Below are 72,089 nucleotides of genomic sequence, written 5' to 3'. Positions count from 1 at the left end.
AAAGTCCTGTGACTGCAGTAATAGAGATGATATTTTTGGGGCCTAGACATTGTATACAGAGCTGGGGCTCAAGTCTTCAAATAAGGGTGTGTGCACACGTTGCGTTTTTGTAGTATATTTTTCTGCAGTTTTTTTTTTTTTTTTTTTCACAAAACCTGAAGATTTTTCTAGTACCAGCAAAGTGATTAAGATTCCTGAAATCTTAAGGGGCCTTTACACATAGCGATATTGCTAAAGCGTCACCGATTTTGTGACGTAGCAGCGATATTGCTAGCGTTATCGCTATGTGTGATACTTACCTCTGACCGGCTCCCCCGCTGTCTGTCGCTGATCGCGCGAGATCGTCCATTTCTCGTCGGGCGCTTCCAGCTGGTACCGACTAGCGACGCGTGGACGCGGGCGGGAGGACGTCAGGATCGCCGCTTCTGACAGGTAAGTACGACCGCCGAGCATCGCTACGTCGCTGGTGAGATCTGCCTGTGTGACAGCTCACTAGCGACCATTTAGCGATGCCCCAGTGATCCTGACCGGGTCATATCGTTGTCGGGCTCGCTGGTGCATCGCTAAATGTAACGGGGCCTTTATGCATGCTGATGTCGTATTTCCATTCTTTCTGAGTTTCTGCTGCAGATTTCAACCACTAATGAGTGGGGTGAAATCTGCAAAATAATCACTTTAATTTACGCAACGTTTTTGTGCCAACACAGGATTTGCAGCAGAACTTTCTGCTGCAAATTCTGAACGCGTTCCCATACCTTTTAGGGTCACCGTGCCCTTAAGTTTAGTAGCAGACAGACCAATTTTAGTATCCATAATACAGACATAACACACTTGGCCCAACTCATTAATTCATTATTGCATTTGTTCCGAGTTTTTGGTGTTTTGCGCCTTCTTGTTTTTAATTATTATTTTTTTGCACTGAATTCCTCTTTCCATTTTCGCCTTTTTTTGAAATCTAAATTGTGTATGCCGTTTTTTTAAATTATTTGTTTAGGGTTTAGGTTTAGGGTTTTTCTTTTTAGATGTGTTTCACACTATTGAGCAAGTAAGATAAAATATATAAATCCATCCTGTGCAATTTTTTTTCAAAAAGTCTCATAACTTGTAGCAAATGTACTCCAGTCCACTAATGAACCATGAATACTTTTTCCACAAAGCCCTACAGGAGGATATCTACACCTAACAAATGTGCTGCACAAATTTCACCAATGTACTAGATGTCATTACTTTTTTTCTGATATTTTGCAAATGTCAGCAGTTAGTCCTTAACGAGTGTATATGGGACATTACAAAAAATGTACCTAAGAACTAACAGGCAGGTAATTGCAACTTACCTGCCTGTTGTGCCCGACGCCGTTCTTCCCCGGCACAGAGTGGTCGCAGACCGCTCCTGCCGGGGATTCAGAAGCCTCTGCTGACTTCACGTCTACAGACCGGTGGCTTCTTTACCGCACCACTCTGACGACGAGGCGGGACTTACAAGGTCATTCTGATTGACAGCCTGATCTCCGTTGCCTAGCCGGCTGTCAATCAGAATGACCTCGGAAATCCTGCCCTGTCGTGTCATCAGAGCCAGCTGAATCCCTGGCATGAGCGGTATGTGACCGCTAAGCGCGCCACTGTCTTCCCGCTGACCTCTCTGTCTCATTTCTCTCCTGACGCCTCTATACACAGGAGCACCCTCTCCACCGAGAGCTCCTCTATTTTCTGCGAAAGAGCTACCGGCAGTAAGTTATCTTGCTGACCACAAAGGGATCGGCAGTGCGAAACTGAACATGCTGGATCCTTATCGGAAAGTCAGGAGACCCCATAAAGGTAATAATACTCTATTCACCAACAGCATTATGGGGCTCCTTTTTTTTGTTTTCTACATTACAGAAATATTCCAAAAATATCCTAATGAAAGCACAAATTCCCAGCTACTGGCACATTCTGCTATCTTCCCACAATACACAGCCCACCATTTTTTTTTGTTAACAAATCACTATTCTCATCTAACGCCCATTTACAGCAATTCACCCTTCCCGATGTCTCCACATTATCCGTCACGGCTCTCCATAATTTATAGGCTCCAGAGCTCACTCAGCTCAATGTTTCCGGAACAGTCACTCATTCTTAATTCTAAGCCACTACGTAAAATAATAAGGTTAGCGCTGTGTACTATATGAACGGTCATCGTTTTTTTGCTTTACCTGTATAAACCTGAAATTTCATTTTTGGGGGGATTTGCTTTCAAATGTGGCCAATAAAAGCAAAAAGTAGACGGCGATCAACCGATACATATGAAGAAGCTTGAAGTGTCATCAAACGGCTTATTTTAGGATCTGAAAGCTGCTCAGATACTGCTAGGATTCCCTAAAATATAAGTGGCTAAAACTAAAGTAAGGCTTGTAGGGATAGAAAGAGAAGGTGATTAGAAAAATAGTAAATGCTTAGCTACTCCTTCCGATAGTGTTCAGTCTGGATGTGGCGGAAAAATCCCAAACCGTGCACAGGGGGATATTGGGGTAATTGATTCAGGCTGTGGCTGGGCAGCATTGTATGGGCACGGATCTGATACTTGCGAAGACATCACATAAATATGGTGGCGTTTGACTAAAAGCAGTAAAACGGTAAGGATCGGATGTGTTCGTATATTCCTCATTTTTGTGCACGTGTGAAAAAGACGAATACTGCCATTACTGAGGCCAGACCGTCCACAATGACTTAATCTGCTTCATTCAAGCGAATGGCTCTGTTGGAGTTTCTGTGGGAATACAGTTTTTTTTATTTTTGGAAATTACAACAGAAATCCCAAGACAATCTTTTGACGTAGAGGACTAGATTACTATGAACCCAGCCTTATACTGCCGTGCTACTTTTCTAGAAGTTTCTCTACTCACACAGAGCTATTGGGGGCCTCTTCTCGTTCTCAGGTCCAAAGTGACCTCACCCATTCAACATGGTCCCCAACATGGCATCCCTCTGAATCTAAGTCTCGCTCTCCAGCCTAGCTTTCTGTTCATTCCTGATCCTCAGCATGGATCCCTCTCTCAATCCTGTTTACAATCATTACAGCCCTCTAACCCTTTGGCCATCAGTATGGTTTCCCTCTCCTCCTTGGAAAGTACACCGGAATGGCTGCCCTCATTGTTAGACGCTTTCCCTTAATATTTCCCCCCTAACTACTAAGACTAACACCTTAGTGGCAAAATTCATGCTACCTTCAGCATTGAATCCTTTTCTCCCTCTCCTTGGTGTTGGAAATGCTTTGCTGATACAGATCTCCCACCCCGTCATGCCCTAATCTGGTGACCCTGCACAGAGAAGACCCTCGTTACATCACATCTGTCCAATTTGTGGTCTTTTCAAAGTGGTTCTCAGAAGAAAACAGTTTTTTGGTCAGAGGAGGGGGTGTTCTGTATATAGGAAGGCTGCAGCCTATCGTGGTGGGCACCGGCGCTGAACAATTCTCCGAGGAGTGGTGGTTTTGAGAGGGTGTCCTTCTGGAAAGTTTTCACATCGTATACCGTATATATGCATGTGTTACTTTATGCCGATATTTTTTTCCAGTAGACATGCCATAATTGTGTAACATTGGGATATCCCTTTAACAGAATAAACAATCCTTTTTAAAGCTCAGAACGGCTTCACCGAGTCTCTCCTGGAAGGCCAAACACATTCATAGGAAGATACGGCCGTACCTCACATGGTGGGACGTACTGTTGTCATCCTCAGCAGCGGTCCTAGCAGCAGGATACCTGGAGGAGATCACTTTAAACAACTGACATACTTCTATCAAAAAGGTGGAGTCGTCCTGTAAATGCAATCCCTACCCAAAATAATAAAAACCAAACTGATGACATCCCACACAGTCTGTTTAAATCAGGAAACCATTTTGACCATCTAAAGTCTAAAAGATTAAACTTTTGCTCACTTAAAACACCCTATAAATGATCTTTTACAGAGAGGGGTAAAATAATGGTTAATAATAGGCTATGAGACGTTGCATTAAAGGGAACCTGTCACCAGGGTTGGCCTATATAAGATAAGACCACCACCTTTCAGTTCTGATATGAAGCATTCTATCTATATCTGCCCCCCTAACCCAACCTGAAAAAGACCTTTTATTATACTCACCTTTGGGGCAGTCCTGTCTGTGCAGGAGCGTGATGACGTAGGGACGCACCATCCACACGAAGCAAGAAGGAGGGAGGCGCCGGATCAAGAACATAGACCCCTCGGACCGCCCCGCCCCACAGGTGAGTATAATGAAAGGTCTTTTTCTTGTCTTGCAGGTTCGGCTCGGGGCAGATATACAGCATTATAGAATGTCGTATATGAGGGCTGAAAGCTGGTGGCTGTATCTCGGATCGGCCAAACCTGGAGACAGGTTCCCTTCAAGGAAAATTAGTTTTCGTGTAAATCAGGTCTTTGTGTAATATATGCTTTAAAAAATGACAATGAATTTTGTTTTAGATCATGATCTTTATTTAAATATCAAAATTGCGAACCTTGCACTTTTCACACTGGCTTTATTTTTTTAGACCTTTACTTCCGTTCCTTTCAGAAAGAGTTTTCAGCAGTCTCATTATTAAAGGTAGGTACCATAAGGGTATGTTCCCACCCGTCAGTAAATGCTGCGGGTTGGACGCTGCATACATCCGCAGCATCCAACCCGCAGCAGCCAGATGATACAGAAATCCCATGTCCACTCTGCGTGCACTGACGCCCGCACATTACCTGCGGAGACGCACATGTGGTGTGTCTTTCCAGACCGCAGCATGTCTATTTGTCTCACTGAGAAAATATCAAATTCAAAGAGGCTTTATTGGCAGGACTAAATACACATTAGTTTTACCAAAGCAAGCAGTGAGAAAATATCACCAGTGCAATGTATAGGACGTGGTGATTCTGCACGGTTCAATGAACACATGCGGAATTACCTGCGTTCAAAAGCCGGCAGCGTTGTAGACGTGCTGTGTTCAAAGCGCTGCCAGTTATTGACCGTGGAAACGTACCCTAAGGGTTCATACTTAAATGCGAGAAACTCGGATGAGTCTCGCACGTCAATGCCCGGCACTGCCGCCGGCACTCAGAGCGGAGTGTGTGGCTCCATGCATTTCTATGCAGCTTAACACTCCGATCTGAGTGCCAGGTATTGACGTGCGAGACTCCTCCGGTTTTCTCGCATGTGAGTGTGAGCCCTAACTTTTCTATACACAGCTGATAACACAGGATCCACCAATCACTATCATCTATGTCAGAGCTGACCCTGCTTCTGCCTCCCTTCATAATGACCTTTGCACATGCTCATTAGACTCTACAATACAAAAGTTATTCCCATAGTCCAAAACTGGCTAAACACACTTCAGAATACTGAGCATAACATAACCTGGTATGGAAGGTACCATAACGATAAAAAGTGAAAGAAACTAGAAAAATGAGATAAAAGGTATATAATGGCCTCCAATAAATGGTTGGAAAGTAGCAGATGAACAGTATAAGCCAATGGACTGTAGGAAGATGGGACTTGAAAAAATATATATGTGTATATATGGCAAAGGAGGCAAATCCCTAAAAAAAAAAAAAAAGCATACGGTTGCTCAAGCTACTTCCTATAGAGATTGAGAACTGCTAACATAAAGCCCAGTGGGCACTGAGGAGTTACAAACAGAAACTGCCATTGCAGAGTTGGAGAGATCTCAAGGGAGAAAATTGAGCCCTGTAAATGTGAGGCATGATAGGGAGATATATCCGTGTGCCATAGGGATGTATATTCGGTCCATATGGTAGCGGGTAAAAAGTTGTCAAAGTTTTTTGTTTTTTTTAAATATATCGAAGATAAAAACCGGATTTAAACAATAGGTCATTTTCTGATGACACATTCTCTTGCAATAGGGGTAAGGGAACTGTGCCTAATTGCTAAGGGGGCAGACATTTCCAGCATAGGTCACTTTGCATGTTAGGTTCTCGTCTCCATTTCACATTCCTAGAATAAGCTTGTCAATGTAGTCAAGAAAGAGGAAAACTCCTTCCCTACAATACTGAGAGCGGGGCCATTTGTAGACCATGCTAGAAAAGGTCTGAATATAGAGTTTGGGCTACCTTCACACTAGCGTTTTGCATGCGTTTACTTATTTTATGCGCATACATTTTAACCAGTTTGTAGCCATATTGACTCTTAAAACGCATGCGATTTTAAACGCTGACGTGCGCATAGGCTGTAATGTGTTATTTAGTCGCATTCCGTGCCCATGCGTTTTTTTGAGACGGGTTGGACGGACCAAAAATGCAACAGGTTGCGTCCGGCGCGCCTGGGCGCACACCACAAAATAACGCATGCGCACGTAAACGCATAAGAACGCGTGCAAACGCTAGACCATGCGCCCCCATGTTAAAGATAGGGGATCAGGACGCATGCGCATGTACGCGCACGATGCGCTGCGTTAAAAAACGCTAGTGTGAAACCAGCCTTACTGAATTTTGGTACTCCAGGAAGTTATTTCTATTTGTTTTTACTGACTGATATAGCGCCATTAATTCCACAGCGCTTTACAGACACTATCATCGCTGTCCCCATTGGGGCTCACAATCTACATTCCCTATCAGTAGGTCTTTGGAATGTGGGAGGAACCCCACGCAAACACGGGGAGAACATACATACTCCTTGCAGAGGTTGTCCTTGGTGGGATTTAAACCCAGGACCGTGACATTTTGTTTTAATTAGGCCATACTAATCAATTTTAAAAATTAAGAATTCTGCGTTTATGTGGAACCTTTTGGCCCACGAGTCCAATGTTCTACACGTCACGAACAATCCATTTAGCAGCCTGGCGCGTGTGCAGCTTCTTTCCATGAATGGATGTATAGTCTCAGTAACAATACGGGCGTGAGGAATGAAATTGTATCTGTATCTTGTTTACATGTCTTATTTTTTTTTATATTACAGTCTTAATAAACTGTGGAATTGAAATCAATTGCGAAATTGTCTCTTTTCTATGTAGTGTTTTTTGAAATGCTTTGTAGTTTGATGGAATGTGCACACAGTGGCCGTTTCGGGAGGTTCCATCCATAAACCACCTGAAAAAGCACTCAAATATTCCCAAAAAAAAAACCCACGCACAACAATATAAACAAGACTTGCCGCGCATATTGTTCAGGCTTTCGATCATCTTTTAAACTTATGTTTCTAAAGATGGCAAGCAGTTAGAAGAGATTGGTCCATTCTTTGGGCACCTTCTGCTCGCAAGCCGCTCACTAGTTCATACATTAAAGGCGGAATCTAAAAAAATAAGGTCAGCAGAGCCTGCTCTAAAAGTGACAACAAAGAAAACCCCACTTTTAGCAAAACTCGGTGGGTATGTCTAAAAGTCTGCATTTACCCTAACAATCCTTTGGCTGCTGCGGCACAAATAGGTACAGTTTTTTTTGTCGAAGGGTATGTTCACATAGTTTATTTTCTTGAGGTGGAAAAATCAGTTTTCGATGATGTTTTGCTGGTGTGTCTAGCTCTGGTAGGGGTTCCATGAGGTTTCTGTATAAAGTAAGTGATGTCTCACTTCTTTTTATTCTTTGATTTCAAAACCCCGCTGTAAAAAAAACCAAAAACATTGTATGAACATATATATGGATTTCCCTCAGAAAATGTTCACATGGTTGGGTTTTTTTTAAAGGGAATCTGTCACCAGGTTTTCGCTGTGTAATCTGAGTGCATCATAATGTTGAGGCTGAGACCCTGATTCCTGATGTATCACTTAGGCTAGTTTCACACTAGCGTTTTGGAGCGCAGCGACGGCCTGCGCACGGCCGCCGCTAAGCCCCGCCGGTAGCTCCGCCCACCGGCGCATGACGCTGCATGCGCCCTCTGTCCCCTATCTTTATCACAGGGGGCGCAGACCGTGCGCAGTATGCGTTTGGCGGCGCATGCGTCCTTTTGACGGTGCGCCGACCTGCGCCAAACGCAACCTGCTGCATTTTGGTTGCGTCGGCGCACCGTCAAAAAGGCGCATGCGCCGCCAAACGCATACTGCGCACGGCCTGCGCCCCCTGTGATAAAGATAGGGGACGCAGGGCGCATGCAGCGTCATGCGCCGGTGGGCGGAGCTACCGGCGGGGCGCGGCAGGGGGCGGGGCTTAGCGGCGGCCGTGCGCTGGCCGTCGCTGCGCTCCAAAACGCTAGTGTGAAACTAGCCTTACCTGGCTGTGTCTTGTAGTTTTTATAAAATCACAATTTTATCTGCTGTAGATCTACCATATAACTGAATGCTGAGCTCTGCCTAACCCCCGCCCACACCACTGATTGGCTGCTTTCTGTGTACACTGTGCATAGGCGGAAAGCTGTCAATCAGTGGTGTTGGCGGGATTATACACAGCTCCTAAATATGGAGGACTACATGGCAGCAGGTTTACAAGTCCTCTAATGATAATCTCCTGCTGATAACCGTGATTATATCAAACGTACAGCAAGCAGCCGAGTGAGTGGCACATCACTAGAATCAGGGTCTCTGTCTCTACATTGTGCTGGTGACAGATTGCTTTCTAGTGGATTTTTTCAAGCTGAAAAATACTCATCAAAAACAGTTATTTCTTGCTGATTTTTGGTTTGCCATTTTATATTTTTCACTTTTTTCTACTTAGCATTTTGTGGTCCTACTGGAGCTTTTATCCCGGCATAAAAATGTTTCAAGAATTAATCATGTTGCTTCTTTGTCCATGCTCATAGAAAAACCGTGCAAAAGAACAGCACCATGTACACTATAATGTTTTTCAATTGATACAATCGGAAAACTTTAATCAAAGAATATTTGAAGCGGAATTCACTCAAAATCCATGTAAAAAAAAACTTATGCTAAGAGTAATAAATGTAAAAATCGAGTCTAACATGTTCTTTATTTAAAAATATCCTTACGTGCAAGTGCCCTAAGCACATATATTTAACATTATGTATCGCAGATGCCCTCCTCCTAAAGGGAATCTGTACGCAGGATTTTGTCACTCAATCTGAGAGCAGTATAATGTAGAGGAAAAGACACTGATTCCAATGATATGTAACTTACTGGGTTGCTTAATGTAGTGGACTAGTAAACCTGCCAGGTAGTCCAACCGCCATTGATTGGCAGCTTTTTGCTTATACACAGAAAGCAGCCAATCAGAGGTGTGGGTGAGGTTATTCCCAGCTCAGCATTCAGAGAACTACATCTGCAGCAGATAAAACTGATTTTATCAAAATTACAGCACACAGTAAAGTAAGTGTTACATTGCTGGAATCGGGGCCTTTTGACTTGCATCATGTTATTGTCATATGAGGATGCTTTTCTAAGTGACCTACACATACGGCGAGTGAAATAAGTATTGAACACATCACCAATTTTCTAAATAAATGTATTTCTAAAGGTGCTATTGACGTGAAATTCTCAGCAGATGTCAGTAACAACCCATGCAATCCACACAGGCAAATAAATCAACCTTAGATGTCCATAAATTATGTGTTATACATTTTCCTTGTGTAAATTCTCAGCATTGAACACGCGTACTGAAATTTAATACTTCGTAATAAACCTTTTTTGGGGATGACAGCTTCAAGACTCCTCCTGTATGGAGAAACTAGTCGCAGGCATTGCGCAGGTGTGATTTTGGCCCATTCTTCCACACAAACACTCTTCACATCCTAAAGGTCCCGTGGTCTCCTATGAACTCTGAGCTACATAAATTTTCTATTGGACTCAGGTCAGGTGATTGGCTGGGCCATTCTAGCAGCTTTATTTTCTTTCTCTGGAACCAATTTGGAGTCCACCTGATTGTGGACAGTTTATAGTGAAATGATGATCTTTCAACTTCTAGATTATGGCCTCAACAGTGCTCACTGGAACACTCAGTAGTTTAGAAATTCTTCTGTAACAAATGCCATCAGCATGTTTTCCAACAATGAGGTTGCAAAAGTCTTGAGACAGCTCACTGGTTTTACCCATCATAAGATGTTTCTTGTGTGGCACCTTGATAATGAGACATCTTTTTACAGGCCCTTTGTTGAACCAGCTGATATTAGTTTTCACTAAGCAACAAGATTGCTTTCTAATTATTGATAGATTTCACCCGGTATCATGACTTTCCATGGCATTTTTTTGCACCTCTCTTCATATGTTGAACATTTTTTCCCTGTGTCATTTCCCATTATTCCACATAACTTAACTTATGGACAGCTATAGTTGATTTCTTTACCTGTGTGAACTGGATGGGTTGTTGCCAAAGTCTGGTGAGAATTTCATGTCAATAGCACCTTTTAGAAAATCATAGAATGGTAGAGTTGGAAAGGACCTCCTGGGCCATCTGGTCCAACCCCCTGCTCATAACAGGATTCACTAAATCATCTCAGACAGATGTCTGTCCAGCCTCTGAAGACTTCCATTGAAGGAGAACTCACCACTTCTCGTGGCAGTCTGTTCCACTCATTGATCACTCTAACTGTCAAAAAGTTTTTTCTAATATCTAATCTGTGTCTCCTCCCATTCAGTTTCATCCCATTGCTTCTAGTCTTTCCTTGTGCAAATGAGAATAAAGATTATCCTTCTACAATGTGACAGCCCTTGAGATATTTATAGACAGCTATTAAAGGGAATCTGTCACCCCATTTTAGCGCTATAAGCTGTGGCCACCGCCATCAGGGGCTTATCTACAGCATTCTGTAATGCTGTAGATAAGCCCCCCGATGTAACCTGAAAGATAAGAAAAATGTGTTAGATTATACTCACCCGGGGGGGGGGGACGATCCGGTCCGATGGGTGTCACGGTCCGATCTGGCGCCTCCCATTTTCATACGATGCCATCCTCTTCCTGTCGTGGCCCCTACACAGGCGCACTGCTCTGCCCTGTTGCGGGCAGAGCGGAGTCCTGCAGTGCGCAGGCGTCGGGAGAGGTCAGGCGCCTGCATACTGCAGTATTCTGCTCTGCCCTCAACAGGGCAGAGCAGTGCGCCTGCGCAGGGGCCACGACAGGAAGGAAAGAAGACGGCATCGTATGCAGATGGGAGGCGCTGGACCGCGACACCCATCGGACCGCCCCCCTGGGTGAGTATAATCTAACGGGTTTTTCTTTCAGGTTACATCGGGGGCTTATCTACTATCTTATCTACACTGATGTCGGTGCCGGCAGCTAATAGTTGAAAAAAAGGGTGACAGATTCCCTTTAAGCCTCCTCAATAGGAGCTGACGTGTTCCATACTTATTTCACCCGCTGTATGTAATGCTAGAGATTATTCCAGTTCAGGCACAGCTGTCCTGTAGAGTGTAACTTTGGATTTAATATCTAATATAGGATAAGGGATGAATGTAATGGTGGATCTACGCAGGACATAATTTTACATCACTGACCAAGGATAACACGATGGAATGAGCACTCCTGGTGCTTGCGTATGCCGTCCCAATCACAGACATACAGTGATCAGCTGTCTTTTATACAGGCAACGAGTTAAAACAGGTGCAATTAATACAGGTAATGGGTGCAGAGTAGGAGGAAAAACTCACAGGTGTGGGAGAATCAGAATTCTTGCCGGTTGGTTGGTGATCAAATACTTAATTCATGCAAGTGTGGTGAAATTGCGAAAAAACAACAACAACAAAACTCGCAATTCTGATTTTGTATTTTTCCAAATTGTTTTTACGTCTTCTATTATGTGTCAAAAATTACATGGCGGTATGATTCTCTGCATCAGTACAATTACAGCGATAGGAAACTTGTCAATTTTTTATATAATTTTAGTAATGACAAAAATATTAATTTTTTTTTTTTTTATTTGTGTCCCCATCTTCCCAGATCCATATCATTTTCAGTTGATTGAGCGGTGTTAGAATCTATTTTTTTTTTGTGGGACAAGACAATGTTTTTACTGATACCACTTCGGGATAAATAGGACATTTTGATCACTTTTTGCAACAGCATCTTTTTAGTTATGGGGACCAAAAAAAATAAGAGTTTTGTCATTTTGATTATTTTTTTTTACTGTTTACGGTGTTTATTGATCGGGTTAATTAACTTTACATTCTGACATATCGGACTTTTACTGATAGGGAGATACCACATGTGCATTTTTTTAATATCTATATTTTTAATGGGAAAAGGAGGATGACTTGAATTTTTTTTCATATTTTTTAAAACTTGATTTTACTTTTTACTGTACTTGCCTGTCCCTTTAAAGGACTTAAACCTGTGATTGTCTGATAGCTTGTTACTATACACAGCAACACCTGGCTGGGAGTTAATTGCTCCACACTTCTGTGCTGTGTAATACATCTTTAGTGCTTACTTAGGTTGAACATTTCTGCTGGCAGAAGCTCTTGACTCTGTTCATGTCACACAGATATCATCACAAATCCTCTGCACTTCTATGTTGCTGCCTGCTTAGGATTGGTCAGCGTCATACAGGAGGAAGAAGTACACGCCCCTAGTGAAAGTTATTTAACACCCACTTGGACATAACTAAAAAGTTGAACTCAATAAGTGACAAATATTTGATTGCTAATATCTCTGCAACGGAGAAGTGAAATTAAAAAACATGAAAACTTTTTATTCCACTCTGCAGCCACTTTTACATCGAGTGTCCATGATATGCAGGTTTAAATTTAAAGTAACATAGAAGAGCGTTCAAGTAAAATTAGATCATTTTACCGGTTGAGTTGAAGGTCCAGACAGCTAACAAACTCATGGATGGAAATGTACTAATTTAGTATAGCAGAGATAGAGAACTTTGGAACATCTTATAGGTAGGCACTTGGATATTGATCATGCTGTCCTAGAAAACATAAGGGTTTTACATGGTGGAGCTCCATACAATGACAGAGTCCTGTGTGCAAATGAGGTCTGGATCACATTGATTACAACATTGCTACACCAATGTTGCTGTGTACATTGAATGCAGGAAGCAGAATCACAAGGATTGGGGCTGTAGAAGACAAAGTTAAAAGAACTACTGGAGAGCTTGAAAATGCCCATTCAAGAAGACGATAATTGCGATGGTTTGCTTGCTTGTACCAGGAGTCGGGCATGTTACAGGACTTAGAGAGGATGATGTCGGAATTGTGTACCTGAGCAGAAGGTACTGAAGTGTGACTTCCATTAAGGACACACTCCTAAGGTTACGTCCACACGGTCAGAAGCTGGCAGCTCTTTGAACGCAGCACATGTCCGCTGCATCCAAAGTGCTGCCGGCTTTCCAACGCAGGTGATTTCGCATGTGTTCATTGAACCGTGCAGGAACTCGGGATGCAGTCACACACGGGGAGGCAGAGCAAGGGTTAAACAGGTTTATTTAAAGGGGGATGTACTCCACGCAGGGAGTGAGGGATTGTAGGGTGACGGTAAGGAATGGGGCAGAGCTGGAAGAATGGCAGGGTAGGTGAGGGACGAACGAGAGTTCAATAATAGAGGTTCAACTTATCGGACTGTAGTCTTCCATTGCGAGAAGTTCAGAGTTCCAACGGAGGCACCGTCAGCAGCGGCGCGGGTCGTCTAGATGCATGACAGGTGGGGATCCAACGGTGGCACCGACAACAGTGGCACATGCAGTCTCTCAAGTATCTGTCCACGATGAAGAAATGGCCTCCGGGGGAAAACAACAGGATGCTGGGCGGTGAGAGGAGGTCCTGCTCTCACCCCTGTCACAAGTCCACACTCAGAGCGTGTCACCGCAGGAACAACACCACGCTCCTCAGTCAGTCCAGCTACTACTCTCAGGAACTCAGGTCTGTCACTGCGCACTCCGGGACTGCAGGCACTAGCGTCTGTCTCAGACTTGTCAGGGGGGTATCGTCTGGTCATGGAAGCTGGCGGGTCCACGTTCACAGAAAGGGCTGTAATTTAGTTACAGCAATCCGCTGAGCACTAGTGATGAGTGAGTATACTCATTGCTCGGGTTTTCCAGAGCATGCTCCAGTGTCCTCTGAGCATTTTGGCGTGCTTGGAGATTTAGTTTTCGTCGTCTCAGCTGCATGATTTGCGACTGCTGGACAGGCTGAATACATGTGTGGATTGCCTGTTTGTTAGGGAATTCCCACATGTATTCAGGCTGGCCAACAGTCACAAATCATGCAGCTGAGACGATGAAAACTAAATCTCCGAGCACGCCAAAATACTCGGAGGCCACCCGAGCAACGAGTATACTCACTCATCACTAGTGCTCAGCGGATTGCTGTAACTAAATTTTTACACCATAGTTTTAAAAATAAATTGACTTTGCTGTAACAATTAACAAATGATATTACGAGAAGTCTATAGAGCAAAATCTGCCTCTCCCCGGAGTCCAGGGTGGAGCAGCTTATTGTCATACACTTTCACTTTTATTCCTGTTCTTATCACTGGTGACCTGAGTAGAAAAATGCCGCCTTATTACATTCTGAAAGACTAACCGTAATTTTTCTTTCATAAATCAATAGTGCACATAAAATAAGCAACTTTGTAATATATCTTATCGGAAAAATTAGCTTCTTTCTCTGCCAAAATTGGTAGATTTCATTCTGATTTCATGCCGTTTTTTAAATGCGTTTTTAGTGCAGAAACACTGGGATTCTGCACCTGCAACCTTTCACTACATTAAACGTAAGTTTACATCATGGTTGGTAAGTGGTTCCCACAAAATGACGCACATTTACGTCAAGGCGATCATGTAGGCAGTTTCAGGTCCTGCACAATCACTGCCGAGAACTCTGTGTAACTTGTAGCCAAGCACCGGCTGTCATGGGCAGGAGTGGTGCCCGCAGCGCCCCGAGCCATTTCACCTCCAAAATTCTTCGATTGATATCGATCGCAGCATTTAGAAATCTGGGAAAAGGCTCCCCCTCTCACGCAACTGGCACCCCCACAATAGTCATTGTGAAGGCTCGATTATTGCCACGACTTCCGAGTATGCCAGCTACAGAGACGGACCGAAAGAATAAAGCAGTCTTAGGCTAGTTTCACACTAGCATTTATTCAACGCAGCGCACGGCGCCGCTAAGCCCCGCCCCCTGCCGGCTCCCTGCCCGCCCTATCCGGTCATCGCCACCTACTATTGCACATGGACGCTTGCGATCTGCGCACCCTATCTTTAGCATAGGGTGCGCAGATCGTGCGCTGGCCGTGCGCTAGTAGGATTATGGCGTGCGCTGCGCACTTTTGAAGGTGCGCTGAACGCAGCATGTTGCATTTCGGCGCACCTTTAAAAGTCCGCAGCGCACGCCAAAATCCTACTAGCGCACGGCCAGCGCATAATCTGCGCACCCTATGCTAAAGATAGGGTGTGCAGATCGCAAGCATCCATGTGCGATAGTAGGCGGCGATGACCAGATGGGGCAGGCAGGGAGCCGGCAGGGGGCGGGGCTTAGCGGCGCCGTGCGCTGCGTGGAATAAGCGCTAGTGTGAAACTAGCCTTATAACTTTTACCATATGATGAACGGCATAAAAAAAAAAAATTCTTGGATTTCTGTTTCTTCTTCATTCTGCCTCCCAAAAATTGGAATAGAAAGTGATCAAAAAATGTTATGTGCCCTAAAGTGCTACCAATAAAAATGTCAACTTGTATTAAAATATAATATAAATCTGGTATCGCTGTAATCGTACCAACCTGAGAAATAATGTCTAGTGAGGAGCGAACATGCTCAAATAAGGTGCTATCTGAGCATGCGCGGGTGCTGAGTGACTTTGGCATACTTGAATAATGTGTTTGAGCACTTGCGCCTGCACGTCTCGCGGCTGTTCGACAGCCACAACACATGCAGGGATTGTCTAACAAACAGGCATTTCCCAGTGTGACATGGCACCCTCAAACCATTCCAGCAAAATCGGAACTTTTCACCGTGCCTCAAAAGTAGTTTCTGACCACATATAGGTATTGGTGTATTTAGGAAAAATTGCGTGACAAATTGTACTGTTCAGTTTCTCCTATTATCCCTTTTTAAAATTCAAACTAAGGGGCCAAAGCAACATTTTAATGGAAAAAAAATGGTAATTTTCCATTTACTCAGCCTAATGTTATACAGCTCTGTAAAAATTAAGTTTGAAAATTGTGAGATTTTTCAAAAATTTTCCACAAAATTTTGATATTTTCACAAGTAAATGCAAAAAAAAAAAATCGGCCTAAATTTACCACTAACGTGAAGTACAATGAATCCAGATAAAACAGCCTGAGAACCAGTGAGAATCGTTGAAGCGATTCCAGAGTTATTACCCCATAAAGCGACAGTGGCCAGAACTGTCAAATTTGACCTGGTCAGGAAGATGAAAACAGGCTTGTGGGTGAAGGGGTTAAAAAAACAAAATTTAAGTATTTTTTTTTACATGCATTTTTTTTTTTTTTTGCTTCCCATAGACAATTAAAGGGAAAAGCACAAAATTCAACAGCATCTGTAAAGAGAACATATAATGTAAAAAAAAAACCACTATTAACCTGCAGCTATAGGGTTAATTAGTAGGTGAAATACCATTCTGAAGCTGCCCAGCACCCACACTGAGAGCTCCGCGGCCGACAGGAAATTCATTTTTTTCCTCCCAGCAGCCTCGGGCTGTCAGTCATAGGGTGGGCGGCGCGGCTTTAGTCACCGCTGAGTGCATAGAGAGCAGCAACTGTAACCGCGCCTCGGCACTGACCTTCCCTATTGCTAATCTGGCCGTCAGTCTGGGCCGGTCACTATGACTGGTGACTGATGATGCGCCGGCTCCTCTATGACTGAAAGCCGAGGCTGCCAGTACGAATAGAGGTCATGTCCTCCTGGTAGAGCGGCTCTCAGCGCGGGCGCCGGGCAGCTTCAGAATGCCATTAACCTGCGGATTAACCCCATATATGCAGGTTAATAGCATTTTTTTTACATGTCAAGTCAAAGGGGATGAGTTTTCATGAAATCACATTTACTATGCTTAACCCCTCAGTGACGGGCCAAAATTTTTTTTTAAATCCTACCAGTGTCCCTTTATGTGGTAATAACTCTGGAACGTTCAAACAGATCCCAATAATTTTGAGATTGTTTTTTTCGAGACATGTTGTACTTTATGTTATTGGTAAATTTATTTGTATATATTTTGTGTTTATTAACAAAAATATCAGAAATTTGACAAAAATGTAAAAAAGATTGCAGTTTTGAAACTATGAAGGATTTAAAGATAGTCATACCACAAAAAAACATTAATAACATTTCCCTCATGTCGGCTTTACATCAGCACCATTTATAAAATGTTTTTTTGTTAGGCCTTTAGGAGGTTTCAAAATGCAGCAGCAGTTTTTCAAGGAAATTTACAAAACGTATTTTTTTTCCAAGGACCTATTCAGGTTTGAAGTGACTTTTGGGGTCCTAGATATTGGAAAATCTCCAAAAGTGATACCATTTTAATAATAGCACCCCTCAGCATATTGAAAACTGCTGTCAGGTAGTTTATTAACCCTTCAGGTGATGCTAAGGAATGAATGCAAAGTAGTATAGGAGGAATGAAAAAATGTAGTTTTATCACCTAAATGTCGTTGACTTCTGCCCAGGCCACTGTAACCGGCAGGCTCTAAGGCCGCTATTTGGCCGTGAATTGCCATGGCAAACATCGGGACCACACAATTGTGATCTCAGGGTGCCGATGGAGATAAAGAGGGAGAAGCCACACTCTGTTAACCATTTATATGATGTAGCCACTATTGACACCAGCATCTAAGGAGTTAAACAGATATTGATGGTGACAACACTGATCGTGGCTGAAGCAGCAAGTAGTCAGCTATAGTGTACAGCCGACAGCTGCTGGATTGTCGCCTGTATGGGGATACTAGTCTCTCATACAGTGCCTTGCGAAAGTATTCGACCCCTGGAACTTTTCAACCTTTTCCCACATATCAATGCTTCAAACATAAAGATACCAAATGTAAATTTTTGGTGAAGAATGAACAACAAGTGGGACACAATTGTGAAGTTGAATGAAATTTATTGGTTATTTTAAATTTTTATGGAAATTCAAAAACTGAAAAGTGGGACGTGCAGTATTATTCAGCCCCTTTACTTTCAGTGTAGCAAACTCACTCCAGAAGTTCATTGTGGATCTCTGAATGATCCAAAGTTGTCCTAAATGACTAATGATGATAAATATAATCCACCTGTGTGTAATCAAGTCTCCGTATAAATGCACCTGCTCTGTGATAGTCTCAGGGTTCTGTTTGATGCACAGAGAGCATCATGAAGGCCAAGGAACACAACAGGCAGGTCTGTGATACTGTTGTGGAGAAGTTTAAAGCTGGATTTGGATACAAAATGATTTCCAAAACTTTAAACATCCCAAGGAGCACTGTGCAAGCGATCATATTGAAATGGAAGGCGTATCATACCACTGCAAATTTACCAAGACCCGGCCGTCCCTCTAAACTTTCATCTCAAACAAGGACAAGACTGATCAGAGATGCAGCCAAGAGACCCATGATCACTCTGGATGAACTGCAGAGATCTACAGCTGAGGTGGGACAGTCTGTCCATAGGACAACAGTCAGTTGTACACTGCACAAATCTGACCTTTATGGAAGAGTGGCAAGAAGAAAGCCATTTCTCAAAGATATCCATAAAAATTGTTGTTTAAAGTTTGCAACAAGCCACCTGGGAGACACCAAACATGTGGAAGAAGGTGCTCTGGTCAGATGAAACCAAAATCAAACTTTTTGGCAACAATGCCAAACAATATGTTTGGCGTAAAGGCAACACAGCTCATCACCCTGAACACACCATCCCCACTGTCAAACATGGTGGTAGAAGCACCATGGTTTGGGCCTGCTTTTCTTCAGCAGGGACAGGAAAAATGGTTAAAATTGATGGGAAGATGGATGGAGCCAAATACAGGACCATTCTTTAAGAAAACCTGTTGGAGTCTGCAAAAGACCTGAGACTGGGACGGAGATTTGTCTTCCAACAAGACAATGATCCCAAACATAAAGCAAAATCTACAATGGAATAGTTCACAAATAAACGTATCCAGGTGTTAGAATGGCCAACTCAAAGTCCAGACCTGAGTACAATCGAGAATCTGTGGAAAGAGCTGAAAACTGCTGTTCACAAACGATCTCCATCCAACCTCCCTGAGCTCGAGCTGTTTGCCAAGGAAGAATGGGCAAGAATTTCAGTCTCTCGATGTACAAAACTGATAGAGACATACCCCAAGCGACTTGCAGCTGTAATCACAGCAAAAGGTGGCGCAACAAAGTATTAAGTTAAAGGGGCCGAATAATATTGCACACCCCACTTTTCAGTTTTTGAATTTCCACAAAAATTTAAAATAACCAATAGATTTCGTTCAACTTCACAATTGTGTCCCAGTTGTTGTTGATTCTTCACCAAAAATTTACATTTGGTATCTTTATGTTTGAAGCATGATATGTGGGAAAAGGTTGAAAAGTTCCAGGGGGCCGAATACTTTCGCAAGGCACTGTATCTCAGGTCAGTAAAAAGACATATTGGCGGTCATTAAGGGATTATTAAACTATTAATCACAGCAGACATTCTGCACAAAACAGGAAAAAACACAGCCTTTACACTACTTGGGACCATGACCTTGTTGTTTATTCGCACAGTGTTTTGAGTTTACAGCAGACACAAACTCAGATCAGCCATAACACTAAAATAGCTTTGGCTTTAAGGCATGGTGTAAATGAGACCTCTGATGGTGTCCTGTGGCATCCATAATTATTGAGAGGTGTTCTTGGCTCTGAATTATGTTTAGGATGGTGATCCATGTTACAGAAACATCCACATGAATACCGTGACCAAATGTTCCTAACAAAACATTGTCCAACATATCACCCTGTCTTCTTCCCATAGACACACTGCGTTTATGCCACCCATCCAGGGATTCCCTCAGTGTCACTGGAAAACATGGTTCAGATGGATCCCTTGACGTAACCATCAACTGCAATTACACAAATGTTCTCTATTCAGACTTTTTTTCCCAGAATGGCAAAGAACATTATTTAGCAAGTTTTTCTTCTCCTGGTCATCTTCCTCCTCTTACCTTCCAGGCAAAGTTTCATTTTCAAAATTAGAATTGAGTATTTGCATAACATATCTGTAATCTGTACAGAATGCAGAGGTAACCATCATAGTTAGCCCCTTGTTCCTGAGCTAGCCCAGATGCCACACAATACGTTTTAATGAATCTGTCTCTAGGATCAGCCCTCCCAAGCCGTCTCTATGGGCATACAGTTAATAGAAAGTTTTATAATCTAGTACCTTGATATCTGCGATTGATGTCTTATTCCCAAGAAACCAAGTTTTTTTTTAAATATGTAAATGAGCTGTTAAGATCTATGGGGCCGGACATAGATCTCCCCAAGAATCTGCCTCCAGAGCTTATATTAAATGAAAGGGAGAGTTAGGCCTGTTTCACACATCAGTTTTCTCCCGTCAGTCAAAATCCGCCAATTTTTTTAAAGAACGGATCCGCCAAAAAAGGGGCAGATCCGTTTTTCCCCCATAGACTTACATTATTGGTGGATCTTGACTGACGGTCGTCTGTCCCACCCGTTTTTGTAGGAAGCCTGTAAGATTTTAGCGGCTCCCGGGCGGATGAGACGGACCCTGCAACGTTTTTTTTTGTTGATGGTCCACTATTTTGAGCATTAACCCATGAATGCCGTTCCGGGAGCCGCTAAAATTTCTCTCTCGACCGACCGACCTCCCGATCGACCGACCTCCCGATCTTGAAGCCCGCGACATCGATGCTCTGTCTCTCTCCGGAATGGCGACCGACCTCCCGATCTTGAAGCCCGCGACATCGATGCTCTCTCTCCCACCGGAATGGCGACCGACCTCCCGATCTTGAAGCCCGCGAGATCGATGTGGACGCTCGGCCTCCCGCGAGATCGATGGGGACGCTCGGCCTCCCGCGAGATTGCGCCATGGGGACGACCGGCCTCCCGCGAGATTGCGCCATGGGGACGACCGGCCTCCCGCGAGATCGCGGCCATGGGGACGTCCGGCCTCCCGCGAGATCGCGGCCATGGGGACGCCCGGCCTCCCGCGAGATCGCGGCCATGGGGACGCCCGGCCTCCCGCGAGATCGCGGCCATGGGGACGCCCGGCCTCCCGCGAGATCGCGGCCATGGGGACGACCGCGGGCACTTTAAATCATGCCGCATTGCTTCTTCCACGGATCCGTTCTACGTGGTCTGATGTCATCCGATCAGTTTCTTTCCACTTTGGCGGATTTCAGCTGACCGCCGACGACGGAGGTATGAAACAGGCCTAACCAGTGTGAACATATAATGACTGACAGTCTGCTCTATTGATCTAAATGTCTCACGCAAGTAACTCCGTCTTTCATAAAAAAAAATTCCCTGGATGCAGATTCTCGGGGAGATCTATGTCCGGCCCATAGATTTTAACAGCTATCTATTTTATTGTTTCTAAACACTCTTTTTGGGTGATTCCTTTGTATCCCTGTTCATACTGCACCCACACACACAAATGATTCACCATTTGAAAGGTAAACTTGTCCCCTTCAGCAAGAAAATAGCCAAACAAACCACACATCCACGATTTGATCACAAATTACAGTTTAAACATTAATTATCATAAACCTGCAGTAAGGAAAAATGACCTGCAGGTGGCACCACAGTACCGCAAAGCACACTGCCAACACATTTGTATACATGCACTGCTTTTTCGCTGATTACTTTGCCCCACACACACACGATACACCATTTGAAAGGTAAACTTGCCCCCTTCAGCAAGAAAACAGCCAAACAGACCACACATCCATGATTTTATCATTAAATACAATTTAAACACTTATTTTCATAAACCTGCAGAAAGACACAATGACCTGCAGGTGGCACCTCAACCGAAGACATTTTTTGGCCTCTACTTATCAAACCAATTTATTGAATTACCAATCTACATATATACATACCTGTCTGTGTCCAGCAGCTCATGAATTATATTTACATTTGACCAGCTCGCTTTTTCTCAAATTGCCTGCGCCCTCGACGACCAATGTGTGAAAATTTCGCATGAGCCAAGCTAGTTTTACATATTAAGAAAAAATATGGATTTCTCTGGAATAAAGCATCGGATCGCAGATATCAAGGTGTCATTTTATTCAGCTTCCTATGACCTGCATGCCCATATAGACGGCTTAGGAGGGTTGATCCTACTGACAGATTCCCTTTAACTGCACATGGTCCTGTTACAGAATTAGAGCCAGTAGCATCAAGGTATGTTTCTTCAATATAATGCATAATCAATGTATAATAAAAAGTAACTTTATTGTATCACTAATCCGTACTACTTTAATGAGGAAACTCCTTATAATGGATTTCTTAGAATCATTAAATTAACTGAAAATCAGTATGAAGCATTGTGTTACACAATTGTAGCACTTGGTTTCGTGCTTCTCACCTGTCACATTTGTGTCATTCATGTGTAAATATTCAACTAGTGTTATAATAAAGCTTTTACATTTCCCACACAGAGCAATCAGTGGAGACAATTCCTGTAAAAGGCTATAAAGATAAATGTGCCGCCCAGGATATCACACCTATGATCAATCTTGTGTTATTGCCTTCTTTATGGTCTTATGTCCTAAAGGCCCCTTTACATTTAGCGATGCACCAGCGATCCCGACCACGATATGACCCGGTCAGGATCGCTGGTGTATCGCTAAGTGGTCGCTAGTGAGCTGCCAAACAGGCAGATCTCACAGCGATGCAGCAGTGGTCGTTACCTTTCAGACGCGGCGACCATGACGTCCTCCGTCCGCGTCCACGCCGTCGCTCGTCGGCGCCAGCAGGAAGCACCCAACGAGAAATGGACCAGCACGATCAGCGACAGACAGCGGGGGAGCCGGTCGGAGGTAAGTATCACACATAGCGATATCGCTAGCAATATCACTGCTGCGCCACAATCGGTGACGCTTTAGCGATATTGCTATGTGTAAAACCCCCTTTACATGATCTGCTCTATCTGAGGCACACTGAACCATCGCCAGTTTGACTGAATGGCCTCTATTCCGAAGGAGAACAAGTAAAGGGCTCCCAATGGTAAAGCTTGGGATAAGAGATCATGCATAATGCCTTAAGGCCCCGTTACACATAACGATGTCCCAGCGATCCCACCAACAATCCGACATGGATGGGATCGCTGGGACATCGTTAGGCTGATCGCTGGTGAGCTGTCACATAGACAGTCCCAGCGATCAGGACCAGCGAGCAAGCTGGTTTCCAATGTAAACATCAGGTATCTAAGAGCCGCACGGCTCCTGGATATCCGATGTTTACATTAGAAACCAGCGTCGCTGATCGCTGGTCTATCACTGCCACATGCAGCGATGCGCGCTGGCCAGCGGGAGACCAGCAATAAAAAATGGCCCAGGACAATCGAGCACGATCAGCGATACCTGGCAGGGGGCCGGTCGCTGATCCCCGTCACACACAGCGATCTCGCTGGCGAGATTGCTGTGGCGTCACAAAATCAGCGATCACGCCAGCGAGATCGCTGTGTGTGACAGGGCCTTATGGAAGGTGAAACCACCAACTCTCCTATGTTTATAACTAGATGTTGGGAGAGCCTGGAACAAAACCATTGCAAGGCGGTGATCAGTTAAGAAAAAGGAGTTGGGTTTGTCCAGCTCAATCTATGTAGGGTAAAATCAATAAATCCATAGAAGAGTGGTGAGTGGAAACTGATCATCAACACATTTTGAAGGCTATGTGTTCTTAAAGGGAATGTCACCTTTTTTTTTTGCATATAAGATGCGGCCACCGCCATCAGGGGCTTATCTACAATATTCTGTAATGCTGTAGATAAACCCCCGATGTAACCTAAAAGATAAGAAAAACTAGTTAGATTATACTTACCGGGGGGTGCGGTGGGTGTCGCGGTCTGGTTTGGCGCCTCCCATCTTCTAGCGATGACGTCCTCTTTGCTTCCCGTCGCAGCTGCACTGCTCTGCCCTGTTGAGGACATAACAGAGTGCGCAGGCGTCGGACAAGGTCAGGTGTGCGGCAGCGTCCGCTATGCCGTAGATCATATTCAAGCAGAGACTGGAGTAAGAATTCTGTTGAGGCGCACATAGCGGCATGCACCTATTAATTAATCAGGAGCGTCTGTTCCAAAATGCCCCCCCCCCATCAAGACCAAAGACAGCTTGTTTGCCTCACCAAACCATGCTATGATTGTTCGTTATAGTTGAAATTGGCCATTTCATTCCAGTTTTATCTAGTGTGTATGGGCTTCATTATACATCACCAGCACAGTATAGTCAGCACACTGACACATATAATGGAAGCACTTACACATCCATTTCTTATGGATCCATGTCTCCATATCATTAAGCTCAAGTCCTATTCTCATTCATTTTTGTGGATCAGACTCCGCCATTCAAGTCTACCAGGAAGACATCCAGATGTAAAATGGAAGACATTAGTTTCCAAATCTTCCCAACTGATCCTATCAATGGAAAAAGACGTCTGACAGTTTTTAAAATTCAATGGAAAATGGAAAAAAATGGAGAAGTATAGTTCTTTTTGTATGGCTGAGAAATATAAGCAAAGGTGGCTCCACACTGGACGAGCTGAAGACCCCCATAATTTGCTGCCATTCAGAGGTAACTGTGATTTTTACTATACACTGCAGTACTCAGGTACTATAGTGTACTTATTTATTTTACTCACATAGAACCGTTAATTCCACAGCGCTTTACAGACATTCTTGGCACTGATTGGGGCTCACAATCCAGATTCCCTATCAATATGTCCTTGGAGTGTGGGAGGAAACACAGGGAGAACATACAAACTCCTTGCAGGTGTTGCCCTTGGTGGGATTTGAACCCATATGCTAAGCTCCATAACACCAGAACTGCTGATTTTCAGTTGCCACAGCTCCCCCACAAATGCAAATGAAGGTGACCAAAATATCACAGATACCCCAAGGTGGTACAAAATAAAAACTACAGCTGGACATGCAAAAAAAACACACAAAACAATCAGACAAATCTCCATTTACAGAAAAATAACAACGCTATGTGTCTTGGAAAATGTTGATCAAAAAACATTTTTTATTTGTTTTTTTTTTAAAAATTCCATTTTTTTAAAGCCACTAAAATAATACAAACTATACAAGTTTGGTACTGCCATAATCATACTCACCTAATGCCGTGTCATTTTTACCATACAGCGATCTGAGCACCCACTGATCACTGCCGTTTATAGACCTATGATGTCAATTAGTGATGAGCGAACGTGCTCGGACATGGCGTTATCCAAGCATGCTCAGGTGCTAACCTAGTGTCTTCGGCCTGCTCCAAAAATATATTCGAGACCCCGTGGCTGCATGTCTCGCTGATGTTTGACAGCCGCCACACATGTAGGGATTGCCTGCTTGGCCAGCTTCAGTCCCCTTGTGGTTTTCCAATGCTGCAGAGACAAATCTACCTCTGCTTGAGCCTTGGAGAGAGCACAATTCAGATCAGTGGCACAACTATACGGCTGGTCCACACAGAATCTTCAGGAGCGCACCAACCCCAGCACAGCAGAAAGCCAGGAGCGTTGCAAGCCTCATGATGCATCTTGAGACCAACCCTTTAAAAGGTTAAAAATAGGTCCTCTGTGAGGACTGACATGTAAATCAACAGCCGCGGAGACACCATCACATGTTTCTCAACGCAAGCAATGACTGGCCAGGTCTTTCACCGGGAAGGAACAACCACGGGAAGGGCAGTCTCCAATGAAGGAAACCACCTATGCCAAAACATGGTATCCATCCACAGACAGCTGTTTCGGGGTATTGCCCCTCATCAGTGTGGAGTAGGAAACTGGCTAGTAGGAGCAATGCCTAGTAAAAGACTATGAAAATGAGGATGAGTGACCTCTGTGAGGACTGAAGCATTGCTTAAAGGGACCCTGTATGTCCTCAAATGTAGATATAGGGTTAATCTAAAGGTTAATAGCATTTCAGTGGTGTCCGGCTGTCTTAGGCCGGGTTGACACTTGCGAGAAACCTGCAAGAGTCTCGCGTCTCAATACCCGGCATTGTGATCAGTGGCTGTAAGCACAACCCAGAACTTTAATTGACAGCTTGCTCTGCAGCACAGCTGTGCAGATCAAGATGTCAATCAAAGTATCGGAGCATGATTACAGCCGCGGCGACGATCACAATTTTGTGAACGATGACTGTAGCTGTTCCGAGCCCTCCTCTATGACTGAAAGCCGGCAGCTCCCTGGAGGAATAACGGTCATTTTTCTCCCCATGCTTTCAGTTCAGCCTGTGGATTAACCCTGTATCTTCTTGTTAATAGCATTTGGGGAAATGACAGGTTCCCTTTAAATAGGGGTGAGTAAACCAATTTTTTTTTCCCTGAGTACTGAAGTCTGTGCATTTTTGGCTATATTTACATTACACATAAATGTAAGATTCTCTATTTTCACATTTTGATCAATTTGTATGAGCCCATTTGTGCCAACTGTGCACCTAATCACAGCTCAATGACTGCCAGTGTCGGACTGGGGTGCCAAGGGCTCACCAGTAACATTGACCTTGGGGGGCCCACTTTTCACCTGCATACAAATATTACACTACCCTCATTCAAACTTGCCTTTATCTATATATATAAAGCTGAGTGTATGTATGTGTGTGTATGTATCAAGCCTTGCCCACTCCACATAGCCCCACTCACTGGCAGATGTAGGTTGCAGAGGGAAAGTGCAGGATGCGGGTGGATAGCGAAGCTGCGAGGGAGAGAGCGGGACACGGATGGAGAGCGGGGCTGTGGAGGGATAGAGCGGGATGGCGCGTGGAGATAGGGGTTGTGGAGAGAGCGCAGGGCTGTGGAGAGAGCGCAGGGCTGTGGAGGGAGAGCGGGGCTGCGGAGGGATAGAACGGGACGGCGCATGGAGAGCGGTATGACGGGTGGAGAACGGGGCTGCAGAAGGAGAGCGCGTGATGGCGCGTGGAGAGCGGGGCTGTTAAGGGAGAGAGCAGGACCCACGGTTAGTTACTATGCCCGGGCAACAGCTAGTTTCTATATAATAATAAGCTGGGTAGTTTGGTTAATGAATGATGAGATGCTGCTTTTTCTGTACAGAGTGAATAAAGTGAATTATACCAAGTACTGCTGATAAAATGGGATTGGTGGACCAAACTGCACAGGGGCCCACCGGGGGATTCCCCTGTTCCCCTATGAGCCAGTCTGAGCCTGATGGCTGCCATAATCTTAGTATATCACAAATTCCTTCTACATACAAGTCCTGGATTATTAGGTAACACTTGGATTAGCTGTCAATTCTTAGGAACTTGGCTCCTGATTTTCAGCTTTCACTTTCACTGTAGATGTTCATTCTTAAAATGCATCCAGCCCGTGGAATGCCCGGGGGAGTGGGAATACACAGGCGACATGTGATTTCCTCCAGTCATTAGTGGATGAAAGAAAAGAGAAACTATCACCGTTACACAAGAAGCAGCAGTTCCCTACAGGTGCATCACCTGGAATAGCAGGATTTTCTGGCACCTCTCTTAGGGTCTTATATCGGATATTGAAAATTACTATTCTTCTCTGTACAGATGAACTTTTCCATTATAAGATTTTTTTTTTAGCATATACAAATATCAGCCAATGTGCAGACTGCATGTGGGTTTTTTTTTCGCAATTTTTAATTGAAATATGAAAATTGAAGAAGAAGACATCTGTGGAACGACGGAAACGGCGACAACTTGTGCGACATGGGACTGTGTAAGTGTGAAATTATTCTCTCTTGTGTTAGATTACAAAAGCATTAAATCCATATAAGCTTTATAACCAGTGTTTTTGTCATTAGTACAGTATTGTTACTATTTGTATTATTATGTTCCATTATTAGATGAATACCTGCTTTGATCTTTTATTTCTTTTCTTATGGGCGTGTGCAGACTAGCGTATTTTCGGCATGGTAAATCATCAGATGTTAGTCTATGTGACCGTGCACATGTTCAAATTTTTTTTCCCTCATGCAGGATAAAAATGCTGCATGCCCGCGTTTGATCCTACAAGCGTATCGAACTTGGCCATGCAAGTCTATGGGTTCGTGGGACATATCGGACTGCACTCGGATGACATTCGAGTGCAGCCTGATTTCTGCTGCCTTACAGAATGGAGAAGTTGGAGATTTTTTTTTCTCCATTTTCTCCTCACCTGAGAGAACACTATGATCACACTTTGATCTGAGCGCCATTTGCATAATTGACACGATTTTCTCGGATGAGAGAATATCCACTCGTCTGCACCTGCCCTAACATACTCCAATGCTATATAGTTGAAGGGGTTCTCTCATCTTGACAGCTATTTTATAAAAGATAATGCACTCAGCTAATCGCTGTGGGTCCTGCTCGTGTAGCCATTGTTAGTCAGCTACTATCCCCAGAAGAAGCTTTATATCGCCAAACATTTTCCCATAATGAAGTATTATTTGGTGGCCATTCATATGACCAATGTAATAGATGGATGGGCTGAGTGCACAAGGGCAACTCTTTGGAAATGGTCAGAAAAAAGTGCCCATATGTTATCCATATGCTACTATCTGAGTTTCGCCCTGTCCGTAAAAAACAATTGAGGCTGAAGAAACGTATACAGATTATTTTCACTGTAATTCTCATCATTGTACAGGTTACAGTGAATGCAGCTGATGTCTACATATCAGACTTATGGGTCGTAGACATAGATCACTTATCATCATAATGATTTATTATGGTTTTCCAATGTGTCCTTAAAAATATTGTCTGTCTGTGATTTTTTGATAAGCATTGCGAGAAAATAAAAATTTAATTTGGAAACTCTGTCTCCCATGCTACCGTAAATCTGTAAAGATAGGGGGCATGCAGTAAAAACGTACGGTCAACTTTGAGCTCATCTATAGATGTTGTATTTTCGCAAACAACAGCTTGACATACCTGCAATGCCACATACACTTACTGCATTCACATCACATCACTCTTGTAGCCTGTTACTTTCTAGTACTCATAGATGTGCGCGAAAATACCGCAAAACCCAGCTTCTGTTCGATAAAATAATCTCCATAAAGAAGGTAAAAAAACCAACAACTTTATTCTGTACAGGCATCTCTGGGGAAATCCATGGCAGGACCTTATTGCTGGACCTGTCACAGGGACTTGATGCACTGACCATTTTTAAAGGGAATCTGTCAGCAGGTTTTTGAAAATGCAGCATATTGTAAGGGCAGAGAGCCTGATTCCAGGTATGTGTCACTTGCTCTGCAGATTGCTGTAGGTTAAATACAGTTTTTTATCAGCAGGAGATTATCACTATTGGACAATGTGTTGCATGCAAGACAGTCAGGCTAATGTGTGTAAACCCCAACCCCCCACCCACACACACTGATTGGCAGATTGCTGCAGCTTATTAGGAAGCTGCCAATCAGTGGTGTGGGCTCAGCATTTAGAGCACTGCTAGATTTGCAGCAATGAAAATAGGGATTCTATCAAAACTGCACCAAGCAGTCCAGTAAGTGATCCATCTCTAGAATCAGATTCTCTGCCCCTACACTATACTGCTCTCAGATTCCATAGCAAAAACTTGCTAACAGAGTCCCTTTTAAGGGTGATGACCTTTACCCCACCATGCACTTTAGGTAGCTATTCGTCCGGCAGCTATCTTACCTGACTCTCCCATACACAGTAGCGCTCTTTATGTGTTCTCTATGAGAGAGCGCCAACTTATCTTTTAGAAAACAAAAATATTGGCAGTCTGAAATCGGACATGTTGCATCCTTACCTCCTCCGACATATTTTGTTGGGCGCCTCATTATAAATTAGACTGTTGGCCGAACCCGTTGTTACGCTTAGGAACATTGGGGCCAATAAAAAATGGCAATACAAATTGTGTAGACAGGTTCACTGTATGCCATGTTTCACTAGTTAATATGTATGCTGCATTTAAATTCCAAATGGTTATCACTGTACATGGACTAAAATGCTAATATGTAGCTGGCACAGTATCTTGGAGCCCTGTGACGATCAATCTAAGAGGTAACGGGGGGAACCGAAAACACAATCATGTAGTCCATAAGTATACAGTGGGTGCGGAAAGTATTCAGACCCCTTTAAATTTTTCACTGTTTCTTTGCAGCTAAGCTATTTGGTAAATTCAAAAAAGTTCATTTTTTTCTCATTAATGTACACTCTGCACCCCATCTTGACTGAAAAAAAACCCAGAAATTTTAGAAAATGTATCAAAAAAGAAAAACTGAACTATCACATGGTCATAAGTATTCAGACCCTTTGCTTAGTATTGAGTAGAAGCACCCTTTGAGCTAGTGCAGCCATGAGTCTTCTTGGGAATGATGCAACAAGTTTTTCACACCTGGATTTGGGGATCCTCTGCCATTCTTCCTTGCAGATCCTCTCCAGTTCCGTCAGGTTGGATGGTGAACGTTGATGGACAGCCATTTTCATATATCTCCAGAGATGCTCAATTGGGTTTAGGTCAGGGCTGGGCCAGTCAAGAATGGTCACAGAGTTGTTCTGAAGCCACTCCTTTGTTATTTTAGCTGTGTGCTGAGGGTCATTGCCTTGTTGGAAGGTGAACCTTCGGCCAAGTCTGAGGTCCAGAGCACTCTGGAAGAGGTTTTCATCCAGGATTTCTCTGTACTTGGTGCATTCATGTTTCCTTCCATGGCAACCTGTCCCTGCAGCTGAAAAACTCCCCCATAGCATGATGCTGCCACCACCATGTTTCACTGTTGGGATTGTATTGGCAGGTGATGAGCAGTGCCTGGTTTTCTCCACACATACTGCTTAGAATTATCACCAAAAAGTTCTATCTTCGTCTCATCAGACCAGAGAATCTTATTTCTCATAGTCTGGAAGTCCTACATGTGTTTTTTAGCAAACTCTATGCAGACTTTCATATGTCTGGTATTCAGGAGAGGCTTCCGTCGGGCCACTCTGCCATAAAGGCCCGACTGGTGGAGGGCTGCAGTGATAGTTGACTTTGTGGAACTTTCCCCATCTCCCTACTGCATCTGTGGAGCTCAGCCACAGTGATCTTGGGGTTCTTCTTTACCTCTCTCACCAAGGCTCTTCTCCCACGATTGCTCTGTTTTGATTGGACATCCAGGTCTAGGAAGACTTCTGGTGATCCCAAACTTCTTCCATTTAAGGATTATGGAGGCCACTGTGCTCTTAGGAACCTTGAGTACTGCAAAAATTATTTTGTAACCTTGGCCAGATCTGTCCCTTGCCACAATTCTGTCTCTGAGCTCCTTGGCCAGTTCCTTTGACCTCATGATTCTCATTTGGTCTGACATGCACTGTGAGCTGTGAGGTCTTACATAGACAGGTGTGTGCCTTTACAAATAAAGTCCTATCAGTTCAACTAAACACAGCTGGACTCCAATGAAGGAGTAGGAGGATCACAAGGAAATGGACAGCATGTGACTTAAATATGAGTGTCTGAGCAAAGGGTCTGAATACTTATGACCATGTGATATTTCAGTTTTTCTTTAATAAATTTGCAAAAACTTCTGCATTTCTGTTTTTTTTGTCATTCAAGATGGGGTGCAGAGTGTACATTAATGAGAAAAAAAAAAACTTTTTGGAATTTACCAAATGGCTGCAATGAAACAAAATTTGAAAAATGTAAAGAGGTATACTTTCTGTAAACACTGCATATACAAACATCTTTATTGGTCACATGAACAAGTATAGATACACAAGGTCAATAAGGTGGGCAAACATACAGCCATGCAGTGCGAAGGGCAGGTGAGACCAAGTACATACGGTACTCAAAGAGTCCAATATACAGCTATGTTAGCCATCATAACAGAGATCCACTGTCTGGTATCCAAAAGGTATATAATCTGCACACAAATATATCAAGGCAGCAATATGAAGCATACTCAATAAGAGCACTTAATAATTATGTAATATGCCTTTAAATCTGAAGTTTGAAAATATATTGCATATGCCCCACTCATTATCTACCTGGCAGAGTTTGGCAACATAATGTTGGGGTTGGCGGAACACACCAAATAAATTATGATAATGGTGGAGCGGAGCTGCGAGCAAGCACCGTAATCACGCCGAGATAAACGTCACTCTGTGTGAACAGAGTGCAAGGTACCTGAGCACACACAGAGAGCACTCTAAGCTATGCCCTGTTAAACATCACAGGAGCATAGAGGTAATGTAATGATGCTAGATGAGGTCCCTGTAGCTATCCCCCCAGGGAGTCCAAACTGGTGGTTGAGCTTGCTCTGCGACACGGTTTGTTCTGAAGGCACATGCGACTTAGGACGCCCGCTGCAGATGCTAAGTCAAGCGGGGTTCCCACCCTACACTGCCTGTATAGACACACACTCGCTGTGCTAGTAGCAACACACGTGCACACAGGGTCGTAACGTATCCACCAACACACCATACACATAAGATCTTAGTACGCTGACGCACGCACCAGAGGACCTTTTATACGCTCCTCGATTAAGTCCAGTCTAACAGGGATATTTACTCCTGATGACTAGGAGAAAACTCGAGGGAAAGAGGAATGGTTTGATGGGTGATCTGAAAGGGTAGTGCTGAACCATTCACCACTTGGATGGTAACTGGTTAGGGAGCGACACTAGAGGTATTAGGTCCCATTGGGCGAAGGTGGAGGACATGAAATTATCCTCTGCCCTGTAATCCATGCAAGCCTCTGCAATGAGTGAGGACGACCCATAGAACAGTGTCAACTTAAATGTTAATTTGGAGGATACCTCCTAAGAATCTGGAGCGCCCCCTCCAAGAACTACTAGAAGCGGACGTTCTCCCTGAGGCTTGTGGCACCTGTTGGTGACATGACCAGCCTGCCCAAAAACCTGACAAACTGGAGATGGACATACGGGATTTAGCCTCCGCCCGATGACCCTCCAGAGGTTCCCTCAGTATGCTAGTCCGAGTCGGAGACCCCAAAGGATTAGTAAAATTTGGTGCCAACCGAATCCTTTGCCTACACTGGGCTTGTTCCAACCTTCGTTCGGCATACCAAAGGTCTATACGAGTGGATATAGATATTAAATCCTCCAGTGTAGTAGGAATCTCCCTAGTAGCCAGAGCATCCTTAACATGGTCTGCAAGACCCCTCCAGAACAGCGGAATCAAGACCTTATCTGGCCACTCCAGCTCGGAAGCTAACGTCCGAAACCGTATAGCAAACTGGCTGGTCGGGAAAGAGCCCTGCGTCAAGGCCAGGAGTTGGAAGACAAAGAGATGTATAATGGAGGGCACCACTACATTATAATGAAAAAGGGGTTCTCCAAGAGCATTCTAGTGAAAACTTGCATGAAAAAGAAGAAAAAAGCAGCCTGCCCAAAGTAACTGGGAACACCCAACTGAATCAATAAAAGATATCAATGCTTTATTAGTCAAACACTCACATGTGAAAAAAAAAAACAGCACAAGCAGAATAAAAACATTTAAAAGCAAACAATGGAAAATGTTCCAGTCATGCCCATGGCTTGGCAATGGCTGACCCACACTGGATCCCACATAGCAAAGAATATTTTTATATTAGGCTCTAGATAAAAGTGAAAAAATCAATGTTGTACAATACTATGCCAAGAAAATGCTGTGCTTGAACAGATCAATGATTAATATGAAAAAAGGTAGTACATATACCTAATCACAGCATCATGTTGATAACCAGTATAGAGAGCTAGGAAAGACTCAAAAAAAACCCAAAAAAACTGCACATAAGCAATTGCCTACAATGCCAAGAAAATGCTGTGCTTAAATAGAACAATAATTAGTAAAAGTTAATACATATATCTATTCACAGCACCATGTATAAGAAAATTTGGAGAAACTCCAAGATGTGCATATACAAATACCTATAGGTTGGTCCATAAGATGACCAAAAAGGCCAATTGAATATAGCTAAAAACAGAAAGCCAAACCAGGTTTTGTGATGCAATTAAGAGAAATAGCTTGGATCTCAGACCCATTGGTCAAACGGAGCCAGAGTCATACAAAGAGCCATGAATGCTGAGGGGAGCCAGGGGGGAGTATACACCCCACGCGTATCGCCACCAAACGTGTGGCTTCTTCAGGCCAGGAGTTGGAGTACAGCGTCATGGGTAGCCTGGGGCCCTAGAAAGACCTGATTCAGAGCGCTCAAAAAACACGAGGTGCTCCGAACCACCAGGTCCCTACATTCACATAACGGCGTAGCCCACTCTAACGCCCTGTCCGTCAAAAGAGAGACCACAAAACCCACTTTGGCCTGTTCAGTTGAGAAACGTGAACCCAGTAGCTCCAACTGGATCGAGCATTGGGTCACGAATCCCTTGCAAGCCCTGCTATCCCCAGAAAACTTATTTGGGAGTGGGAAGTATGGAACAAGCAGAACAGGAGTCACAGCTGAAACCCTGATAGCGGCTTCAGTGGCTGCCTGCGCCGCTACTGCGAATCGATCCACAGCTGATTTTGCGCGCTATGACGCAGACAACCTGCTTTCCAGCTGCTGGACATTCCGAGGTAACTGCTGCTCATCTGCCATTGCTAGCCAGACCTTGGCGCTAAGAGGGTTGGCGGAATGCACCAAATAAAATATAATAAGGGGCATTCGCCACCCGGGGTCCACTGTGCAGAGATGTAAAACTGCAGCTAATATGAAGAATGGTGGAGCGGAGCTGCGAGCAAGGACCGTAAACACGCCGAGTTAAACGTCACTCGATGTGAACAGAGTGCAAAATACCTGACTCTGTTGCTCCACAGAGCAGTACAACAACTGAGTGCACTGTAAGCTATGCCCTGTTAGACGTCACAGGAGCATAGAGGTAATGACGCTAGATGAGGGCCCTGTAGCTATCACCCCAGGGAGTCTAAACTGGTGGTTGAACTTGCTCTGCAACATGGTTTGTGCTGAAGGCACGTGCGACTTAGGACGCCTGGTGCAGATGCTCAGTCAAGCGGGGTTCCCACCCTACACTGCCTGTCTAGACACACACTCGCTGTGCTAGTAGCAGCATACGTGCACACAGGATGGTAATGTATCCACCAACACACCATACACATGAGATCTTATCACGCCGACGCGCGCACCAGAGGACCTTTTGTATGCTCCTCGATTAAGTTCAGCCTGACAGGACCTTGCTCATAGGTCAAGCCGGAGCGGGACCTGAGCAGCTGACAACCAACCACCAATGAGAGGTCACCACGAGCATGCCCAGTAGAGCAAATCCTGGACTTAGCCTCAGGAATGACCGCTCGCCGCTGTTTAATCTTAGTTACCATAGCTGAACCTGGAGAGGCAGCAGTAACAACACGCACAGCCCGAGTCTGAGCGAGACGCTGAGACCGACGTCTTTGTATCCACTGTGGTCAAAGCTGAATGGGAGTCCACAGGAGAACACAAGGCTTGGGATCCATCCTGTGCAGAGGGAAGATCCCGGCGCCTAACAGAGGATTTCCTGTGGTCAGCCCACCCACCCCTACGCACGTTTCAGAATACTCCATCCTCATGGGGCATAGCAAGTGTCAACGAAAGTCAGGTTTAAAAACGAAAATAGATTAGGGCTTAAATCCAGGAAGTAGAGACTTGCTGCCATGGCAATCGCAATGCTCGCTGGCCTGCGCAACACACAGCAGACGACATCAGAAACACGTGGGGCCCCATGTGATCCGGCGCCGGGTGCATCGCGAGTACGGAAGCCAGTGGAGGCAGCGGTGACAGGGCAGCGCATGTGCACAGGCCACGAGTGTCGATCAGCCACTAGAAGTACTGGCAGGCCAAGAACCAGGTGAAAAAAAAGTTGGGCACAAAAATAGGGTCAGCAATTACTTATAGATAGCGAAGTAGACTGTCCAAATGAGACACAGATAATATCTAAAACGCACGTAATGTGAATGATGCAAATATTTACTTTTACACTACGTTGCAGCAATGACAAATGCCAATCATCGTAATAGATAATTAAATTGTTGCATCAGCAGTCGCATAATTCAATTTGACATATTAATAATATACAAGAATGTGTGTACGCACCCACACAATTGTGTGAATGTGCATTCGGAACCCACAACAAAGCGTGCACGCTTGACCCACTATGCGCACATAAATGTCGCATATGACAGATTATAATGCATCAAAGTGGCACAACCATACATAGATAAATATAGTGCAATTAACATTTATTTTTTTTATCATTTTTATCTTATGTGTCCAAAAGGAACACAAAAGCCAGTGCCAAGAATAAATTCAAATTGCACTAATATGTAAACTACACAACCACAGAATCAAATCTAAATCAAATTGTCTTTTGTGGAAAAATTTCACATTAGGCCGGGGTCACACTGGCGAGGAATACGGCCGAGTGAGAGGCGCTAAAAGCACGCATTACACACAGACCAATGATTCTCTATGGGGTCCCTCGCACCAGCCGTATATTTCTCATCCGTATTCTACGCTCCGTGCCAATCGCAGCATGCTGCAATTGTCAGCGTACTACGACCGTAATACGCCAATGCAAGTCTATGGGTGCGCAAAAAATACGGATTACACACGGACCACACGTGTGACTTGCGAGAAATACGCACCCGGTGTCCTTTACAAAAGCTGGCAATTCAGTGAGCTATACAGTAAACTCACACTGACAGGTTTAATAAAGAAACGAAAGAATAGATATAGACACATAGAATATATATATACAATGCCTACAAGTAGTATTCAACCCCCTGCAGATTTAGCAGGTTTACACATTCGGAATTAACTTGGCATTGTGGCATTTGGACTGTAGATCAGCCTGGAAGTGTGAAATGCACTGCAGCAAAAAAGAATGTTATTTCTTTGTTTAATTTTTTTTTTAAATTGTGAAAAGTTTATTCAGAGGGTCATTTATTACTCAACCCCTCAAACCACCAGAATTCTGTTTGGTTCCCCTAAAGTATTAAGAAGTATTTCAGGCACAAAGAACAATGAGCTTCACATGTTTGGATTAATTATCTCTTTTTCCAGCCTTTTCTGACTATTTAAGACCCTCCCCAAACTTGTGAACAGCACTCATACATGGTCAACATGGGAAAGACAAAGGAGCATGCCAAGGCCATCAGAGACAAGATTGTGGAGGGTCACAAGGCTGGCAAGGGGTACAAAACCCTTTCCAAGGAGTTGGGCCTACCTGTCTCCACTGTTGGGAGCATCATCCGGAAGTGGAAGGCTTATGGAACTACTGTTAGCCTTCCACGGCTTGGACAGCCTTTGAAAGTTTCCTCCCGTGCCGAGGCCAGGCTTGTCCGAAGAGTCAAGGGTAACCCAAGGACAACAAGGAAGGAGCTCCGGGAAGATCTCATGGCAGTGGGGACATTGGTTTCAGTCAATACCATAAGTAACGTACTCCACCGCAATGGTCTCCGTTCCAGACGAGCCCGTAATGTACCTTTACTTTCAAAGCGTCATGTCAAGGCTCGTCTACAGTTTGCTCATGATCACTTGGAGGACTCTGAGACAGACTGGTTCAAGGTTCTCTGGTCTGATGAGACCAAGATCGAGATCTTTGGTGCCAACCACACACGTGACGTTTGGAGACTGGATGGCACTGCATACGACCCCAAGAATACCATCCCTACAGTCAAGCATGGTGGTGGCAGCATCATGCTGTGGGGCTGTTTCTCAGCCAAGGGGCCTGGCCATCTGGTCCGCATCCATGGGAAGATGGATAGCACGGCCTACCTGGAGATTTTGGCCAAGAACCTCCGCTCCTCCATCAAGGATCTTAAGATGGGTCGTCATTTCATCTTCCAACAAGACAACGACCCAAAGCACACAGCCAAGAAAACCAAGGCCTGGTTCAAGAGGGAAAAAATCAAGGTGTTGCAGTGGCCTAGTCAGTCTCCTGACCTTAACCCAATTGAAAACTTGTGGAAGGAGCTCAAGATTAAAGTCCACATGAGACACCCAAAGAACCTAGATAACTTGGAGAAGATCTGCATGGAGGAGTGGGCCAAGATAACTCCAGAGACCTGTGCCGGCCTGATCAGGTCTTATAAAAGACGATTATTAGCTGTAATTGCAAACAAGGGTTATTCCACAAAATATTAAACCTAGGGGTTGAATAATAATTGACCCACACTTTTATGTTTAACATTTATTAAAATTTAACTGAGCAACATAACTTTTTGGTTTGTAAGATTTATGCATCTGTTAATAAATCCTGCTCTTGTGTGAAGTTTGAAGGCTCTAACTTATTTGCATCAAACCTGCTAAATCTCCAGGGGGTTGAATACTACTTGTAGGCACTGTATATATGCATTCTATGTGTCTATATCTATTCTTTGGTTTCTGTTAGAAAACCTGTCATAGGGCTCCATTATATGTCCATTTTGCAAGCCTGCGAGAAAATCTCGCCATACGGATTACATACGGATGCTTACATGCGCAAAATACGCGACCACACCATGCTCACGGATGACATACGGAGCACTGTTTAGGGGTCATTCATCTGTATTACGCCTGTAAAATACTGACCGTATTTTGCGTCGGTTAGTGTGACCCCGGCCTTATAGTGGGGCAAGTGTGGATGTAACCTCATACAATAGATATCAACATATATCTACTATATTATCGTCTAATTCTGTCTGTCTCTCTGTTTGTAACGGAAATCCCACGTCGCTGATTGATCGCGCCCGGCTGGCCGCGACCAATCAGCGACAGGAGCAGTCCGGCCGCGAATTGGCGCGGAATTTGAACGACGCACGCCACCCTTACCATCTGGAGATCAGCGGCGCTAGCCATTGATCTCCCGACGGTTGCCATGGGTCATCTGCTGCACGGAGGTCAGCGGCGACGCAGCCGGGAGATGACCGGCGCTAGCCTGATTGGTCACGCCCGGCCGGGCTCGGCCAATCAGCGACGGGTGCAGTCCACCCGCGAATTGCCGCTGGATTTGAACCACGCTTTTCTGATTGGTCGCGCCCGGTGACCAATCAGTGATATTGGCGTGGAATTTAACCCTCACAGCGCGACATAGTTCACTCATCTTTACTGAACAAGTTCTGTCAGTCACAGTGCCACATTTAATGATAATGTATATATTTTACCTGGAAAATCCTGTGTATTCATTGCATTATTCTTCAATTTTCATAAATAAACTACATACATATTCTAGAATACCCGATGCCTTAGAATCGGGCCACCATCTAGTTATGTATATAAAAAAGCAGAATCATCTGGTAATGATGACAGCGGCTGTTTTTTTTCTTTTTTCTTAAGTAGACAGTCTGAAGTAGATTCCTTGTCCACTGGAGATGTACAACCATGGATGGATGAATGGAAAAATAAATACGACCTAGATGTATATTAAAGAATTATATAAGTGAAAAATACGCTAAAACATAATTAAAAACACATGGATGCATTTTAAACCACCATGCTAAGCACAGCAGTAAGGCGATCACAAAAAAGAAACAAAACAAAGATTTTCATTTAATCTTTATGGATGAATGGTCTGTAGGGTTCAAGTCCACCGAGTCTCCGTTTGACCTAAGGACTGAGACAATTTGCCACTACGGATTCCAATGTCCAAAGAATCAATGCCTCTCACCCGTAACAGTGTACTGTCACACTGGTGGAAGGCCCTAAAGTGACATGGCAGAGTTTTAAGGGTGGATGTGTTCGTGTGGTCAACTGCAGCCTGAATATCCAACACGTGGTCCCTTATGAGGACTTTGAATTGTCGTGTAGTGAGACCAACGTAGATCAAGCCACATGGAGGGTGGCATAATAAACGACATACCTGGTTGTACATGTAATTGATTTTTTTATCTTAAAATTTGTTGTACCACCAAAATCCACAAAAGAATCACATTTACGTTGGGGCAGGCTACACAGTGACCACATGGGACACATCCACCCCTACGTACAAAATAGTCTAAAACGGTAACCCTCCATTCGCCTCTGTAGTGGCTGCGGGTAAGATGGTCACGTAGGTTCCTTGCACGCCTAAAAGTAATGACCAGCATGTCACATATAAATTTTCCAATAGTTGGATCAACTTTAAGTATCGGCCATGCTCTCTGTAGGGCTTCCTGTACTTGTGTAAAATGGGAATGATAGTTGGTGATGAACCTTACTTGTCTATTTTAACCCCTTAACCCCCAGAGCTTTTTTCGTTTTTGCGTTTTCTTTTTTCGCTCCCCTTCTTCTCAGATCCATAACTTTTTTATTTTTCTGTCAATATGGCCATGTGAGGGTTTATTTTTTGCAGGATGAGTTGTACTTTTGAACGACATCATTGGTTTTACCATGTTGTGTACTAGAAAACAGGAAAAAAATTCCAAATGCGATGAAATTGCAAAAAAAGTGCAATCCCACATTTGTTTTTTGTTTGGCCTTTTTGCTAGGTTCACTAAATGCTAAAACTGACCTTCCATTATGATTCTCCAGGTCATTACGAGTTCATGGACACCAAACATATCTAGGTTCTTTTTTATCTAAGTGGTGAAAAAAATTCCAAACTTTATTAAAAACAAAAAAATTGCGCCGTTTTCCGATACCCTTAGTGTCTCCATTTATTGTGATCTCGGGTTGGGTTAGGGCTTATTTTTTGTGTGCCGAGCTGACGTTTTTATTGATACCATTTTGGTGCAGATACGATCTTTTGATCCCCCGGTATTGCATTTTAATGAAAAGTCATGGCGACAAAAAAAGTAATTCTGGCGTTTTGACTTTTTTCTCAACACACCGTTTAGCGATCAGGTGAATTCTTTTCTAAACTGATAGATCAGGTGATTCTGAATGCAGCGATAACAAATATGTGTATGTTTGTTTTTTTATTGTTTTATTTTAAATAAAGGGGCGAAAGGGGGGATTTAAAATTTTATATCTTTTTAATTTTTTTTATATTTTTAAAAACATTTTTTTTTAACTTTTGGCATGCTTCAATAGTCTCCATAGGAGACTAGAATCTGCCATAGCCCGATCGGCTCTGCTACATAGAGGCGATGATCAGATCGCCTCTATAAAGCGGAATTGCTCCCTTAGAATCATAGAATCGTAGAGTTGGAAGGGACCTCCTGGGCCATCTGGTCCAACCCCCTGCTCAAAGCAGGATTCGCTAAATCATCCCAGTCAGATGTCTGTCCAGCCTCTGTTTGAAGACTTCCATTGAAGGAGAACTCACCACTTCTCGTGGCAGCCTGTTCCACTCATTGATCACTCTAACTGTCAAAAAGTTTTTTCTAATATCTAATCTGTGTCTCCTCCCATTCAGATCCATCCCATTGCTTCTAGTCTTTCCTTGTGCAAATGAGAATAAAGTTGATCCTTCTACAATGTGACAGCCCTTTAGATATTTGTAGACAGCTATTAAGTCTCCTCTCAGTCTTCTCTTTTGCAAACTAAACATTCCCAAATCCTGCAACCTTTCCTCATAAGACAGGGTTTGCAGACCGGTCACCATTCTGGTCGCTCTTTTCTGAACTTGCTCCAGTTTGTTGATGTCTTTTTTAAAATGTGGTGCCCAAAACTGGACACAATATTCCAGATGAGGTCTGACCAAAGAGGAGTAGAGGGAAATAATGACTTCACGTGATCTAGACTGTATGCTTCTGTTAATACATCCTAGAATTGCATTTGCCTTTTTTGCTGCTGCATCACACTGTTGACTCATATTCAGTCTGTGATCTATTAGTATACCCAAGTCTTTTTCACATGTGCTGTCACTTAGCCCTATTCCTCCCATTCTATATATGCTTTTTTCATTTTTATTGCCCAGATGTAGTACTTTGCATTTCTCCCTGTTAAAAACCATTCTGTTAGTTGCTGCCCACTTCTCCAGTTTATTTAAATCTTTTTGAATCCTCTCCTCTAGTATTAGCTATCCCTCCTAGCTTTGTGTCATCAGCAAATTTAATCAGTTTACCCTCAATTCCTTCATCTAAATCATTGATAAAGATGTTGAACAATACAGGGCCCAGGACAGAGCCCTGTGGTACCCCACTTGAGACATTCTTCCAACTGGATGTGCAGCCATTTACGACCACTCTTTGGGTCCGATCACTAAGCCAGTTATGAATCCACCTAACAGTTGCCTTGTCCATTCCATACTTAGTTATTTTTTCAATAAGGATTGTATGAGAGACTTTGTCAAATGCTTTGCTGAAGTCAAGATATACTATATCTACAGCATTTCCTTGATCCACCCAATCAGTGATACCGTCATAGAAGGAAATTAAGTTAGTCTGACATGACTTATTAGTTACAAACCCATGCTGACTCTGTTTAATCACTTCATTCTTATCCAGGTATTGATATACATGTTGTTTAATAATTTGTTCAAAGATCTTTCCTGGTATAGAAGTCAGACTCACCGGCCTATAGTTTCCTGGGTCCACCTTCTTCCCCTTTTTGAAGATAGGAACAACATTTGCTCTTCTCCAGTCTTCTGGCACTTCTCCTGTTCTCCAAGAATTTTCAAAGATTATGGAGAGGGGTTCAAAAATTTCTTCTGCTATCTCCTTCAGTACTCTGGGGTGTAATTCATCTGGACCTGGAGACTTGAATTCATTTAGGTTAGCTAAGTGTTTCCTCACTATCTTTCTGTTTATAGATATCCTGGATTCTTCTATTCCTTTAATAGGACAGTGAATAACAGTTGATGTTGCATTTCCTTTCTGAGAGAAAACAGATGCAAAATAGGAATTTAAAAGTTCAGCCTTCTCAACATCCTGTCTTACCATTTCATCATTTTCATCCTGTAAAAATCCTATAGCATCTTTGACTTTTCTTTTACTTTTGACATATCCCCAAAATCCTTTATTATTGCTTTTGACATCTCTTGCAAGCCTCAGCTCATTTTCAGCTTTAGCAATCTGATTTGTGCCCTGCAGGTTCTGCAGACAGCATTATATTCTTCTTTAGATATGCCTCCCTCTTTCCATTTTATAAACATTTTTTTCTTCCTTTTTAGCATGTGCTTAAGTTCTGTGTTCATCCATCCTGGTTTCCTTAAATGCTTCCTATTCTTCCCTCTTTTCGGAATTGTTAACAACTGTGCTTTGAGAATTTCATTTTTCAAGATTTCCCATCCTTCCTGGACATTTTTGTCTTTAAGGATATCCAGCCATTGGATCCCTCCAATTCTCTTTCTGAATCCCTTAAAATCTGCCTTTCTGAAATCTAACCTTGACGTCTGAGTCTTCACAGGTCTTCCGCCTCTAGTTATCCAAAATTCTAAAATAGCATGGTCGCTACCTCCTAGGGTCCCAGCCACTTTTACCTCCTCAACCATTTCCTCCCTGTTTATAAGGATTAGATCCAAGGTAGCAGTTCCCCTTGTTTTCTCCCTTACCTTTTGGAAGATAAAGTTGTCAGCAAGAGAGGATAAGAATTTCCTTGACCTGTTAGTTTTGCCTGAGAGAGATTCCCAACAAATGTCTGGATAGTTGAAATCTCCCATGACAACTATGTCATATTTTTTGGAGAACTTGGCCATCTGATGCATAAAGAGTTCATCCATATCTTCGGCTTGCACAGGCGGCCTGTAGTAAATGCCTACAATGGTGTCCTTTCCATTGTTCTGTCCTTGTATTCTTACCCAAACAGTTTCCACAGAACTCCCAGTCTCTGAAGCTTCAATCTCTGTGCAGATATACGCGTTTCGAACATACAATGCGACACCTCCTCCTCGTTTATCAAGTCTGTTTCTTACAACTTATTTGCATCCTTCTAGTCTTGTATTCCAATCATGTGTATTGTCCCACCAAGTTTCAGTGATTCCAATGACATCATATTTATTTTCCTGTGTTAGTAGTTCCAATTCTCCTTGTTTGTGCCCATGCTTTGTGCATTAGTATAGAAACATTTTAGTTTGTGATTGGTTTCTCTTTCTCCAATATTTTTATTAATTAGATTCTTTCGTCTTTGTTCTTCCTTTCCACTTCTAATAGCAGAGTTCTCAATAGCATTTGTCAGGTGTATGGCTTTTTCTGGTCTTTTGCTTCCCTTCCCATGTTGTTCTAGTTTAAAGCTCTCCTTACAAGTGTAGCAAGGCGACTTCCAAATACATGCTTTCCAGTCTTCGTAAGGTGCACCCCATCTCTAGCAAGTAGTCCATCATATAAGTAGTTCACTCCGTGATCCAGAAATCCAAATCGTTGCTGACGGCACCATCTACGTAGCCAGTTGTTCACCTGCAGAATCTTATTCCACCTCCTTGTTCCATGGCCATCCACTGGGAGGATGGAAGAGAAGACCACCTGCGCTCCCACTGGGTGGCGCTCACAGCAAGCCGGCACTGACAACCATAGAGGTCTCCAGGAGACCGCTGGCTGTCATACCAACGAACAGGCGACCCGTGATCACGTGATGCAGGTCACTGGGGGGCGGGTTTCCGGCCCGATGGCCGGAAGCTCGAGTTAAATACGACTGTTAGAGTTTGACTGCAGCATTTAACTAGTTACTAGCCGCATGTGGATCACGATTCCACCCGCAGCTATTGCGGACTCATGTCAGCTGTTCAAAACAACTGACATGTACCAGGAAAGATGTGGGCTCAGCACAGGAACCCACATCAAAGGAAGGGAGTCCGAAATCGGTGTACTATTATGCCCGATGTAGAAAAAAGGGTTAAGGTTACAATTACACTCAATTTTGTGAAGTAAAGAATTAGGGGATGAATAGTTAGCCCTATTATATGCTCTCTTTATCATACATCGGCTATATCCACTTTCCAAAAAGCACATTTTAAGTTCCTCCGCCTGTGTCTCAAAATCATTATCTGTAGAACAAATACGGCGAAGACGGAGGAACTGACCCGTGGGAACCAATCTTATCATATGCCTGGCGTGACAGGAGTAGGCATGCAGCAGCATATTGGTAGCGGTGGCTTTCCTAAAAATATCAGTCTGGATAATACCCTCAGAATCTTTTTTAATAGTAACTTCTAAGAATTAATTCTTATTAGGATCCCATACAACAATGAGGTGAATGTTGAGGTCATTGCTGTTCAGGCTCATAATGAACTCCTGCAGGTCGATGGCTGTGCCCTGCCAGACCAAGAGGATATCGTCGATGTACCGCGTTCAAAGAGGGATGAGTCCATTGATGCCTGTTGGCCTGACAGGAAGGGTTCTCTTTCCCACGGCCCCAGGAACAGATTGGCTTAGAATGGTGTGAAGGTAGCTCCCATGGCTGTCCCCTGGAGCTGCAGGAAAAAAGACCCCTTAAAAACAAAAAAATTGTGGGTTAACGTAAATTCAAGTAATTCCAATAAAAGATCCCTCAAACCTAAAGACAAAGTAGATGTGTCAAGGAAATAACGTATGGCCCTAAGACCATCTGAATGTCTTTTATTAGTGTAGAGGGATTCTACATCAGCAGAGACCAATATGGTATCATTATCTAGACACAAGCCATCGAACTTGCAAAGAAGCTCACCTGTATCCTTTAGGAAGGACGGGAGATTCTCAACTAATGGTTGTAAATGAAAATTAATCCATCGATTTACGAGCTCCAAGAAGTTCCCCATACCCAAAATAATCGGTCGGCCAGGTGGTATTTTGGTATTCTTAGGAATTTTCGGGAGAAGATATAATTTAGATATAGTAGCCATGAGTGCTGAAGCCAGAGCTTTAGTAATACTGTATTTTCCGGCGTATAAGACGACCAGGCGTATAAGACGACCCCCCAACTTTTCCAGCTAAAATAGAAAATTTTCTTAAAAGTCGCGGGTCTTCTTATATGCCATGTGTCATCTTATATGCCGGGTGCGGGGGAGTGGTCCCGATGACAAAGGGAGGGTGTACGTGGAGTTATCATCCCCCTTTTACCTCATTGGTGGCAGCGGTGCTGTCTGCGGGTCTCTGTGCTGGGGATTGGCGGCTACTCCATCTGCACTGTGGCGGCTCTGTGCTGGGGATCGGCGGATCCTCTTTGTTCAGCGTGGGGGCGCTGTGCTGGGGGGCGGCTGCGGAGGCTCTCTGTCCAGCGTCGGGGCTCCTCCGGCATTTCCCCAAAGCCCGGAGGCCCAGGCAGCTCCATTGCTGCGATGCGGTGGCCTCCCTGAAAATGGCCGCCGGAGCCCATGTATGCTCAGATTCAGATCTCGTCTCCCGCATGTGGATCGCGATTCCACCCGCAGCTATTGCGGGCACATGTCAGCTGTTCAAAACAGCTGACATGTACCAGGAAAGATGTGGGCTCAGCACAGGAACCCAGGAGGAGCCCCGACGCTGGACAGAGAGCCTCCGCAGCCACCCCCAGCACAGCGCCCCCACGCTGAACTAAGAGGAGCCGCCGACGACCCCCAGCACAGAGCCGCCACACTGCTGAAGGAGGAGCCGCCTCACTGCTGCCACCAATGAGTTAAAAGGGGGATAACACTATTTACACTCTCCCTTGTTCATCGGGACCACTCCCCCATCTGCACTCGTCGTATAAGACGACCCCTGACTTTTAAGCAGATTTTCAGGGGTTAAAAAGTCGTCTTATACGCCGGAAAATACGGTAATATCATGCTCAGTGGCCAGTTTAAGAATAGTTTCAAGTTGAGCACAATAAGCCGACAGAGGGTTATATGTCAACTTCCTATAACAGATGGTATTGTTCCACTGGCGAAATTCCTCCCTCTCATACAGTTAGGTCCATATATATTTGGACAGAGACAACATTTTTCTAATTTTGGGTCTAGACATTACCACAATGAATTTTAAACAAAACAATTCAGATGCAGTTGAAGTTCAGACTTTCAGCTTTCATTTGAGGGTATCCACATTAAAATTGGATTAGGGGTTTAGGAGTTTCAGCTCCTTAACATGTGCCACCCTGTTTTTCAAGGGACCAAAAGTAATTGGACAGATTAAATAATTGTAAATAAAATGTTCATTTCTAGTACTTGGTTGAAAACCCTTTGTTGGCAATGACTGCCTGAAGTCTTGAACTCATGGACATCACCAGATGCTGTGTTTCCTTCTTTTTGATGCTCTGCCAGGCCTTCACTGCGGTGGTTTTCAGTTGCTGTTTGGTTGTGGGCCTTTCTGTCGGAAGTTTAGTCTTTAACAAGTGAAATGCATGCTCAATTGGGTTGAGATCAGGTGACTGACTTGGCCATTCAAGAATATTACACTTATTTGTTTTAATAAACTCCTGGGTTGTTTTGGATTTATGTTTTGGGTCATTGTCCATCTGTAGTATGAAACGATGACCAATCAGTTTGGCTGCATTTGGCTGGATCTGAGCACACAGTATGGCTCTGAATACCTCAGAATTCATTCGGCTGCTTCTGTCCTGTGTCACATCATCAATAAACACTAGTGACCCAGTGCCACTGGCAGCCATGCATGCCCAAGCCATCACACTGCCTCCACCGTGTTTTACAGATGATGTGGTATGCTTTGGATCATGAGCTGTACCACGCCTTCGCCATACTTTTCTCTGTCCATCATTCTGGTAGAGGTTGATCTTGGTTTCATCTGTCGAAAGAATGTTCTTCCAGAACTGTGCTGGCTTTTTCAGATGTTTTTTAGCAAAGTCCAGTCTAGCCTTTTGATTCTTGATGCTTATGAGTGGCTTGCACCGTGCAGTGAACCCTCTGTATTTACTTTCATGCAGTCTTCTCTTTATGGTAGATTTGGATATTGATACGTCTACCTCCTGGAGAGTGTTGTTCACTTGGTTGGCTGTTGTGAAGGGGTTTCTCTTCACCATGGAGACTATTCTGCGATCATCCACCACTGTTGTCTTCCGTGGGCGCCCAGGTCTTTTTGCATTGCTGAGTTCACCAGTGCTTTCTTTCTTTCTCAGGATGTACCAAACTGTAGATTTTGCCACTCCTAATGTTGTAGCCATTTCTCAGATGGGTTTTTTCTGTTTTTGCAGCTTAAGGATGGCTTGTTTCACCTGCATGGAGAGCTCCTTTGACGGCATGTTTCCTTCACAACAAAACCTTCCAAATGCAAGCATCACACCTCAAATCAACTCCAGGCCTTTTATCTGCTTAATTGAGAATGACATAACGAAGGGATTGCCCACAGCTGTCCATGAAATAGCCTTGGAGTCAATTGTCCAATTACTTTTGGTCCCTTTAAAACAGGGTGGCACATGTTAAGGAGCTGAAACTCCTAAACCCTTCATCCAATTTTAATGTGGATACCCTCAAATGAAAGCTGAAAGTCTGAACTTCAACTGCATCTGAACTGTTTTGTTTAAAATCCATTGTGGTAATGTCTAGAGCCAAAATTAGAAAAATGTTGTCTCTGTCCAAATATATATGGACCTAACTGTACATAGTCTTGTGCCACAGGACAATATTACCCCCTTTGTCTGCAGGCTCCAGCACTACATCAGGTAAATTTTTCAAATGTAGTAAATGCATTCACTCTTTCTTTGTTAGGTTATCCTGTTGGATATACCGAGGAATCTTCCTTCAAGAGATCTATGGTAACCACCTGGACGAAAAAGGTCGATGTTAGAACATGATGATATGGGAGGGAACTTCTTGGAGCATGGATGGATAGAGGGAGGTATCTTACCTCCATCATGTGTATGTTCAATAGACAAATCTTCCAACATCCTCAATGTAATTTGTTCCTCTTCTGTGGGAAACAATTTGTTTAGATCATTATTAAAAAAAAAAGTCGCGTGATTTGCTGTTAGTGGTACCTGACCGTGTTGTCATAGATGTAGATGAAATGTCAGACCGCTTACTGTGTGAGGAGATTGATGTATTGGAGCGTATACATTGTATATTCTGGATACCTTTAGTCCTCCATTGATACACCTTTTGATGTTGGTATCTGTTAAATTCATATAATTCAGATTCCTGAATTTTCTTAACAATTATATCCATTAATTTCTCAAGCTCAGTATCAAAATTCTGGATTTTCTCACTGGGACATCCAGCACGCAGATCTGTCTGTGCCTTATCAATAAGTTTGTCGAGTTCACTAATATTCTTAGTATTTCAAATTAATCAAGAGTTGAATTAAGGTCTGAGAACAGCCGCTGCATGCCTCCTCCCAGTCAGCAATAAAACGTTCATCCTCCACCAGGAATACTTATGGACAACAGGATTGTGGTTTTGGTTCTCCCCCTTGTTGTGGCATTGCAACAATCAGTCTGTATTGAGTCCTGTTCATGTGTCAGGGGTGGCCTATTATATAATAATTTTATGAGATTATCTTTACTATATTGGCCTGTATTTCTCCTGACATATCAATGTCTGTCATTTATCCATATTGCAGTCTAAGAGGTAGCATACTGTATCTGGTACTGTGTAGTGGTTGCAAAAGCAGCTAGAACTGCAGGACCAAACATTTGCCCCAAGATGCTGCCTGCACGCCACTGCCCTTATTTTGCGGGAGGCGTATTTCACCTTCTATCTAGTTCTCTCCAGCTTTTCCTAATCATCTGCTCCCTACCATGAGAACAATGCAGCAAGTCTGTGCTATGTGTTCTGTTTCTTAATCTTCTAAAAGCTGCTGCAAAGTAAACAGAGATAATGTTGAGGGAATTACTTACTGAGGGTTGCTTTTTTATTTTCTTCCCTTTTGGAAAAAAAAAGTTTTAAGACATGACCAACTCTTCAGCTTCTGTGCACTCTGCTCTTTGGCCAGCACACTAGCGCTGGTCAGAGTCCATCTATGCATACTGTGTAGAGATCTCAGGAGCTCTGGAAATGAAGCATTCCTAAAAACCATTCTAGCAAAATTTGTGCTCCAAAAGTCAAATGGCCTCCCTGATAACTTGGCGCTCTCCAAAGCAACAATGTACAACCATATTATTCTTATTACCCATTGTGAACATGCTATTTTTTTGTTCTATGTACTTATTATTGGTAGAAATTGGCTAGCCTGATGGCACTCCTTCCCATTACGCTACGATTAAAAGCACATACTGTGCTCAAAACGCATAAGAAGAATTCCTTATCTTTCCTTGTTATGGATTTTATCCAATGATAAAGTTGCTATACTTTTTATCCACACAAGAGTGCCGTACTTCATTTTCTCTTTCCCTTTTGAGCTCTTCCGAGTACCAAAACAGTAGTTTATGTCCACATATTAAAGCACCACTCCATCGGGGAGGGGGGGGTTATTGCATTGCTGGAATGGTGCTTTAAATGTAGTTCCCCTGACCCCTGTCTCTGTCACGGTTCCCGTGCCTCCAGACGCGCACCTCCCCAGGCCTCCCATCACACGCGCTCACACTCACCTCGCGCCGCAGCCTCACTCCCTCCAGCCCCGGCGTCGGCGTCCTCCTCTGACCGGCCCGCGGCCGGTGACGTCATTACAGGCCCTGCGCAGGCGCAGTAGGCTGCGCCCGCCTGTCGTCTCTGATATCATCTCCGGCGGTGCCCTGACTCGGTAGCACCGCCGGACCAATAGGGGCACAGCTACGGGTATATCAGGCCACCCTCCCATAATGGAGGCGCCTGATCGTTGTTGTAGTAACAGCATTCTAGGTCCTGCGGTCTTGCCTTGCATTAGGCTGGCTGCCACTTATTGCTTTGCGTTTCCTTGTAGGTCTGCTGTTTGTTTCCAGTCCTGCCTTCCTGTGTCCGTACCAGCTGTCTGTCTCCAGCCCTGCCTACCCGTGTCCGTACCTGCTGCCTGACTCCAGTCCTGCCATCCTGTGTCTGCACCTGCTATCTGACTCCAGTCCTGCTTACCCGTGTCTGCTCCGGCAGTCCTACTTCAGTCCTGCTTTCCTGTGTTCATCTCTGTACTCCATTCCGAGCCGCCCCTCTTGGTTCCGGCTGCCGTGGCATTCGAACCCCTGGACCTGCTCCTGGACCTGCTCCTAACGGTCCCTGTATAGGGGTTGGGTCCACCTGGTTGCTCGTCCAGGGCCCCTCGGTGCCACGGTCCAGAGGGTCCAGTCCGGCAATCCCGCCTTGCCTAGTGTTTTGCTTACAGTCTCATACTCGCCTGCTGCCGTTTTCATCCTTTTCCAGCGTTGCTCTCGACGATCTCTGGCTAAAACTGACCTACCGGTATTTCATGGAGCGCGTCAAGGGTCACTTTTCAATCCATCTCGATGAAAGCCTCGTTCTGTTTCTCATAGACTTGACTTGTATTGAGCTCTTGTGACATAAGTTCTGACTTCTGGACATTCAGAAAAAACTGGTACAAAATGGCGTGGAACCGGAGCAGCGTTGGTAAGAGATGACTTCAATGGAAGGTGAGTATAAAAACGGGGGTAGGGGCCTTACATTGAGGCTATGTGCCCACGCTAGCGTTTTTAAACGCTCAGGAATCGCATCCCCTTTCCCAGAAAACGCGCGTCTTTTTCCACGTGATTCTTGCGCGGTTTTTGTGAAAAAGCTGCGCATTTTTGACGCGTTTTTGACACGCGATTTCTTGGAACATTGGGGGAATGCTAAAAATGCTCAGCAATGCGGAAATTAATGAGTATGCTGCGTTTTTAGCCGCTAAGCGATTCCTGAGCGATTAAAAACGCATGCATTGGCACAAAAAGCCAAAACCGCATGCTAATTAATTGTATTCATCTTGTAAGCATTTCTGCAGCATCTGATCCGGCACAAACGCTGCGGAAACGCTTTCAAAAACGCAACGTAAAAGCGCCAATCCAGCACTGAAAAGAAAACCCTCTGGAGCGGTGCTTTAAGTAAGTCTTTCCAGACTCAGGAGGGGAGAGTGGAAATACGTAACAAGTAGAGTCATACTTTTTCTTGTATTATCTCTTATGAAAATAAAAAAGTAACTAAAACTAAATACTTTTTAAAAAGTTTAGTAATAAAATTTTGCTATGAAAATCTAACAAACCCCTGTGGGGTCAAAATTCTCACTGCACCCCAAGATAAATTCCTCTAAGGTTACAGTTTCCATAACGGGGTCTTTGTCTGTGAGGCCCGTGTTTGGGTAGTAAAAAAGGACCCTATATGGGGTATTTCTAAAAACTACTGAAACATGGTAATAAATATTAAATGGATTATCCGATACAAAAATATTCAGGAGTGGATGCTCTTAATGTAAAAAATGGAGGTATACTCCGTTACCAGCAGCTCCATGGATCCAGTGCAGGCCGCTCCGGAGATCTGGTCTGGCGCTGGAAGTGCTGCCTGACCCATTTAGAAGTCACAGAACCTCAGAAGCCTGTGATTGACTGCAGCAGTCAGCTGAGTAGTATGACAATGCACCTGCACACACTGACACTACTTGTGTTCTTGGCTCATGCAGTGTCAGTGTGTGTACAGCCACGGATTTAGATTAGGCAGAGCACCAATGCGAGTACTATCAATCACTGAACAATGTGCTAATCCACTAGGTGGAGCTGTAATTTAATGTTAATGAATAGAATTGCATTTATCTCATATGTTTTCTATAAAATAAGTATACTATTAAAAGGAATCTGTCGCCAGGTTTTTGATGCCTCATCTGAGAGTGGCATGACGTACGGATAGAGACCCTGATTCCAGCAATGTGCCAATTACTGGGCTGCTTGTTGCAGTTTTTATAAAATCCCTCTTTTCTCTGCTGCAGATCTAGCAGTTCTCTGAATGCTGAGCTCTGAATAACCCCACCCACATCCCTGTTTGGCAGCTGTCTGTGTACATTGTCAGCAAGCGGCCAATCAGTGGTGGGAGCAGGCTTACCGCTCATGAATATGGAGGACAACATGACCGCAAGTTTACTAGTCCTCTTATGATAATCTCCTGCTGATAAAACAGTTATTTTATCAAAACTAAAACAAGCAGTCCAGTAAGTAACACATCACTGGAATCAGTGTATCTGTATTTACATTATGGTGCTCTCAGATTAGGTAGCAAATAACGTGACAAATTCGCTTTAGATATATAGAAAACTATTAAAGTTGTGTTTTTTTGCTTGTTTTTTATTGTTTAATGTCTTTGTGGGTTTAAAACAAGAAACAGCTTAAGTTGCCCATAAACATCAGATAACTGACAGGTAAGCGATCGTTCAGCTGGTAGGTAACCCTTCCCATAACACACCCTCTTTCCATCTCTCAAGGCTTTTTATTTTGTTTTGTCGTCACCAATAAAATGTATATTTTGATTATTTGGTCCTTTATTAAGTTTTTATAGGCATAAAAGCTGTGGTTTGGTGCAGTGGAGCCTATAATTATTGCACATAGTTGCATACTATGTTCTGTTTAGGTGTTCATATTATATGGTCAGTAGTGATGAGCGAATGTCCTTGGATAAGGTGTCATCTGAGCATGCTCGGGTGCTAACAGAGTGTCTTCCGTGTGCTCGAATAATATGTTCGAGTCCCAGCGGCTGCAGGTCTCACAGCTGGTAGACTGCCACAACACATGCAGGGATTACCTGTGTGTTAGCTGTGAGACAAGCAGCCACGGAGTCTTGCCGAAGACTCTCGGTTAGCACACGCGCATGCTCGTCTAACACCTTATCCAAGAACTTTCGCTCATCACTAATGGTTAGGCCTGTCTGGCCGAAGTACTCTTCTTCTGTGTATGGAAGACTTTAGAGTGTATCTGAATACTTACTTTAGGATATGATAACAGAAAAAGAACATAAATGTAGACAAAATTATATACTTTTGATCATCTATTGTACAGCAGGAGGAAAAAACAGAACCTCGAAAACTGAAAAAAAGGTTGAGAAACCGAGCAGCTGCCTGCAAGAGCCGGCAAAAGCAGACCGAGCGAGCTGACAGTCTTCACCAGGTACAGATATTGGACCAGGAAAACTTGCATTTGCCTAAAGGTACTGTCACACTTAGCGATGCACCAGCAATCCCGACCAGTGATATGACGCGGTCAGGATCGCTGGTAAATCGCTAAGTGGTCGCTAGTGAGCTGCCACACAGGCAGATCTCACCAGCGACATCGCTGGGGACGGGGGTCGCTACTTACCTGTCAGACGAGGCGATCCTGACGTCCTCCCACCCGGCTCCACGCGTCGCTCGTCACCGCCACAGGAAGCTGACGACGAGAAACAGTCCAGGACGTTCTCGCGCGATCAGCGATAACCAGCGGGGGAGCCGGTCGGAGGTAAGAATCAGACACAGAGATATCGCTAGCAATATCGCTGCTACGTCACAAGTTATAGCGATATTGCTAGCGATATTGCTTAGTGTGACAGGCCCTTAAGAACATTATCCCAAATGTACATGATAACACGCTCCTCGTGTGCGCTCACACTGATAACGTGTGCACCTTATTCATATCCTCCACCATTTAAAGGGCCCATTTCCTGAGACCTGTAACTTGTTTTATTTCCCCATTGTTGGAGCTGTATGAGGGCTTGTTTTTTTTCTTAGCTGGCCTGCATTTATAATTGATAATATGTTGGGGTACATAAGATGGATTGCAAATGCGCAATGTCTGAAAAATGGCAGTTTTGCCATTTAGATTTTTTTGTGCTTTACAATGTTGACAATTACCGTACGTGTTAAACAAACTAATATTTCAATAGATCGGCTATTACAGTATTTTGAACATGGCATTACCAAATATGTTTTTTTATGTCTTATTTTTAATAAGGGAAAAGGAGACGATTCCATTTTTTTTTTAAGCCGTCTGATTGTTTTCTATATATTCTTCAATAAAACAGAATTTTTTATTTCTATAGCGCTAACATATTCCGCAGCATTTTACATTTCAGAGGAGACTTGTACAGACAATAAATACATTACAGAGTAACACATAATTCAACAGATACCAAAAGGAGTGAGGGTCCTACTCGCAAGCTTACAATCTAATCTATGAGAATAATCATAATGAGAAAAATGAGCTAAAATAACAATCTCCTATCAGGGCCAGACTTAGGGTTCACTCACATCTGCATACCGGTATATAAAATGGCTGAGATTCTTGCCAGAAAAGTTGGCCAGTGTCAGGCACTTTTTTTTTCTCATCTAGGATCTGTATGTAATCGGTATGCAATGCCTTTTAATATCATCTTTTCATACAGTAATTCTGTCGTTTTCAAGCTAGTTTTGTAACTAATAAAGCAATCATACATACGATCGATAGATTGATAGATGTCAGTGATATATGTAATCAGTGCGTTGCGTGTGTAGTTTTCTGTACTTGTTTTTAGCTAATAAATAAAAGAAATAAATGGCGTGGAGTCCTCCTTATTTTTAATAACCAGCTAAGAGAAAGCAGACAGCTGTGAGCTGGTCTTAATAGTATAGGACGGGTCGGCCAACATCCATGCATCATTGCAACCTATTAATATCAGCTCACAACTGTCTACGGTGCCTTTACTGGTTATTAAAAAGGGGGAACCCTCCTAAAACATGACATGACGTCCCCCCTGTTTTTAGTAACCAGCAGAGTCTAAGCAGCTGATATTAATAGGCTAAGAAGGGGCCATTCCAGACTAATTACCCAAGCCCTCAGCCGCCCCAGAAATGGCACATCCATTTGGGCACCGGTGGTCAAAATTACTGTTATTGTGAAGAGTTAAGCAAGTTGAAGATGAAATGATCTCTAAAAGGCCAAAGGTTAAAGATTACACATTTCCCTTGTATTTTAGGCAAAAAAATATATATTGACATTTTTTACATTTTAAAAATTACAAAAAGGAAAATGAGCCAGTGCAAAAGTTTGGGCACTCTTGGAGATTTGGGTGCTCAGATAACTTTGATCAAAGCTTCAGGCCTTAATTAGCCTATTAGATTTATGGCTTGCTCACTGTCATTATTAGGAAAGGCCAGGTGATGCAAATTTCCCACCTTTAAAAAAACAGAGCCTCTTCTAACCTTGTGCAAGAAAACAGCAGCTATGGGTTCTTATAAGCAGCTGCCTAGCACTCTGAAAATGAAATGGTGGAAACCCACAAAGCAGGAGAAGCCTATAAGAAGACAGCAAAGCATTTTTAAGCTGCCTTTTCCTCAGTTTGAAATGTAATTAAAAAATGGCAGTTATCAGAACAGTGAAGGTCAAGATAAGGTCTGGAAGACCAAGCTAAATTTCAGTGAGGGCTGCTGGTAGGATTATAATAATAATAATAATCTTTATTTTTATATAGCGCTAACATATTCCGCAGCGCTTTACAGTTTGCACACATTATCACTGTCCCCGATGTGGCTCACAACCTAGATTGCTAGAGAGGCAAATCAGAACCCCTGCTTGACTGCAAAAGGCCTTCATAATAATTTAGCAGACTCTGTAATTGTGGTACACTTTTCTACTGTTCAGAGACACCTGCACAAATATGGCCTTCATGGAAGAGTCACCAGAAGAAAACCTCTCCTGCGTCCGTACTATAATATTCAGCATAAGGAGTATGCAAAAGAACATCTAAATAAGCCTGATGCATTTTTTAAAAAAGTCCTGTGGACTGATGAGGTTAAAATAGAACTCATTGGCCACAATGATCAAAGGTATGTGTGGACATAAAAGGGCACAGAATTTCAGAAAAAGAACATCTCGCCAACCATTAAGCATGGGGGTGGATCAATCATGCTTTGGAGTTGTGCTTCAGCCAATGGCATAGGGAACATTTCACAGGTAGAGGGGAGAATGGATTTTATGAAATTTCAATTAATTCTGTAAAAAAGCTAAAGTTGAAAGGATGATGGCTTCTACAAATGGATAATGATCCTAAACACACGTCAAAATCCACAATAGATGACCTCAAAAGGCTCAAGCTGAAGGTTTTACAATGACCCTCACAGTCCCTTGATCTGAACATCATTGAAAATCTGTAGCTAGACCTCAGTATAGCAGTGCATGCAAGAGGACTAAGGAATCTCACAGAACTGAAAGAATTTTCCAAGGAACAATGGATGAAAATCCCTCAAATAAGAATTGAGACTTTTGGCTGACTAGAAAAAGAGTTTACAAGATGTGATAGTTGCAAAAGGGGGTGCTACTAGGTACTAACCATGCAGGGTGCCCACATTTTTGCATTGGCTCATTTACCTTTTTGCAATTTTTAAAATGTAAAAAATTTTTTTTTTGCCTAAAATACGAAGGAAATGTGTCCATCTATAACTTTAACCCTTTTAGAGATAATTTCATCTTCAACTTGCTTAACTGTTCACAATAGCAGCCCAAACTTTTACACGCCACTGTGCACTGTATCATGTTTAACATCAAAACCGGAGCGCAAAAGACTCACAGGCAAGATAGACAGCGTAAGAGATAATTACCTGAGCTGCATATGGATCGTACTCTCCCACGTATCTATTCATTTACATTCTTAGCATCTGATACGATTTTTAATAATTTTCATGTATGCATTTTGTCACGGGAAGCTTAGGTAACTCTAGGCTGAACCCCGGGGCCCCTGCGGTGTCCCTCAGACTAGAGGAAACCCTGACTGTCCCTCAACCCAGGGTTTACACTGAAGGTCTGCCTGCCTGGGCCACCACCCTGTCCTTGTCTCCTGTCCAGCCCTAAGCTGAACCCACCACCCTCCACCCAGTGAAGAGACCAAACACCAGACCCCACAAATAAGTATGGACAAGAGTAAGGGAAACGCACCACACCACGTACACACAAGAGAAAACAATAAGGTGCAAGGGCAACCAAATATTACCACGCAGGGAGGAAATAATGGCAACAACAGAATATACTACACCAGATATTGTATGCTCCTAAGACGCCCCCTTCATACCGGTAACGCTAGCACAAGGCAAGAGCTATAGTCGGCAACGCCCATAGTCACGCAGGACAATTTAAAGGCAGGGGGCGTGGCTAAGCCCTCACCCAGACTAACAACCTGGTTAACCCAATCCAAGCCGGATCAGAAGACCAACCGGCGCCGCTGAAAACAAAGTGGTAGGATGGGGTATTACCGCTGTCTGCCGGACAACCTGGTGCGAACCGTGTCCAACATGACACATTTATACTTATATAACTCGTGTACCATAGAGGAAGCTCTTAACTATAGCAACATCCCCCAGCATAATAATCATCAATGGAGCCCGTGACATATTCGCTTTATTATCATAGATGAGCAGTAATGATGTATTCTTCCCCTTTGATTCATGGTAACATGATTATCTTCTGTATTTTTAATTGGATTAAATAATGGAAAATATACTATAATAAATATTGTTTATTTCTGTTACATTTTGGTAGCCATTTTTATATTTTTATTTTTTATATAGCACTTGTTGAGAGCAAAGCTCAAGATCTTGTGGTTGGTGGCTGCCATGGAAAAATACAGGTCTAAATACGTCTGGTCCTGAAGGGGTTAAACTAAAATGCATCCTCAGTATATTTCTCTTTTTTGTAGAATTATTTTTACATTAACCACTAGATGTCAGTCGGACTCGCACCTTTACACAAGAGCAGGAGGAGCCCAGTGTACGGTATATTGAGCTTTGTGCTTGAATGAATGGTAGAATAGGAATATATATGGGCCAAACAATTATGAAATCACAGCTCTTTTATCTGCAGCTTGCTGATAGTGACCATCTATGACTGACCACAAGCGCCCATGATCCAACAGTGACAGCATTAAAGGGGTTGTTTGACCTCAAGCTACAAGTCTGCAGTCACTCTATGTGCCCTGTGAGGATTCTCCACTGCTGGGACCGGCATGCGCATGTGATTTGCATATATGCGGTCACATGCCAACTAGACGTGCAAGTGAATTGATACAGTCTAGTCGGAATGTGGGCGGAAGTACGCAAATAGCATACTTGCAGTAACATGACCCCGCCCTCGCCCCCGCCCTCCACATCGTCAAATCTTCACAGCGTGCATTGTTTACGTTGCGTGGATTCACAAGTCTGCAGTCACATAGAGTGACTTAAGACTTGTAGCTTAAAATAGGACAACCCGTTTAAAAACCTGTCGTCAAGTCTAAAGTGACCAGTTTTTGCTCTTATTTATCCAGCTCACCTCCACATCATTCCATTTTATATAATGCACTCAATATGTAATTTTTTATAGTCTCTACCAAGAGTGTGTTTCTCACAGGATTATGGTAGACTTCGACCATCACTGATTGGTGAGGGGATGTGAGAGAGCTCTGGGATCATGGACACAGTGGATTCATCACTATGAGTCTGCTGTATTCTTCCTTTTTGGTTTTTGCACACATTTTTGTGCCTTTGGGTAAAATAACTCACTATTTCAGGGTAAGCAATATATATGAGCCCCGAGTGCAGATTGCATAGCTTGGAAGATTGTCTACCCTGGGTATAAGTTTTCAGATGCATCATGTCAACTTTTTTTTCTTTGTTATATTAATATAGAAAAGTCTCTTTGCCTCTACATAAATTGAGGCGTGCAGAGATACAGTAAGACCCCGTAGTAGTATATGGCTCGAGGTGGGATGTTCTACAAATTACTTATGTGTTATTTTTCACCCTTTTCTATAATTTAATGGTAACTTTATTCAAGTATTTACAGTTGCAATCAAAATTATTCAACCCATATTTCCAATTCAGTTTATTAGAAAACATTTAAAAATGTTGACAGTTTTCGATAATCCAATCCACCAAGAAGAACTTAAATAGGTCAGCTCAATTAATATAACATGTGGTTCCTGCAAATTCATCTAAAAACATCACTTTTACCGACTACTTCATTCTCAGAATTATTAACCCCATCATGACGAGCGTCTTTAGTACTTTTAGCTGTTGTAACCTGCAGCAATCATGATGTATACCCAGTCTCCAGGTTATGGTAGTGTTATTGATGAATCTCAGCTCATTCTTCAAGGAAAATGTGTCCAGTTCACTTATATTCTCGGGTTAAGCGTTCTGCAATCGCCTTCCTCAAATTTCACCAAAGATCTACTATGGATTTAACTTAGGCAATTCTGACGGTCACTCCAAAACGTTCCAGGACTTCTTCTGAAACTAATACTTAGTGGACTTTGAGGTTACTTAAGATCATTGTCCTGTTAGAAGGTCCAATGGTGCTCAAGCTTCAGTTTCCTCACAGAATGCAAGGCGCTTTCTCCTTAGATTTCCTGATACTTGAATCGATCTATCATCCCCTTCACATGTTGCAGGTTTCCAGCACCTGAGGAAGCAAAGAAGCACCAGAGCATCACCAAGCCCTCAACATGCTTCACTGTAGGCATCATCGAGCACCCGCCATGCATCACTGTAGGCATCACTGAGCCCCAGCCATGCTTCACTGTAGGCATCACTGTGACCCTGCCATGCTTTTCTGTAGGCATCACTGAGTCCCAGCCATGCTTCACTGTAGGAATCACCAAGAAGCCGCCATGCATCAATGAAGGCATTACCAAGCCACAGCTATGCTTCACTGTAGGTATAACTATATCAACGCCATGCTTCACTGTAGGCATCATTTAGCACCCATCATGCAGCACTGTAGACATCACCAACCCACCATTATGGTTCACTGTAGGCATCACTGTAACAACACCATGCTTTATTCTAGGCAGTGTGATCGCTTCACCTGTTCAGCATATGCTTCATTTTTCCTCCTCCCGACATATCGCTGCTGATCCATAGACCAGAAAAGTTCCAGTTTTATTTCATTTCTTCACAAAATAGAATCTCAAAACTTCTGTGACTCATTTATGTGTTTTTAGTATGTTGGATAAGACTTTCCTTCTGCTTTTGGGCAATTAGAAGTTAGCATTTTGGAGTTTGAGCACAGAGTCTTTCAGAATTTAGTATGTACTTTATTGAACAAACTGAAACCTCAGTGCTTCTGCACCAAAATTTTGCTGCAGCTCTTTTACAGTCTCTCATGAATCTGGTGGCATGTCCTCGTTCTGTGACGTAAATGTAGTGTAGCCAGTGTTCCTGTAACTTTGAATTTGTGTTCTTTGTTTTCAACTTTATCTTTATGAACATTTAATACCTTTGTATCTTTTGAATCCTTTTCTTTGTTTGTGCAATTCAGTAATGTCTTCGATTAACTTTTTGGCCCACTCTTTCACAACCCAAGAACATTAGTGAACTGGAAGCCATTGCCGATAATGAGTGGACTAGGATTGCTCAGGAATGCTGGTCTCTGGCTGAGCATCATGTTTGCTACTGGTCATAACAGCCAAAGGGGCTCTACTTAACACTAAAGACGCTTGTCATGATGGGGTGAATGAGTCTGAGACTGCAGTAGTCAGTAAAAGTGGCATTTTGTGATGGATTTGGAGAAATCACCTCTTATATTACTTGTGTTATTTATTGCAAACATCAGAAAGTTTGTAAATTTTGCTAATAAACCTAATTTGCTATGGGAGTAGACTCATTTTCATTGCAACTCTGCCTAATTGTGATTTAAATTCAGTTCAGTAGATGCCCAGATGGTTTGGAGACCTGAGATGATTCTTCTGCTTTGACACCTAGTCAATTCAAGCCATATGTTAGTTTCAACCATCATAATTGTTATTCCATTGTACTACATTCTTTGTCTATCACACGTTTCTTCTCACCTATGGGGCTTATAGCTGGATATTGTTCCATAGATTTTGCCATGCCTGTACAATGCGACATTTTTGGCATCTAATGGAATTCATTTGGTTTGGAACATAAAAAGCCACAACAAGGCCGGCAAACATTGTCCCGTGATTTACAAGTAGCACGGATTAGTGGTACTCTATTGAAATATACCATCTCTTAGCAACATGGAGAAACACTGTGGGTGGATATTGCATGAGCCATGTTAGCTGTCTCATCTTGTTCTGATACTTTATAACTATCCAACCATCCACCCCATGGAAAAACCTGGAAAACTGATGTCATGGAAACTTTCAAAAGGTTTATTATGTGACGGCTCTTACCATCGTAGTTTCAACCTTGGATAAAGTCACGTCATGTCTAGTAGTTGTTCATGTCTCTAAGTAACATCTTGTTGTAGGGTATGAAATGTAATGTAAAATATGAAAAGCACTTATATGGATATCTATTATAGCTACAGAAAATTGAAGGAGACTTTTTAGTAGATCAACATTTTTTTTTTTAATTGATAATAGAAGTGACACCCAACTTTAAAAAGATCCCTTGTAGGTTCCATTCCAATGATCACGTAAGTCCCTGCTGGTCCTGTCCTCAACAAACCAAAATTAGCCAGAAATTGCCTCTCGATCAATCACTGTCCGCAGTGGTGATCTGTCTCATCCAGTAATTGGTGGAGCAGCCATTTCTGTTGTGTTTAAAAAAGGACCTGGAAGCTCTAACCATTAAATCGAGAGCTACGATGGATGACTGAGGGTGAGAATCAATACATTTCTTATTTCTACTTCTCGAAGCCTTTATGAGAATAATCTTCACCAGCTGGTAAATCCATTTAACTTTTTAGAATGTTAAAGCAAATTATCTTATTGCTGTGTTTGTAGTGGCTGACTTACTTTCATCTTTTCCTTTCAGGAATTTGAAAAATTAGAGAAGGATAACGCTGCCTTGCGTAAGGAGATCCAGAAGCTGCAACAGGAGCAAACATACTGGACTAAAGTCTTACAACAACATGAAGACACCTGCATTCTTCTGTCCCCCGATATCATCCGGGAGTTACTCAAGCCAGAAGCCCTGTTCCCTTCAAATGACATAGACCAATTTACTGATTTCTAAAACATTATTCAAGGACACTTATTGTTTTTAGCATCAAACACCAAACAAAACACTAAATTTTTTGCCTACATAATGCCAATTTGCACCTTCCAAAATTTTTATGCACAATCCCTTCCACTGACTTTTCTTTTAGAAGGTCTGCTGAAAAGTTTTAAACTGATAAATAGGGGTATAAGGGGCAACATCTCTCCTTGTGAAAGTGACATGCCAGTGTAAGGAGACTTATAGGCTATGCAATGCTCCTCTGGGAAATTAAATATAAAATTTCCACTTTAGAGAGGAAGATGATTTGAACTCTAGTGCCACCTATTAAAAGTAGCAATCCTAAAAGTCAATATCGACCCTTCAACAAGTCTTGACTTAGGATAAAAGCCAAACCAAAATCTCAATTTGCAGATGTGTTTCGGGTTGCTGCCCCTCCTCAGTGCATAGCATAAGATCAGATTAAAACAGATATCATTAAAGAGTAACTAAACTTTGATTTTTTTTTTCCAGCATGCAAAGTTATGCAAATCAGTTTATTAGGGAATTCGGCTTCGTTGCGGAAAAAACCTTGCATGTAAGTGGCATCCAAACCTTTGGTTTTCACCAGTCTATTTTCCTGCCTGAGTACAGATGGATGGTAGTGATGGGTCAGCTCCTGTGTCCTCCTCTGAGTGTTCTGTTTATCAGAACCATTTCCATCAGCAGCTTATCCCCAGAGTTATTGAGACATAGATGTTGACTGCAAATGAGAACATTCTGACAAATGCAGCTACAAACAGGCATATAGACTGTGGAAATGTAGGGGTTTGGAAGCCAAGTACATGCAATGAATGATGACAAATCCCCTAAGAATGTAATTTGCAAGGTTTCATAACTTTTCACACTGTACAAAATTATAAAAAAGAAATATTTACGTTTCAATAAATAGAGCAGCGCATGTGCAGCCACTTCTCTACTCACAGCAACTGCAGCACCAAAACATATTTTTTGACAATTAATTTAGTATAAAATCTCATAGTAAAGTTTAGTAGAAAATCTCAGATCCTCTCCATTTCTTCACACAGCCATGTAGGTAAATTATATGTTTGTCTATATCCACAGCTAGGTAGAATTTAGCAGCATAGTAAAGATGGATTTATTACAGTATAAACGCATATTTATTTTACTTGTGGATGTTGCGCCATTAATTCCACAACTCTTTATAGACATCATTATCACTGTCCTGCTGGAAGATGAAACTACGCCCCGATCTCAAATCTTTTGTGGCCTATAACAGGTTTTCCTCTGGGATTCCCCTGTATTTATCTCCATTCATCTTCCCATCAACTCTGATCAGCTCCCCTTTTCCTGCTGAAGGAAGTTTCCCCAAAGCATGATGCTGCCACCACCATGTTTGACGGTGAACATGATGTTTTCAGGGCGATGTACAGTGTTAGTTTTTCGCCACACATAGAGTTTTGCATTTAGAGCAAAAAGTTCTACTTTGGCCTCATCTGACCAGAGGACCTTTTTCCACATGAGAGCTGTGTCCCCTATATGGCTTTATGCAAACTAGGAAATGAATCAAAATATTGTATCTTAGGGTCTCAATTAGAGAAAATCATATAGAAAAAACCCAATTAAAAGATATATACTTTATTGTAATTAACTAAAAAATACCTGAAAAGGTGATATGTGCACACCCAAACTAAAACACACCGTGAAATAAAACCAAAACAAAGTTGGATTGATACGCTATAGGTCCCTAATGATTACCTAGATGGTGGCCTGCCTGACTGCGGAGGTTGGCACCGTAGGGGGGTACCGTTATGGCACCCCGTTCGCGATGGCTGTCCCTATTAATCCCTGGATTCGCCCTTTAATTATATATATACACTGTATTACCCCGGCACCCTCAATAGAGAACCACTGTTTATAGACAAAGCTCACTCCTAATAACAATGGGACCCTATAGTCCAAGAACCAGAAAAACATATATGAAGCAGATTGGTGGTTTGCAGAGAGTACAGATAAATGATAATAGTGAATACCAGAATTCTTTTAAGATCCATAGTGCTGGCAGAGATGTAAAACCCTAATAAAAAAGATCAATCTTTATTGTTTACAACTCTAAAAACCACCATGTGATGGTGTGCTATCACCATCGCATGGTGGTTTTTAGAGTTGTAATCAATAAAGATTGATCTTTTTATTACATGATTGCTTTAAACAATTAATACGATCCTATTGATTATATACAATTCATAGTGCTGGCCAAATAATTATATATGCAAGTCAATATGACCTGAGCCCCTTCGTTAAATAAGTCTAAGGAACTGCTATCCAAAATATCAATCTTTTATCAAGACACATTATATTCATATCAACATTAGCAGTGCTAAATTAGGTGCACTGCGTGCGCGTCTCAGATTTGATCCATAGATAACCAACTGGTCACATAGAGAGTGGATCAATTTGAATCATAGCCCTCATTATATAGGGAGCAATAGAAAGATGGTATTGAACATCAGAGTACTCCTCTGCCGCGAGTGCCACCCGCTTTTGCCTCAATTGTTGGTTGTTTGTTTTGGTTTTATTTCACAGTGTGTTTTAGTTTGGGTGTGCACATATACCACCTTTTCAAGTGGTTTTTAGCTAATCTTGATGCAAACTACAAATGGGACTTTTCGCTTGCTTTCAAAATGGCTTTCTTCTTGCCACTCTTCAATAAAGGCCAGATTTATGGAGCATACGACTAATAGTTTTCCTGTGGACAGATTCTCCCACCTAATCTGTGGATCCCTGCAGCTCCTACAGAGTAACCATGGGCCTATTGGCTTCATCTCTATTTTGTGTTCTCCTTGTTTGGGATGCTAGTTTACATGGATGGTCATGTCTTGGTAGGTTTGCAGTTATGCCAACCTACTTCCATTTGTGGATGATGGATTGAATAGTTCTCTGTGAGATGTTCAGCTTTTGGACTATTTTCTTTATAACCTAACCCAGCTTTACTCATCTCTACAACTTTATCCCTGACCTGCCTGGCAAAAACTCTTCGACAAGGATATCATTAAAACAAGTTACGCTAAACCAAAATCCATCACAATCAAAACATTTTCTGCCAATTGTTTTTTCCAACTGAAGGTAAAATTGAATGGCTTACAAAAAAAGTTATTGAAACAATGCACTATGATGTCCAGTGTATGAACTTGACCCAAAAATGTTCCAAATTTCTAACACTGAAGGGGCCACGCCTCCTGACAAATTCATCAAATGTGCTGGCATTTTGTACGCCAGAAATGCTAGTGCAGTCTTTGGCATGGAAACACATACCACTCAGTGGCATACACTGCTTAATGATTTTAGCACCTTCTTCTCCAGCAAGACTTGGGTATCATGAGCGTGCTCTACGACAGTCTTGATTAATCGGCCCAATTCATCAAAGCTATTTTGCCAGAATTCTGGCGTAAATTGCTTGTAAAAGTAAGAAAATGTTTGCAGAATTTTGTGACTTTTGGTGTTTTCACACCAGTTTCATAGACTTGAGTAGGCTTTCTGGTGTGGCACATGGGGGCGCACGCAACTTGTTAGACACTCCTGATTCATTCTGAAGTGTGTGCCCCTTAATGAATTAGGGGCGTCTGACTCCGACATGCCCCCTCATCATGAATCAGGGCCATAGTCTCTTATGCACTGACATTAACATTCTGGGGATGTTTACGTACTGAAGGTTTACAGGGTGTTCTTTTTCTTGATTGAACTTGAATTCAGAGATTTATATGTTGCTGTGAATTTAGATTTAGAAGTGTTAATGAGCATTATCCTCATCTCCTGAATTAGCTTTGTTTTTATATGCTGCTAAATTATATTACCTTTATTGGTGTGAAAGATTTGCCCTTTCCAAAATATGGCTTTCCTGAAAACACCTAGTTACAAATAAACAATACAGAATATTTTACGAGACAACTGTCTTAGTGCTGCTTTTGATGTATTTTGACTGTTTTAGTTTTACATGTATTATTTATTGTGGACTGATATATCATTTAATCGATCACAAAACTTATATTAACACCAGGTCATTGTCCAGTTGCCTGGTAAAAGAACTACGACAGGACCTTATTTTATTTTTTTTTTTTTGTAAGAAGTGTGTAAGTGTTTATAGGGATTGTCTTTCCACGCCTTTCAGGGCTTATAGACAGTATTGCTCTGTAAACCGCACCCTTGAAGCCATGCGCTACCTGTAACGGGTGTCCAATCAGCCGATTAGTGGTGGAAGCAAGTAGTTCTTTTGTTATTGTGGAGTTGGCAGTGACAGTGTCAGGGTATGTATATATAAATATTCCATACGTTAGAATTGGAGGTGTATGTATCATACACTCACTATGAGTTCCTCAGTAACCGGTCTAGTAGTGGAAGCAGCTGCAGCCTCGTCCATACCTCGTCAGTCAATTGTGTAATTTCCCTGGCGATTGGAGGCAGCAGAGCCGTTTTCCTTGACAAATATCGCAGCGCTGGGATGTACGTGAACCTCTCGGCTGTTATCCTTGACAAACTGGCGGCAGCGGAGGGATCTAAGCAACCTCCCCGGCTGTTATCATTGGCAGCGGTGGGATCTGCACAACCACCCCGGTTGTTATGCTTGACAAACTGGTGGCAGTGATGAGATCTGCACAACCTTTCCTCCCCTCCCCACAGGTTGCTATCCTTGACACCAATTTTTATGTTCTCTAAATATAAGCCTCCGCCAGAGATATCTGACAATGGCTTTCTCGTAGAGAAACGCAGGAGCTCTCAGCCGAGCGAACACTCTTGAGTATGGGAGAGCCAGGTGAAATAGCTGCTGACCACATGATCGGCCGAACTATCTTTCATCTGACATCTAAAGTATATAAATAAAGTGTATGGGGGGCTTTAGAGGACAGGAGAGGAACATAAAAGCTCATAGTAAATATTATCTTCAATTTGAAACCATTCAAAGTACCTGCACCAAATTAGTGCTAACTCCTGTGCCAAAATACAGTTATATAATTTGCCTATTTAACTTTTAGTCCAATTTACCTCTTTTACATCAAAACTCATGTTACTACTTAAGGATTTTTGTTTCTGATGTTCTGTTCTATCCAACATTTCCACCACAATAGTTCTGATGATTTTTATGAAACCTCTCTCCCTTCCCCCATTCCTTTTTCATTATATATTTTTAGAACATTCTTAATCTTTTTGGAAGTTCCATAATCTAAATAATCCCCTCTCTAGGTTTTTCCATGAGTGCATACTTTCCATGAGTCCAAGGACTAAGTCACAAAGACTACTCCAAAACCACAGCATGTTGCAAACATCATCCACCTGCCACTTACACACCCAGCACCATGATCAGATATTTCCAGCTCCTTAGACCATCAATAAAATAAAATGTTAAGGCAAAAAAAATAAGTTGTACAATTGCCAGTATTTTGAGGCAGAAATGTAGACCTCTTGTGTATATCTACAAGCAAACCTGGTGCTATGATCTAAAGGATGAGCATCTCCATTCTCTGTCTTTCAACCTGGTGACTCCTTACAGTATTACCGTAATTAAAGCATTTCATGAAGGAACACTTTCATATGGGAAATACAACACCGCATAACAATGGCCAACGTTCATACATCCCCCCATGCACGTTAGATAGCTCGTGGTCCATCTACCATTTGGCAGACACTACCTTTGCCGACTCACTCATACACGGGAATGCTCAGTTGAATGCACCTGTGTTTTCTATGAGAGAGCTGCTGCCAGAAAACTCTTCCAATAATGAGAGAAACTAAGTACACCCTCTTTGAATTCTATGGGTTTACATATCAGGACATAACAAAAAAAATCTGGTCTTTACAAGATCTTATAATTAGGTAAATGCAACCTCAGATGAAGAACAACGGTGCCACAAAAAAGTTTACTAGGATGCGGTCTCTTGTAACCCTTTCTAACAGGAGAAGGGCCCCCAAAACCGATCTCCCTCCTAGGGTCACTATTCCTGGGGCACTTTGCACCTCAGGCTTTCAAATTTAACCTGGCTTAATGGTATTAATCCTGGGGGACCATGCTTTTCACTGCATGACAATATAAGTGTGATAGTAGTCACTACTACTCAATGTGACGCTAGTCAACACTCATGGACAAACCGTGAGGCAAGATAGTCAAGAGGTCCGGGGTCAGTACCAAGACGGTTCGCAATAGACAAAGGAAAAAGATAAAAGCTTAGTCAGGTAACAGTCCAAGATCAGAGTATCAGGAAGGTAAAGACAAAGGGGTAAGTCAAACGGATGTCAAAGGTAAATCCAAAGTCGGCAATAGAGATCAGAATACAACACAGAGCAAGCTTGCGCCACTTGAGCAAATCTAAAATTGGCAATAGTCTAACAATTGTCAGAGTGCTAAATAGCCCTGTAATCACCCAGAATGGATGGCCTCTGGAGGAGATACCACAGACCCAACCAGGTAGGACGGCTGCTAACAACCACACCAAAACCAGTGTACCCATTGTATCAATCTATCAAGGCCGCCAGACCTAAAGCCGCCTCTTCGAAAGATACTACACTAGATCTTATCCAAAAGGCTGAGAAGTGTTGGTTGAAGATGGGAAATGCCTATCTAGCTCTATGTACTACCTTTATATCAGCCACACAGTCAAACATAGCCCATACATTACCCATCCCTGCATCACCTATACATAATATCAACCAATCAAGTCACGGATGTCTTCTAGAAAAAAAAAATTCTAATTCTATAAATAGGGTCAACTTATTGTGGAAAACCAACTGAAAAAAAAAAAATTTAAAAAAGGAACAAGGAATTAAGGGACCTGACAGCTATCCATCAAGTACTAGATAAGTGATTTCCTTGTCTCACATTTACTATATTTGGGAGACTAGCTAAAGTTTTGTATATTTATGCACTGTGAAATACCATTTTATACCTTCTATTTGTTAATGAACCTGCATATGTAAGGTTCCAGGAGTAGTGGTTCTATCAGGTTAATATATTATGTTTATTGGTGCACTGAGTAGATATTAGGGACCTGTTAGGGCCCCGTCACACATAGGGACTCACCAGCGATCCCGACAACGATATCAACTTGTCAGGATCGTTGGTGAGTCACTACATGATCGCTGGTGAGCTGTCAAACAGGCAGCTTCACCAGCGATCAGCACCAGCGACGCCGAGCGCGCGGTGTCGCTGTGTACTTAGTTACCAGCGCGGTGATGCAGGGAGCTGGTAACCAAGGTACACATCGGGTTTCTAAGGGGCGTGCGTCACTTAGAAACCCGATGTGTACCTTGGTTACCAGCTCCCTGCATCAGTGCGCTGGTAACTAAGGTACACATTGGGTTTCTAAGCACCGCCCGGTGCTTAGAAACCCTGCGTTTACCTTAGTTACCAGCGCACTGATCGCTGATCACTGGTCTCCTGCTTGTCACACGCAGCGATGCGTGCTGGCCAGTGGCAAACCAGCGATCAAAGAAATGTCCTGGCTATTCCAGGACGATCAGTGATAACTGGCAGGGGGGGCCGTTCGCTGGTAAGTGTCACACACAGCGATCTCGCTTGTGAGATCGCTGTTATGTCACAAAACTTGTGACTCAGTAGCAATCTCGCTAGCGAGATCGCTATGTGTGACAGGGGCTTTAATAACAAGACTCATTTGGGTATTCTTTGAGGATATTCCCTCTTTTATATATATATATATATATATATATATATATATATATATATATATATATATATATATAACCTGTGAACAAATATTTTTGCATAAGTGCATTCTGCATCATTCTATTTACAACTCAACCTATATATTCAGATACAAACACTTTTGAGATATCCCTAGTCTCCATAACCATTCCCTTGGATAGATTCATTTACCAATACATTTGTTATTTTTTTCTACAAAATCTGTAGATCAAGAGATATTGAAGCACTAATGTAGGTATCCAGTGTTTACCTGTTTGTGTTTTTGCTAATAAATAGAGTTGAGCAACTTTGGTCGGATCGGGTTTCTTGAAACAAAATTTGTTCCAGATGAAACTGGTCCGACTAGGGCAAAAAAAGTCGGAGTTTCGTCCGAAACCCGACCCCAATGCAAGTCAATGGGACATAAAAGTCGGCATTGAGTGGATGACATTCATGAAACCCGATCCGACCAAAGTCGCTCAACTCTACTAATAAATGTCTTTTCACTTTAGGCGACACCCATCGTTGAGCGAGGGGCGCCATGTCGAATACTTTGGGAGCCAACCTCCACAGGCAAGTAGGCTAGCCGCTCCATAGAGCGATATCTCTGGCGAGATTGCTGTTGCATCACAAAATCAGCGATCTCGCTAGCGATCTTGCTGTGTGTGACGGGGCCTTAAGAGTGCTACCTTCAGGAGAGTGTTGACATCAGCAGCCCTGTGCATGTTCCGGGACAACACAAACGGTGGAAAACTAACTGAAAAAAAAAAAAAATAATAATTTTCTTTTAATGTAATTCACTGAAATGGCATATAAGTCAGCTGAAACCCATTAAAAAGGGGAACTTGAATACAATGACACATAAATCTAAATTATATGAGGTATAAGCTAACTGTCCCTAGTATTTATTTATTTTACTCATTTATATAGCACTATTAATTCCACAGTGCTTTACAAACACTATCGGCACTGTCCCCATTGGGGCTTGCAATCTAGATTCCCTATCAGTATGTCTTTGGAATATGGGAGTAAACCGGAGTACCAGGAGGAAACCCACGCGAACACGGGGAGAACATACAAACTCCTTGCAGATGTTGTCCTTGGTGGGATTTGAACCCAGGACCCTGGTGCTAACCACTCAGCCACTGTGCTGCCCCACACAATACCAAGGAGGGAACACATTAATAATGATCTAAGGGTACCGTTACACTAAGCGATGCACCAGCGATCCCGACAACGATATGGATTGCTGGTGCATCGCTAAGTGGTCGCTAGTGAGCTGCCACACAGGCAGATCTCACCAGCGACATAGCAGCGGTCGGGGGTCGCTACTTACCTGTCAGACGCAGCGATCCTGACGTCCTCCCGCCCGCGTCCACGCGTCGCTCGTCGGCGCCACAGGAAGCCCAGCAGCATGTGGCCGACGAGAAATGGTCCAGGACGTTCTCGCGCGATCAGCGATAATCAGCGGGGGAGCCGTCGGAGGTAAGTATCAGACATAGCGATATCGCTAGCAATATCGCTGCTATATCACAAAACCAGTGACGTTATAGCGATATTGCTAGCGATATCGCTATGTGTAACGGGGGCTTTAGACAAGCAATTGTTGCTGCCCATCAATCTGGTGAGGATTATAAGGCCACTTCCAAACAATTTGGAGTCCATCATTCTCAAGTGAGAAAGATTAGACATAAAAAGCAATGCATTCTCAGGCCTAGCTGCACGGCAAGGCTATGAGCACACGTTGCGGATTCTGCTGCAAATCTGCAGCGTTTCTGGCTCTGCGGATCCGCAGTTTCTGCTGCGTTGTACAGTACCATTGTTTCCAATGGTAAAACAAAAAACGCTGTGCACATGCTGCAGATTTTTCCACGCGGATTTGCTGCGGGTTCAAATCAGCATGTCAATTCTTTGTGCGGAATCCACTGCGGTTTTACACCTGCTCCATTGTAGAGGTGTGAAACCGCAGGCTAAGACCTGCGGATTTTTCCAAATCCGCTCGGAAAAATCTGCAGCACCTTCAACTACGTGTACACATAGCC

General features: G+C 43.1%; 1 protein-coding gene and 1 long non-coding RNA gene across 2 annotated transcripts; one reads left to right on the top strand and one right to left on the bottom strand.

Annotated features, from left to right (window-relative positions):
• Nucleotides 1-19,638: 19,638 nt before the first annotated feature.
• LOC141058296 (uncharacterized) lies at nt 19,639-52,036 on the bottom strand. Its single transcript, XR_012222136.1, has 3 exons — nt 51,929-52,036; nt 23,813-23,908; nt 19,639-19,866 (listed from the first exon to the last, which is right to left on the bottom strand). It is a non-coding gene; the product is annotated as an uncharacterized lncRNA (long non-coding RNA).
• BATF2 (basic leucine zipper ATF-like transcription factor 2) lies at nt 25,828-66,305 on the top strand. Its single transcript, XM_073554490.1, has 4 exons — nt 25,828-26,285; nt 27,282-27,681; nt 53,473-53,580; nt 62,175-66,305. Exons 2-4 carry the CDS (start codon nt 27,613-27,615, stop codon nt 62,373-62,375), a joined length of 378 nt encoding a protein of 125 aa, XP_073410591.1. The 5' UTR covers nt 25,828-26,285; nt 27,282-27,612; the 3' UTR covers nt 62,376-66,305.
• Nucleotides 66,306-72,089: the final 5,784 nt, after the last annotated feature.

Source organism: Dendrobates tinctorius, unplaced genomic scaffold (genome assembly GCF_039654945.1).
Source record: "Dendrobates tinctorius isolate UK_male_01 unplaced genomic scaffold, ASM3965494v1 ptg000211l, whole genome shotgun sequence".
Classification (NCBI taxonomy): domain Eukaryota; kingdom Metazoa; phylum Chordata; class Amphibia; order Anura; family Dendrobatidae; genus Dendrobates; species Dendrobates tinctorius.
This window is presented reverse-complemented; position numbering and strand designations above follow the sequence as displayed.

Excerpts from the sequence above, each read along its gene's own strand:
- BATF2 (XM_073554490.1), top strand. The coding sequence starts at position 27,613 with ATGAAAATTGAAGAAGAAGACATCTGTGGAACGACGGAAACGGCGACA. Across the intron at positions 27,682-53,472 it reads CTTGTGCGACATGGGACTGT|CAGGAGGAAAAAACAGAACC; the intron begins GTAAGTGTGAAA and ends TCTATTGTACAG. Across the intron at positions 53,581-62,174 it reads GAGCTGACAGTCTTCACCAG|GAATTTGAAAAATTAGAGAA; the intron begins GTACAGATATTG and ends TTTTCCTTTCAG.